At 37.8% G+C, this 72,089-nt stretch overlaps 2 protein-coding genes across 2 annotated transcripts; both read left to right on the top strand.

The window, feature by feature from the left end:
• Positions 1 to 25,295: 25,295 nt before the first annotated feature.
• On the top strand, positions 25,296 to 29,195 carry LOC134308108 (uncharacterized). Its single transcript, XM_062990645.1, has 3 exons — positions 25,296 to 25,573; positions 26,758 to 26,987; positions 28,907 to 29,195. Exons 2-3 carry the CDS (start codon positions 26,758 to 26,760, stop codon positions 28,953 to 28,955), a joined length of 279 nt encoding a protein of 92 aa, XP_062846715.1. The 5' UTR covers positions 25,296 to 25,573; the 3' UTR covers positions 28,956 to 29,195.
• A 1,270-nt stretch (positions 29,196 to 30,465) lies between these two features.
• On the top strand, positions 30,466 to 47,242 carry LOC134308104 (uncharacterized). The gene is made up of 4 exons (XM_062990637.1): positions 30,466 to 30,523; positions 31,668 to 31,897; positions 33,829 to 33,873; positions 47,212 to 47,242. Exons 2-3 carry the CDS (start codon positions 31,668 to 31,670, stop codon positions 33,860 to 33,862), a joined length of 264 nt encoding a protein of 87 aa, XP_062846707.1. The 5' UTR covers positions 30,466 to 30,523; the 3' UTR covers positions 33,863 to 33,873; positions 47,212 to 47,242.
• Positions 47,243 to 72,089: the final 24,847 nt, after the last annotated feature.

The raw sequence follows: 72,089 nt of genomic DNA, 5'->3' as shown, positions 1-72,089 counted from the left end.
TATGTAATTTATTTACAATAAGTGCAATAACCTAATATTCTCCTTGGGAGTGACAAGGATGGATAAGGTTAGGAATGAGATAATCAGAGGTACAGCACAGGTTAAACAACTAGGAGATAAAGTTAGAGAGGCCAGACTGAGATGGTTTGGACATGTCCAGAGTAGGGACAGTGGGTATATTGGTAGAAGGATGTTAGATATGCAGCTGCCAGGAAAAAGACAAAGAGGAAGACCAAAGAGGAGGTATATGGATGCAGTTAGAGAGGACATGGAAGTAGTTGGGGTGAGGACAGAGGACGCAGTGGACAGAGTGAGATGGAGGAGGATGACTCGCTGTGGCAACCCCTGAAAAGGGAAAAGCCGAAAGAAGAAGAAGTGCAATAACCTAATATATTATGTATATTTCTAATGTATATATTATTGTTAGATATTTTTTTAGAGTAAATAATTACACACTATGTGTGCAATATTTTAATATTTCTTTCCATTTTTTCCTGTCTTCATACTGCTGTAACAAGTTAATTTCCCTAAGGGGATCAATAAAGTCTTATCTTATCTTATCTTAATATATTTTGCCATTCACAAAATAAAATCTCTTGCTGAAAAAATGTCTTCAGTCTTAGGAAAATGTAGCTTTAGAGTCTTAGGAAAATGTAGCTTTAGAGTCTTAGGAAAGGTGGCTATACGTTTAATGTAAAAAAAAAAAAAAAGCAACACTATACCTTAAACTAGCCTTATTTGTGATGGTATATACAGTATGTGTGTGTGTGTGTGTGTGTGTGTGTGTTTATGCTTGTTGTGTTGGCCTGTGAAGAAAAACTAAGTATCTCATTTATTTGTTTTATTAAACATTTAATTTAAAATACACATTTATATTTAGTTAGCATTAATCAATGGTGCATACTTTAAAACGCTAGCTTATAGCGCTTTTGTGTCTGTGTAGTGGTGGAATGTTGTGAGGTGATGTAAGTTGATGATGTGGTTGATGTTTCTTTTAACAGACAAAACAGGGTATGTCATGCTATTCCTGTTCAACCCACAAAATGTCATAACCCCAAGAATCAAATAAGTTAATTTAGCTACCTTAAAGTGATCACGATGTTGGCTGTCATATGCATTGACATAATCTTTTTCTCCTTGGTGCAAAAATCAAATTGTTTCACTAACACAAGAACTAACAGTTGGGGTTGCTGAAAAATATCTAAAAAAGATTTAACAATCTGTGTGATATGGGGTTTCGTAAACCTTTGGAAATGTGTTTGTGCCCTCACCATTTGTGGGGTGGTGGGGATACACGTCTGGAAAGCCCCTTTGTAGTAAAGATAACCTCAGGCTGTCTGCCGGTCTGTCCAATGTTATAAACCTTAAACATTAACATATATAGAGACATCGCACCTAAGTGTCTTTTAATGTTAGAAACCTATGAAGCGCCCCTAAACAGATAAACCTTGTGTGTGGAGTGGTAGGGGGTCTGTGGTTTGGGTGGTTTGTTGGCCTGTGAAGAAAAACTGAGTATCTCATTTATTTGTTTATTATACATTTTATTTTAAAATATAAATTTATATTTAGTTAGCATTAATCAATGATACATACTTTAAAACGATAGCTTATATCACTTATGTGTCTGAGTAGTGGTGGAGTGTTGTGTAGGTGTATGTGTATGTGTTTGATGTTTTTTTTAACAGACAAAACAATGCTTGCCTCTTTACTCTTTATTAGACCTACAATCATCGTAAGCCAAAGAATCAAATAGGTTTTATTTTAACTTTCCTTAAAATACTTGCTATGCATACTACCAACACATTGACATCTTTTTCTCATTGATGCAAAACCGATTTGGCTTCACGAACACTAGGCCTAACAATAGTGTTGCTGTAAAATACTTAAAATGTGTCTGATTTACATATACGTTAGCCATTTTAAAGCTTTTTGCCCTAGAATTCCAACAGTATACGGCTGCTTAAACACTATATACAGACATTGTTACAAAATGGGGTTTCGTAAAAACTTTAATGTTAAAAACCTAGGTGGGTGTATGTGGGTGTATGTGCGTGTGTGTGTGTGTGTGTGTGTGTGGGTTGGGAGGGTTGGGAGGGGTGTGTGTGGGTTGGGAGGTGTGTGTGTGTGTGTGTGTGTGTGTGTGTTTATGCTTGTTGTGTTGGCCTGTGAAGAAAAACTAAGTATCTCATTTATTTAAAATATAATTTTATATTTAGTTAGTATTAATCAAATGATGATTGCTTTAAGACACCAACATAAATCGCTTTTGTGTCTGAGTAGTGTGGAGTGTGCTAGGGGTGGGAGGGTGAGTGGGGTGGGAGAGGTGGATGGGATGGGAGAGGTGAGATGAGATGGGAGTGGTAGGTGGGATGGGAGAGGCGGGACGGGTGGGCGTTCCATACTATGTCAGTCAACATAACCTGTCAATCAAACTAGCCTGATGCTCACAGAGGGGGGTCATAAATCAAGGGTCATAAATCATATTTTGACAGGTAGTGCATTATATATACTACTTAGGTCCACATGAATGTCTTCAGAGACCTCTAGTTTCAGAGATGATACATTTCAGGTTACCCGTCAGGTTACGGGTTGTTGGAAACAAGGAACGTATGGAATCCCACAGGAAGTTCCTAATGCCATTAAGGGACTGGTCAGATGTCAATTTATTGGTGTTGGACAATTGTTCAACTTGAGACAGCTTGTGTTTTCCTTCAATACGGAGCAGAAGAGCTCTGATGTCACCCAAGCACCGAGCATCGCCAGCTGTGAATTTTTCAAGTTGTGTGATCCAATTTTGCCCACCTTTATGTAAAGGCGGCAATTTGTTCACTAGCCCTTCCATATCCCTGTGACTCCAGGGGACATATTCGACCCCCGGAGACGGTGGTAATCAGCGGGAACTGCCCAATTTTGGACTGGACCTTAGACCGAGTATTCGCAGCTGGAGGGTCAAGTTCCAGCTCAATTAATGGTCCAGTGGCAGGATCAGAATTGGAGACAGGTCCTTTAACCTTTTCAAGCAGGCATTTGTTTAATGTTGAATGAATTGTTTATTTATTTTTATTTTCTTATTTAATCATTTATTTGCTTTTTTATTTATTATTATTATTATTATTGTTGTTTAATTTATTTTATGTTGTGTTTTATTATGTAGATGAGTGTATATTTTGTCATGCAATGTTTTTGTAAAGCACTTTGTGATTCTTATCTGTGAAAAGTGCTATATAAATAAATTTTACTTACTTACTTACTTTAACTACAAGGTCCGTGCCTGTTATTATTACACTATGAGACTGGCCATGATTACCGTGATGGAAGGCCAGAGCTTCTGGTCTATTATGTACTTTAGTACAACCACTTAGCACACTACTTTCATCATCAGTGTCGCTAGCGCAACTTTTTAGCTGTTCTCTGTCCTTTTCTCGGTGTTCGATCACGCCTATGGAACTGTGACGCATGTCTTGGGGAAAAGGATCGGGCCTAGTGCCATAAATGGTAAACATTGGGGTAGATTTTGCATTTGGTGATTGGCAATTACGTTCAGGACAGTCTGGTCTCCCGGACCTGTCTATTTCAGTCAAAATCATGTGTTTTAGTCGGTCTATGTTTGCACTTTGTTCTGTAACTAACAAATTCAGTCCATCAATTTGACGTTGTTGGTCAATTTCTCCCTTTATCGTTACTTCCAATTCACCTTCTTTTACACCCAATACACCACTATTTATTTGCAAAACTGGGGCTTGCAATTTAAGCTCAGGAGCAGATACTATAGGAGAGATTGGGGCAGGTAAACCTGGTAGTAATTGATCAAAACAGTGAACTGTTTCATTATAAGCGGAAGGTCTCGCTTGTTCGGCCAATATTGGGTAAATTTTACGAATTATTGGGATTAAGGGATCAAAAACGTGGTCCCCAGGACAGGTACTTTCCTTTGTTTTTTCAAGATTATAAATATACTCTGCCCTAACTTTTGTCTGTCTTTCTCAGGTGGGTTATTTATTTTTACAGTGACGGCCTTCATGTGTAGGAGTAAATCAGTGACGGTTGCCAAATGATCATTGGCTTTGTCTAGAGCAAATTTTAACGGACCAAATCTACGTTCTCCTCCTCTACGGCTTTTAGCCATATTCAAACCTTGATTTCCTGTCTCTACAGAAAGTATACGCTTTCTGTGTTCCCCAGTAGGGGCGGGATTCGAGTCTGCTGGGTACAAACCCTTGTCCTGCCACTCCAGGAGTAATTTTTCAGCCTTTTTGATTTTAGTTTTTCTGACTTTTGCAATACTGGTACTTTCAATTCTACTGAGAATACGCGCCTTCAGTTTTCCAGCTGTGTCTAATTCCTTTTCAGTACAACCGGACATGATTTTACTTTACCAACAAATTCATGTAATACACTACAAAGACAATGTAATATTACCCTGTCCAGACAACGAACCCAAGTTTCTCCTTGTTAGACCTTAATTTGTTTTCCAAACGACCAAACTTCTACCACTAGGGCGGGCAGTTATTGGCAAACAAATGGTCAGAACAAGAAGATCCTTCTGTTAGGTTCACAATACTATACCACCCTCATATTTCTAATTTTCTGGCCAGTTCTATTAACCCTTCTGTATCAAATAAAGACATTCGTATTTCCAAAGCAAGTTACAGAGAAATAATAAAAATAACAATAAGAAAGAACAAATATATACAAAACAGTTACATGTGCAAAAAATATAAAATAGAATAAAATATTAATAATTTAATATTTAAATTATTAATATATAAAACACACACACACACACACACACACACACACACACACAGAGACGCACACACACACAAACTGATTACTACCTAACTGTTATTACTACCTCAATAATGTAAATATTATAATTTTTATTGTTATTGTTTTGCACTGTTTTTATTAATATTTTATTCTATTTTATATTTTTGCACATGTAAATGTTTTGTATATATTTGTTCTTTCTTATTGTTATTTTTTATTATTTCTCTCTAACTTGCTTTGGCAATACGAATGTCTTTATTTGTCATGCCAATAAAGCTTCTTTTGAGTTGAGAGAGCCGTTGCCGAGCTACAGAGAGAACATACAGAAAAGCAGTGCTCTTAGTATAATGACAAATAATTGAGAAATAAACTATAAACTCATTTAATTATGTTAAATCTGATTCGTTCATGGCGTGAACTGAGCTTTTCGAGCCTAACTTACATCAAAAACAAGTACAGGGAGCGACCGAGGGCTCTGGACCAGGAGCTCCATGTCTGCCTCTCATCCATCCCTGCCAGAATAGGGCGATTGTGTGCATCATCCCAGGCTCAGGTTTCCCATTAAAAGTCACGTTTACCCCTCCCTCCCTAAATGACACCTTATGGTGTGTGTGCGTGTGTGTTAGCAGTCCGAGGGATGCAGAGTGTATGTTTTTTAATACAATTTAGACTGGGGTGACTTGAGATTTTGCATACTTTTAAAGGGTGCCGTGACTGAAAAAAGGTTGAGAAACACTGGCTTAGAGCATCATTTTATATCTGTGGTGCTCTGATTGGAATGTGCACCCAACATGTTGCGTAAAAGGTACATTTAACAAATTTCAAACATTGTGTACTGAAGCAAAACATGCACATGAGTCTTTACTGGGATTGTTGCCATATGAGGAAAGGGAAAAGCATGAGATATGGTTTAAAGCAAAAATGCTTAGTTCTCTTCTAATGTGGTTAAATGGTTATCAAGTATAAAAGATGATGCTCTGCGTATAAACATTGAAATAGATCCAGATGTGCATGATATACACTGTAAAAAAAAAAAGCATTTAAAACGGTATTTTTCTGGCAGCAGGGGCATCAGAGAATGTCTGTAAAAAAAACAGGAAAAAACTGTCAAATTTAAAACAGATAAACTGTAAAAAAACGGTAATTATATTCACCATAATTAACATCTATCACTGTAATTTTACAGGAAATTGTCCTATAATTTCATGAAATCTTCTACTTTCAACATATATTAATTGTTAGAACAGTGTCATACACCTCTAAAAAAACAGAATAATTATCTTTATAAATAATAAAGAAAAGTTTAAGTACAGATAATTACTACTGTTATCACAAAACATTTTCATATAAAACAAAAAAAAACATGTAATTTACTTTGCAAAAGCCCAATTTTAAATTAACTGTTAGAGGTATTGCAAAAAAAATCTGTTAAATTGTCTTTTTTTATTATTTAAATACATTAATAAACTGTAAAAATAAAAGCATTTTCTTTCTCTAAAACATAAGTTAACTGTACTTTTAAATTGTTACTCTTCATTTAAAAAATATACAAAATAAAAAAATTCTAAGTAGGTTAAGATTTGTCTGCATAATACTTACTGTGAAATTTTGCAGCTGTTACATGTTATATAGAACTTTAGAACATATATAGAACTTTATAAATGCAGCATATAGCTTTTGTTAATTTCAGCTTCAAAATGGATCAAAATCCACCACAGTTCAGCTATTTTTGACCCAAATAATTTTCACATAAATGAACAGTAAGTGTAGAAACAAGGAGGTTTTAATGTTATGGCTGATCAGTGTAAGAATCGGATGTCGAACACAATACAGCAAATGCAAAATCTACCCCAATGTTTACCATTTATGGCACTAGGCCCGATCCTTTTCCCCAAGACATGCGTCACAGTTCCATAGGCGTGATCGAACACCGAGAAAAGGACAGAGAACAGCTAAAAAGTTGCGCTAGCGACACTGATGATGAAAGTAGTGTGCTAAGTGGTTGTACTAAAGTACATAATAGACCAGAAGCTCTGGCCTTCCATCACGGTAATCATGGCCAGTCTCATAGTGTAATAATAACAGGCACGGACCTTGTAGTTAAAGTAAGTAAGTAAGTAAAATTTATTTATATAGCACTTTTCACAGATAAGAATCACAAAGTGCTTTACAAAAACATTGCATGACAAAATATACACTCATCTACATAATAAAACACAACATAAAATAAATTAAACAACAATAATAATAATAATAATAAATAAAAAAGCAAATAAATGATTAAATAAGAAAATAAAAATAAATAAACAATTCATTCAACATTAAACAAATGCCTGCTTGAAAAGGTTAAAGGACCTGTCTCCAATTCTGATCCTGCCACTGGACCATTAATTGAGCTGGAACTTGACCCTCCAGCTGCGAATACTCGGTCTAAGGTCCAGTCCAAAATTGGGCAGTTCCCGCTGATTACCACCGTCTCCGGGGGTCGAATATGTCCCCTGGAGTCACAGGGATATGGAAGGGCTAGTGAACAAATTGCCGCCTTTACATAAAGGTGGGCAAAATTGGATCACACAACTTGAAAAATTCACAGCTGGCGATGCTCGGTGCTTGGGTGACATCAGAGCTCTTCTGCTCCGTATTGAAGGAAAACACAAGCTGTCTCAAGTTGAACAATTGTCCAACACCAATAAATTGACATCTGACCAGTCCCTTAATGGCATTAGGAACTTCCTGTGGGATTCCATACGTTCCTTGTTTCCAACAACCCGTAACCTGACGGGTAACCTGAAATGTATCATCTCTGAAACTAGAGGACTCTGAAGACATTCATGTGTACCTAAAAAGGAGTGCAGAGCAGTGGTTAGAGAACACAGGTGAGAGACATGACAGGACTGACGCTACCACGTTATTATACAGGGCACAAGTATTAAGGGGGCTACCTAAAGAGTTACAGTCCAAATTAGAGGATGTCATTGACTTGGCTGACATGGAGGATGGAAAATGGACAGCTACTCTGGCCCATTATGTGCGTCGCTATAGGGAAGCCCAACAGCAGCAAAAGGATGAGCTGGACGTCCTCTCAAGACGTCTGCTTAAACTTGAAGTCGCTGAAAAAGATAAACTTGCCACCCAGAATAAACGAGATAGTAAACAGTTGGTGGCCATACAACCACAAGACCCAACTCAGCAGTATGCCCCTCAAACTCAGCAACAGGCGATCGTTCCAGTACAGCCTCTACCTCCGCCTGTAGTAGCTTATCCAACAGTTTATCCGACAGGTGCATACCAGCCCACTTACCTAAATGACCAAAACCATGGGTATAGGCCGCTGACCAACCGTGGGCGAGGGAGGTTTAATGGTAAACAATACAAAAGGGACAACACGTGCTTTTCCTGTGGCCAACCTGGCCATTTCTCCAAAAGCTGCCCGAACCAGTACATCCCAATGCAACCTGGAATAATGGCTGTCCCCCAGCCAGCACCAGGACGCCAGCAGGCTGCAGGGTTTCCTAATGCTCAGCTGCAGGGTGCCCCGAGATACGCCGTAACACAGCCCGTGGCCCAAGGTCATGTCCCAAATCCTGGTTTAGCACCTGGAGTGACCTACCAGGCCCCAGTCCTGCCAGGACAGGGTGGGGTCTATAGTGATTCATATTGATGGGGCCCAGGGTATCCAACAGCAGGTGTAAAAGCTTTTGAAAAAGAACCATTGGTCACCTGCCATGTGGAGGGACGCCTTGTTCAGTTGTTGGTGGACACTGGTGCCACTGCATCCTGTCTTACGGGTGCAGGGGGCTGGCAACCACCACTGACAGACAAGACTCTTAACACAATTGGATATTCAGGGAAAATTTAAACTCAAAAATACACAAAGCCATTGGTTACTGCTGTTGGGAATCAGACCCTAACTCACTGTTTCTTATTTGCTCCAAAATGCCCTGTTAATTTGTTGGGCCGTGATTTACTGACTAAATTAGGTGCCACCATTTACTGTACAGATCAGGGCCTGAAACTGTGCATAGCAGGTCATCGTCCGCCCAATACAGCCCAGATTGTGTTCATGTCCAACGCCCTGACACCAGACAACCCCACACCTAATGCTACTGTCTATTGGTCTAGACTGCTGACCAACGGGCCATTATTTGCGCTGCCCTGACGAACAGTACCAACAAGCATGGGAGGAGGAAAAGGAGGGTCGAGTAGAACATTTGGAGATAACTGACCTATATGTTGGAACAGTTGGAGTGGCCGCATATGTCTCTCTCAGTCCAGATCAACTGACCTGGTTTGTGGAGACTAATGGTCACCCCACTGTGCCTCATGTCACTCTAGCCATAGGTAAAGGACATGAGGCTAGGTCATTAGGTCCGATGGTAAAAGAAGCTATCACTGCTAGATATGCCCCAACTGAGATTCCCTATCTAAGCAGATCATCAGATGGTTCGTACTGGAAAATTGACTATCATTGTACAGACAAAGCCCTGTTGGAAGAACAATTGCTGTCCAGACACCATGGTAGGGAACACACCAACCACGAACTGACCAACAGATACCTAGCCAAGGTTCCACATTGTATCTGGACTAGGGCTGGGCGATATGGATCAAAAATTATATCTCGATATTTTTTAGCTGAATGGCGATATACGATATATATCTCGATATTTTTTCATCCCATAAGGTAATAACAACAAGACACTTCTGAGACAAAGCTACATGTTTCAAATTTTTTACAGGCACTTTTATTAATATTCATGCTGGGAAGCTTCACACAAGAACTATTTTTCCTTAAGAAAAAAAATAACTATTGTAAGAAAAAGTTTGTTTTCTAACATCTCACCTGTTGTGTAATGTGAATTACAAATATATTGTCTGGCCCTTTAAGAATGTTAAGCGTACTATAGGGCGCAGGGAGCGAGTGTGTAGGGAAGATAACAGAAATTGACCGTTTCCGGCTGCGCTTGTGTGAGCTTGCGTGTTTTGCACTGAGCTTGTGTGACATTAAAAGTAGCGTTCTCGTTAAACCCCCCCTCACGTTTGGACTTTATACATTATTTTACATCAGTCGCCACAACATTAACATTTACATTAATATTTTCTTTTACCATATAGAACTCAGTTCTGTAATACAGGCAGAACTAATCATTCATGTTACTGTGTAACTATTACAATATATAATGCATTTTAATCTGCTTCATGCACTTCATTATTATTTAACAGCTTTAATTGTTGTTTAATTGCTTTTTGCTCCTTGTTAGTTCATGCAATTTTATTAATTTTTGGATGTTTATTGGCCGAGAACAAGAAATACTATAATAGAAGATAAATAAATAAATGAGTCTCGGACGTCGGGATATCATCCAGTATAAACTAACGTGCATGTCAGCCCGTGCATGCGCTTGTATGTTTATATTGGTTTTTGAAATGAATAACGACTCGTTTTCTTGTTTTTCAACTTTGGGATTTGAAGTGAAAAACGAATGGTACACGGAGCTCGAAGATTTTGTCTGGACTTGTTTTCGGCTTTCTCTACAGAATACATTATTCTGCTGCTCATCTGACACTTTGAATCCGAACCATCTCCAAATAATTGAGCCATTATTTTTCTTTTTACTAAGCAGCTCCTCTTCGATAGCTTCTGTCATGTCTTTATCCGTCTCCATGCTATCGCTGCCTGCAGGAATTACTGAAGCGGTGGGGAGGGGCGAGTTGTGTTCAGTGAGGGAGAATGGCGGGGCAGGTGAACGTGTGCAGAGACAAACTGGGAGAAGAGAAAGACGAACTGTCGGATCTAATTGGAACGCAACATCTATATCGATATAAGCGATATTGTCTTATCTTATATCGCGTATGAAAATATATCGATATATTATAAAATCTCGATATATCGCCCAGCCCTAATCTGGACCATCGACCCGTTTGACGTAGGTCTGGTGACTCATCACTGTATTACAGTATGTCTGAAACCTGATGCGTTCCCAGTATGGAAACCTCAGTATCCTTTGAAAACAGAACAATCTCTAGGCATAAAAGACACAATAGCAGGACTACTGACTGCCGGTGTTCTCAGACACTCCAATTCTTACTGGAACACCCCGATCCTACCTATCTTTAAAGGAGAATGAAAAGGATGGCGTATGGTGCACGACTTAAGGGAAATTAATAAAGCTACTGTCACTGAAAATATCGCTGTCCAGGACCCATACCTGGCCTTGCAGAATCTAACACCTGACCATTGTTATTTCTCTGTCATTGATCTGGCAAATGCATTTTTCTGTATCCCACTGGCCAACTCCTGCCAAGACATCTTCTCCTTCACATATGAGGGTCAGAAATACACTTATAAAAGGCTGCCACAGGGCTATAAGGATAGCCCAGGTCTGTTTAACAGTGCTCTTAAAGCTGACCTGTCCAGTTTGACTTTACCTGATAACACTGTTTTAGTCCAGTATGTTGATGACCTATTGATAGCAGCTCCCGACGCACAAAACTGCTTAACCGCCACTATCTCATTGTTGACATTGTTGGATAACAAGATATAAGGTCAAACAAGACAAATTGCAGGTTGCCAGGCCAGTAGTGACCTTCCTGGGACGCCAGATTTCTGCTAATGGCCATACTCTGACAGTCACACAGCGACAATCTATCCTACACCATGGTAAACCCAGCACAGTGCAAGACTTACTGGCTTTTTTGGGTCTGACAGGCTACAGTCGTCATTTCATTTTCGACTATGTGGGTTTGACACAACCCCTAAGGGACTGTCTAGCCGAGGTAGGCCATAGGAACCTTAAAGCAAAACTAATCTGGACTATTGACGTCGAAAAAGCCTTCATTGACTTAAAGCAAGCCTTGGCGTATGCTGAACATTTACAGGCCCCAGATTATGAAAAACCATTTTTCCTAGATGTTTCTGAAAGGAACGGTATAATCAATGCCGTTCTCTTTCAGAAAGGGGGGAGGGAACGTAATAGCCAGATTCTCATGTACTACAGCTCAAAACTAGATGTAATGGAACAGGGCCAAGCACATTGCACTAGACAGATTGCTGCCTTGGCCAAGGCTGTTGACAAAAGTGCTCATTTAGTCATGTGTCACCCTCTAGTGATCAACACAAACCATGGTGTTGTTGCCTTTCTTACTTCTACAGCATTCACCCTTTCACCTACTAGAAAAATGAGGATCAGCGATACACTGACACAACCACACATCACATTCACACACAAAAACACGGTGAATATGGCAAAACAACTACCGCACACTGACTAGGAACCACATGACTGTGAGTTTGTGGCCCAGAGAGACCTGAGACTCAGGGAAGACCTGGGTAGTGACCCTTTAGAAAATCCTGAAGTGGTACTTTTTTGTGATGGTTGTTGTTATAGAGGGGAAGAGGGGAATGTGGCCTCATTTGCTGTTGTCGAACAACAGGGGAAAGGCTTTGTCACTAGAGTAGCAGAAATCATACCCCAGCCAGCGTCAGCCCAACTTGCTGAGATAGTAGCACTTACAAAAGCCCTAGAATTAGGAAAGGACAGGGTCCTAAATGTTTACACAGACTCTGCTTATGCCCACTGCGCAGTCCATGTGGATGGACTGCAGTGGATGAGGAGAGGATTTGTGACCTCTCAAAACACTCCTGTAAAACATGCAGAAGCCCTGAAAGCTTTGTTAAGTGCTGCTCTGTTGCCCAAACTAGTAGCGGTAATTAAGTGCAAAGGGCACTCTAAGACAAGTGACTTGGAGGGACTGGGAAACAACGCAGCAGACGCTGCAGCTAAAAAGGCAGGAGGTTACACTGTACAAATGACTGTAAGGGCTGACGTAAGAGTACCTGACTTATCACTTGATAACGTGCGTGAGATGCAACAGAACAGTGGTGCCTATGAGAAAAACCAGTGGTTAGCTAGGGAAGCAGTAGAAAGAGATGGAATCTGGAGATCATTAGATGGGAGGCTTGTGGCTCCAGCAGAGCTATGCACCCTGCTAATTAGACAAGCCCATGGACCCACCCACGTGGGAGCCAGGCGTACCATGAAGGAAAAGTGGCATTACACTGGTGGCACCCCTATTTGATGGCAATGGTGGAAAATTACGTGGAAGAATGCCCCACTTGTTCAGAATTTAACATCAAGCGGCCCTTTAAGAGGCCCATGGGACATTTTCCAGTTCCAGACGCACCTTTCAAGGAGATTTGAATTGATTTCACAGACATGGGACCTGATAAGGTAGTAAGGGGGTTTAGGTACATTCTGGTAATGGTTGACAGATACACCAGATGGGTGGAAGCAATACCCTCTAGACGAGAGGATGCTAAAACTGTGGTAAAATGGCTCAAGAATGAGCTCATTCCACGCTATGGAGTACCTAAACTGATCAGGTCTGATAATGGCACACATTTCACAAGCAAACACTTGAGGGAAGTGAAGGAACACTTGGGAATTGTGCACAAGTTTGGAGCTGTTTATCACCCCAGCTCCCAGGGACTAGTGGAAAGGGCAAACCAGACATTAAAAAGCAAGATCGCAAAGGTCTGTCATGGGGGAAAACTTACATGGGTAGATGCACTACCGCTTGCCCTTATGTCCATGAGATCAGCTGAACGGGAGAAAACGCATTTGTCCCCACATGAGTTGTTAACGGGGAGACGAATGCCAGGGCCCGGTAGAGACAACGTTATAGGGCCAGCTTTGGATCTTTGGCAAACAGAGGAAGATGAGTACATGCGAGCTTTAACAAATCTTACTCAATCTTTGTCTACACAGGTCCAGCGGAGTGAGCCCCCTCCGGAACCACCAGCAGACGACGGCGAGTGGCTGGAGTTCAAAACTGTCAAGCCTGGCGACTGGGTACGGGTGAAAGTCCACAAGAGAAAGTGGTCTGAGCCCAGGTGGTCGGGTCCGTGGGAAGTCACTGAGATAACAACCCACACCGTCAAAATAAAAGGTAAAAAAGGGGCAGTTTGGCACCACCTAACACATTGTGTACCCGCTACAGCACCTTCCCACTCATTGCAGGAAGTTAGAAAAGATTTGGCAGACAGTGTGACCAAAGCTGTAGAATCTGATTCATAAAACGCATAAGTGCATTTCCACTGTCTATTAGAGGGTGGAAGACTGATACCTACCCAATAATATACACTTCAAACCTGCCGAAGGTACAACTTATAAAAAAAAAAAAAAAAGCCTTTTAACCCTCCGTCTGATGTGACCATCCAAGCTTTTAGGAGACTAGGATGTGCTTCCATGAAAATAACAATGTGTGTGCTGTCCATAATAATTGCTGTTGTTCTGTCCATTATCTTCCTAGCCACAGCAGAATCCCACAGTAACCAGACTACTCATAGAGCCTCCCGCAGTGTGAACAGTGGTCCCCCAACCATTACATGTACTGAAGGTGAAGTTTGTGTGGCTAGGTTTGATTTATGTAAGATCTCAGACTGTAAAGGTTATGCTCAAAGCAAATTAGCAAAGTCCGAAAAGTATTTGTGTAACACCAACTATGGATGTAGTAAGAATAGTGCCTTCACAATGAAAGGAAAATTTATGAAAATAAGTAGAGCGGCAACCAAACATTGTAGCTGCACAGACTGGCGTGCAGTGTTCGCTAACACTGGTCCTGTTAGATGGCCATATGCAGGTTATGTCGGAACAGAGCACGCTGGTCAAACAGGGAGAATAGATTTTGGGAATAGGCTAACCCTTAGGAAAGCCAATGCCAAACATCCATGTGAGAATGGGAATTGCAACCCATTAACTTTAATAATACTTAATCCAAAATTACTCGACAGTAGATACTTGATATTAGGATCCTATCAGTCGGGCTCTGATAACCTGGGGGTGTTTAAGCTGACAGTGATTAAAACCTAAGCCAACCATTGTCATCCCAGACAACAGTAGTGTTGTGACTGGACCTCCCACGGAAATGCCTGCACTGATAAAGACCATAAACATAACTGACCTAAAGGACACATTCTCAGTAGAGACAGGTTTTGAGGATGAAAATCAGTGGTTAAATTGGATCATGTACACTGCTCGTGCTGCTGGTAAGACTAATTGTTATGCTTGCTCCTCAGCTAGGCCACACCTGGGTACTGCACCTTTCCCATTAAATCGACATAATGATCTAGAAGGTCTAAAATGTGTGGTCTCCTTGTTCAGTGGCTCTCCAGGCTATGGGAACTGCACCACTGTGCACTACCTGTTCCCAGAAGTGAAGCAGAGGGTGGTACCCCCAGCATACATGCCCTACAAAGGGAACTATACCTGTTTCGCTAGGAACTCGGGGACCGTTGAGGTGGGTCGGCTGAAATGGTGTGGAGACACTGTGGACGCCGAAAACAACTCAGACGGGTTCAAGTCCGAGTGGTTCAGCGATCAGAGCATTTCCCGTGCGGATGTATGGTGGCTGTGTGATCTTAAAGTCTTAAGATCTAAGCTTCCTAAGAATTGGAGGGGGATTTGTGCTTTAGTACAACTAGTGATGTCACTTTATGTGCTTCCGCTGGGTGGGGAGCCAGTGGGGAAGGACACGAACACACATGGCCGAGTTAAGCGAACAGTAGCGGGCCCATCAGGCTCTTTTGATCCAAAAGTTTATGTCGATTATATCGGAGTACCCCGGGGGGTCCCTGATGAGTTTAAAGCAAGGGATCAAGTCGCAGCCGGCTTTGAAAGTTTGTTGTTTTGGTGGTCCACTATTAACAAAAATGTGGATTGGATAAATTACATTTACTATAACCAGCAACGTTTTGTCAATTATACAAGGGATGCAGTCAAAGGAATTCATGAACAACTGGATAAAACTAGCTTAATGGCATGGCAAAATAGGATAGCTTTAGATTTCCTATTAGCTGAAAAGGGCGGTGTGTGTAAGATGTTTGGGGAACAGTCTTGCACATTTATTCCTAACAATACAGCCCCTGATGGGACAATAACTAGGGCTCTTGAGGGTCTGACCTCCTTAAGTAATGAATTAGCTGAAAATAGTGGTATTGAGAATCCATTTAACACTTGGATGACCAAAATGTTTGGTCAGTACAAAGCCTTATTTTTAAGCATAATGACCTCAATTTGCTGTGCTTTGGCTCTGCTCGTGATGTGTGGCTGTTGCTGTATTCCGTGTATAAGAACTCTTCTCACTAGGCTAATTGAGACTGCTCTCTCCAAGGGGGGAGACCCGAAGTCCCAGTTTTTCCAACAGCATACTCCTTTGTTAGGGCCACAAGACATTGAAAATGAAGAAGAAGTTGAATTGGAGGAAGTTTGAAGTGGAGGTAAAAAAATAAAAATAAAATTATTGCTTAACCCTGTGTACTATTTTGTTGTTTTTTTGTTAATCCCTCTCACTGTGTCCAGAGTGGTGAAAATAGCGATTGTATCTCATCGGACAAATCCGGGTTGCGAGGACCTGACTACTCCACAGTTGGATAATGCCCATCGTTCTCCCGTTCTATTTTATGTTTCATTCTTATGATTATCCTCATATACTACTGTAGCTTAGGTTGTTTTTATTCGGGCTTTTGTTTCATAGTCACTGAGTGCTTTTTAGCCCGGTTTCCGCATAACGGGAAGCTGAACAGCACTATTATTTAGCTTAATCTTTTAATTTTCATATTATATTAGGAAAAGTGTATTTCTATGCATTCATCTGATTTGTAATTGTCCTAAAGAGACAATTAAGGGGGGAAATTGTTGGGTATTATTGATTATACATGCAACTAGTTCTAGTGGATTTTGTGTGTCTTTATTACTGCCCTATTGTAAGTAGAATTCTTACATGCAGAAGAAATGTGTCTGAGCTCATGCAGATTGAACTTTGATTGACTTGATACTTTGTACGAATTCTGCACCTTAAGCTTTTTAATGTAAGAGAGTCACACAGAATGTTCTGTAGTAGCTGGTGTTTATTTAAAACCATGACATTAATTAATTAATAACAGTAAACACGGAGAGATATCTGAGAAGAGAAACTTACGCTTAGCCAAAAATGACTCGACTCGTGAATCAATGAATCACTTATAGCAATACTGTGAACAAAGCGTCTCTTCTAAGGGCACACACACACACACACACACACACACGCGCGCTGCTCCGGTTTATCTTCACTATTGTTAGGATGAATCTTTTGTCGAGAGGTCCTGAAGAAAGCAGTCGGGAAGTCCAGAAAGTACTCTTTAAAACACTTTATTAAGTGTAAAAATGATCTGTGAATATATATCAGAGCTAAGCCGATCGGCGCTCCTTTCTCCTGCAGTCTAGAAACACAACCACCAAAGAAAGAGACCGAGCCTCTGTGTCCGCCGTTTTTTTAAACTCAGCTAGGCTCCTCCTCCTTTACTGCTGGTGGAGCCAATGAAGTGTGCTAAAAAGCCCAGGGCTCCGCCTCCCCCCCCTCAGTAGGAGTCAGGGAGGGAGCCTAGCCGGCGCCATGTTGAACAAAGGCAGCACGTGGGTAAATGCCGTCCCATATTGAATTTATGTTTAATAATGATGTTATGTTCCAGAAAAACCTAACATCCCCCCTTGAAAGCATCTTAATGCTTTCACATTAACTTTTAACTATAGGTTAGGTGTTTCTAGATTCCAGGAGAAGAGGATAGACGTCAGCAACCCCCCCAATTTAACCCCTTCTGACTACATGGCCACTGGGCTGAATTTTTACAATAAAAGGTATCTAAAAATAAAAAGGCTACCAGTTAGACTAAAGGAACCTTACCTATCGCAACAGCTCCTAACCCTAAAACAAACAAACAAACAAACAACAAAAATAATAATAACAGGAAATCAAAATAAAGTAATTTAAAAAAATAGGAAATCAAAAAGAGAAGAAAAAATAAAAACAATGGGTGCGTAGCTTCCACAGGAAGTCCGTTCAGGTTGTCCTCCACCGGACGGAACTGCAGATATTCAGAAGGGGCCCATAGCTCCTGTTTCTCTGCATGGCTCCTACTGTCCCATGGATTCTACCCTGTCGGTCTTACCTGTTTCCGCAGCGGCACAAACATTTAAACGATGAAACACAGAGAATATATTTTCTAAAAATAGCAGAGCACCAAACATATATACATCGTACACAATCCTGAGCTAACCCCTTGCGTTTTGTAGCTAAACTATGTGTGTTGTACTTAACTAGTGTTTTCAAGGATGATCTGCGTGTCTGCGAACTATATGTTTATGTTTTTCCCTCCTAGTCTAACCAAATCCTTTCTATTCTTCTTGTTCCGGTGGCTCCTCTGGACTCTTCTTCCGCATAGTCGGTTTTGTCGGGCTTTCTGCTGTGGTTTGTTCCCTGTAGGCAGGTCCAGTTGGTGTCACTTCTGTCTCTCGGAGTGGGTCTTCCAATTCCCATGAAGTCTACCTCTGCCAGTCCTTCCAAGTCTCCTTCCTTCCTCTCGGTGTATGATCCGTAGTGCTGGTCTTCTCTCCTCATTTTCTCTGGACGGTTTTACCTTTAATTAAGCAGAGTTAGTAGCACTTATGCCGCTCGAAGTGGGTCTTCCGGCCCACCTTCAAGGGTATTCTCCTCATCATCATCTACATGATATCTAGACAAATCAGCCAACATCATCTGGATAACTGGTGTATCCTGCCCCCCTCTGCTTCCTCTACACACTACTTCTATCACAAATTTTTCTATTAATACCCTGATGCACGGGATACCATAACAATAACATATCACTAAAATTACCAATCCTACACATACTGACATCACCAAGACCCCGGTAAGTAGTTTCCCTGACCAGTTCTAGCCTCACTGACTTTACTAACCAATTGCTAACCATGTAATAGGAAACTTAATCAATTCCACTGATTATTTCACAAAGCAATTGCTATATTGGTTTTCAGGACCGACTGCTCGACACGGACCAGAAAATAACTTACCACACAAACGATTGGACTTTAACCAACCGACCTGAACCCGTTCAGGCTTTCACAGTTGGACTCGAACCAACTGACCTGGTACCAGGCTTTGAGTTTGGACTCTAACCAAACTGGCATGGACTCTAACCACACCGGATCCTTTAGACTCACCAGGAGTCAAGGCATGCCCACCATACCTTTGTCAGTGAAAGAGGAACCACGTCTTAACATTTATCAGTAATTATTTCTAATTATCTACAAGAGAATTCTCAACATACCAGACTCAGAACTAAATATTTGATTGCATCTAAATGAGGACTCAAATCGCCCTTATCTTTTAGTCGGGTACCCTTTTGAGTCTGGCAGATTTCGAATTCTCCCGATCCTGGATCCAATCTGATCCCGACACACCACTAAAATTGCCAATCCCACACTCTCATACTGACATCACTAAACTCGTAATAACTCCCTCCCATGGTCCAAATATCTTTTCTAGTCACTTGACCCATTCATTGTTTATCCCTGAATTTTCCTTCCATTCTCGTGACAAAGCCCTTAATCCTTCCAAAGCTCGTGTCACACTACCATCGGGTGCAGTATTATTAGGGATGAAGGTGCAACACGATGACCCCACAATCTGGCAAACTCCACCTTTCTCTGCTAACAACATGTCTAATGCCATTCTATTCTGTAAGGTCATAAGTGAAGTCTGGTCTAGCTGGTCTCTCAGTCCCTCAATGGCCTGAACACTGAAATTAACAAATCTCTGCTGATTGTAATAGAGATAGTTTATCCAGTCTACATTCTTATTGATAGTCACCCACCAAAAGAGTGCACTTTCAAACCCTGCATCAATCTGGTTCCTAGCCTTAAATTCATCTGGGACCCCCCTTGGGACCCCTATACCATCAATCCACACGGTCTTGTCAAAGGATCCGCCAGGTTTGACCTCTCGGGTGTCTCTTCGATGGCTGTGGTGATTGGTCAGGACGTCCGCGGCATCCTCCACTCCGTGCTGCTTGTAAATTCTGAAAGGCATAATCAGAAAGACCAACGCACACTCCCCAGACCAATCCCCATGCAATCTTCGCCGGATTCTCATATCTCCACACAACCATACTAAATCCGCCCTACTGAATTTTTGTGCATTCAGCTGGCTGCCTGTATAATTCCCATCACTATCCAGGATAATGGTTTTCTTACACCAACCTTCTGAAAAATGTCCCCTGTTTATCGGTCCTGGTTTGTTGCTCCTGAAACAGGTGTAATTGCCTTTATAAGCTTTGATGTTGGTTGGGGTTGGTTCCTGAGTTAGTGGGTGAGACATGGATAAATTCTCACACCCTACTGGCTCAATCTCATTGAACAATGAGAGTAGGCATGTCCAATTTCCTGAAGTTACTGGATGTGTGGCCAAATTAGGTTTTGCAGCTGCGCATACGACTTTTGCTAAGGGCTTTTCCACGCTCAATTTCTTTACTGCAGGAGCACCTTCCAATTCCCTTTTACATTTGTCAACTTTATGTTTTAGATAAATTTAGAAAATTTTTAATACGTTGTTCAGAACCAGGTGGGGCTTTAGTTTCCAGTGGATAGAGACCAACCTCTGTCCAACTCAGTTCCTCAACTTTATCACCTGTTTTCGCCTTTTCTTTGACAGAGGAAGTTTCCACCAGTCGCTTAACAACTACTTGTTTCAGTTCTCTATGTGTTAAATTAGACATTTTAGACCGCTTTAAACAACCTTTCGAGCAAAATCTGTAACACGTATTAAGAAAAAGATAAACTGATAGGTTTTAACGAGACACACCCTAGAACAGAAGATTCCTGCCTAGTCGAAGAATACGAGTATTCTTTTAACATTCACTGGCACAACTCACTCGGTTGTCCAAACACAACTCAGACAAAAGAACGTAAACCTCAGTACAACTATAGTGTCTACTGGAAACAAACAATTACTTCACCGCGACCGACAATGGCCCTATGGAAACAAACATATACTTCAGGGCAATCGACAGTGATCCCATGAAAACAAACAGTCACTTCACCGTGACCGACAATGGTCCTATGGAAACAAACATATACTTCAGGGCAATCGACAGTGATCCCCTGGAAACAAACAATTACTTCACAGCGACCGACAATGGTCCTATGGAAACAAACATATACTTCATTATTTGTCTCTCATACTGCATTAACCCTTCCTGCTATATAAAATTCCACTTCAAACAGTTCAAACTGATCAGAGCAGAAGGTGCATACACATTACATCTAACATTTTCTACACTTATTCTACTTCATCATCGCCGCATGCTAGAGAGCCTTCAGATTTTCTAAATCACATTTTTCCCAATACAAAATCACCAATCCACTATTTATTATTTACTCTGCCATACTTAAAATAACAACAGCTCTGCTATATCAACTTCCACCAGTCCTACAAACCCCTGACTTATATTATTTATTCATTCAGATTTTTACCCCAACTTTTGGTCACTGGTACTAACACACCTCCTGCTTCTAACAATACAGACTCCATTTCCCACAATCCAACAGACTCTCACATGACCATCTCCTGCTCCTAGTCAGCCAATCCCTCATGCTCATTATCACCAGCGCTTTGATCCACTTTGGCTTTCTTGAATCACATTAAACTCTACTTAAATAGTTCCACTTAGTTAACTGTCTACTAGACTATTCGATACTTCTCACCTACCAAGTTATTTTCTTCACTGTTCCCTCAATCTTTAAACTGCACTCATCTATGATCATGCATAGTATTGCCACAAGGTTTACTGCACCACATTGAACCAATCTAACTTCTTCAATAAACTACATAATATAAAATGAGTGAGTTGACCTGATCAATTAGCTAGAAAAGATTCATCGGATACAACACAAGCATCAAATATTAACAATTGCCAATTAACCATTTCCAAAAAATATTACCAATTAAATTGAATCTTACCGGAGTCCGTGTAAGCAATTATATTTAATCTCCTGAGACCCGAGCTTTGATTTTTTTTTTTTTCAATGCATTTTTCCTATTCCTTTTGTTTTTAACCTTATTAGTTGGGCTGGCTCAGTGGGCAGCACTGTCGCACACTGTCACAGCAAGAAGGTTCCCCCTCCGCGGAGCCCGCATGTTGTCGTGTGGGTTTTCCCCGGGTGCTCCGGTTTCCTCCCACAGTCCAAAGACATGCAAGTGAGGCGAACCAGAGACACTGAACCGTCCACGACTGTGCCTGATATAACCTGAATCTTGTGCAATGAGCAACCACCGTTTCTGTCATAAATGTAACCAAAGTGCAAAACAATGTCAAAATCTTAATAAAGAAACAAACAAACTTTATTAGTGTTCTAGTACTTTTGCTACCACTAGCTGGCAGACAAAAGTGTCCACTAATGGGGACAATCGATCGAAGTTTAGCAGATCAAGGAATAAGGCATAACAAAACCAAAATGTAATGTCCTCATATGTGACCGCAGGGTCGCAAAAGGTTAATCTCACCTGAGTCCAAGCAAGAAGCAGCGCTGAGAGATACTACAGATTGCTACAACTCCCTTTTCTCTACACAGGAGGTAAGGCTGAAGATTACCTTCACCAGGCGTCCCTGAATCTGCATGCGTATCCGTAGGTCTGCCAGTCCAGCTGCCCCAGCACAATGTATCACGGGATTTAATACACAAAGCAGCATATTAAACATAAATTCTTATTCCTGCCATAGTACTCCTGCCATATTTAAACCTAAACTCTCATTCCTGCCATTATACTCCCCCCTTTTTTCAAATTTTACAATCAAATCTTGAAAATAAAATATTAAATAAACCTAAACGAGATCAGTGTGGAGACTCCGCATATGCAGAGACCGACCCCTCTTAACCTCTTTCCACCAGATGTGGGCAACTGAAACAAAAATAATTAAGAAATTGACGGCAACCAAGCATTAAATCTGCATTTTTATTATCTAGATTTGCATAGATTGTTTTATTGTGTCCCCCTGTTTGACACATGGTTCTACTCATGGGTCAATTTGGTATGGTATAGTATTTTAGTAAGACATGGTTTGCCCACTGGACATCTCCAAACATCAGGAGACACACAATCAGAACCTTCTAAATGTGTTTATCCTGTTGGAAAGCACAGAATTTTAAAGTTAGTTCAATAGAGTAATACAGTCATGATGTTCACCATCTCCTGCAATTAGTAAAAAGTGGTAGGATTAAGTATATTACAGCATTTGATAATAATGTTCAATTTTAGAAGTACACTGTAGTATTTATACAATCATTAACTTGATACGTGAGATGTTTTCCTTTCAGTTATAGAACATAATTTGGCACTAACCGAGTTAGATAAGTATAACCCTCAAGATCACTTAGTATAACTACGGATATTTCTGTAGCAGACAAAGACAGAAAGAAAATTCTGCACAAATCCAGAAGGGATCAGAGTCCCTGTCTTTTACAGAAATAGTGGTACCTTCAGGCATTATTTCCAATTTAATTCAAGAGGCAAACAAATGATCACACCTCATAAGATTTATAGGGCTATGAAATCTCACTCTTTACAACTACACAATATTTTAGAAACAGTAACATATTAGCTTTTACCTTTTACTTGTATTCAGCATTTGTACACAGAGAAAAACACGACATCACTCTCAAATAAACACAAGCTTTGACAGTATATAATCCAATATATCAACACATGTCTTAATCAGAGGTGGAAAGAGTACCAAAAAGTGTATTCAAGCAAAAGTACTATTACCTTAATGAATCTCCACCTAATTACGAGTAAAGTTACTACTCTGAAAATCCACTCAAGCAAAAAGTAGAAAGTAACTCATTTAAAATGTACTCACCGAGTAAACAGCAGGGGGTCTCCTCTGTGTAATGTAAACAGGAGTGGATACAAACCTCACAACAGTAGTATTTAATTCAAATGCAATAGAAGAAACGTTGTCCTTAACTCAAATGCAATAGAAGAAACATGTTGATGCAACAATTAAAACAGTTAGGGATGTGTAATGCGTCATTTCAAATGACATAAAACTTTTTCAAACTGTATAACCACTAGCGATGTGTCGTAAAATGATTCAAATCTATGAACCGGCTCTTCTAACCGAAACAAAGGAACCGACTCTTCCGGGAGTCGCCATGTAAATACGCGGCTCTTCAAAAGGAACCGAGACAAAAGACTCGACTCCCTGTCGCAAAACTCACTGGATTCTTTCAGATGCCACCCACATTAAAACACACTTAATAAGGTACCATAACAAATACTTCATCTTAACTCAGTTATCTTAAGAGTATAAAATTACATTAAATTATAAAATTAACTGCAGCACTTACCCAATCCAGGCATACAAAGACAAAACGGCCGCTGGACAAGAGATACGGCAAGCTGCGCACATAGAGCCAAAATGGCGCCGACGAACAAAAGAACACACTGCGCTCCCAGAGCTAAAATGGCGCCGGCGGACAAAGGATACCCCGCTGCACTCCCAGAACCAAAATGGCGGATAGACAGAAAAGCACACGTGTGCAAGATGGCGGACAAACAAAAGGTTACATACAAATACACACAGAAACACTGACAAACAAACTCCCGATGTACTATTTTCGAACCGAATTTAGAATTTAAAGTAGTCTAATTAACCGAACTCCGCTCTCATAACAGTCAAGTCCGAATTTAGAATAATCTTATTGATCAAATCCCGTTCCCAGCACCGACAGATTCTTTCAAGACTTCCCACACTAATTACGAATTCCGCTTCCATAACAGACAAATTAGTTAGAATTTAGAACAAACTTCTTAATCGAATCCCGCTACCATAACAGACAGATTCTTTAAAGGTTTATTACAATCGAATTAGTCGAGTCCCGCTACCATAACAGACAGACTTTCCTTTCACTCCAATAACAATGGCGCCCTTTACCATTTATTAGACCGGTCTGGTTCAGACTCAGCAATCAGGAAACATACATTTTAGCTCCAACATATATTCACAGTTTTAAACTATCTAATGATACTTTAGTAATTTAATCAGACACTTACGGATTCTGAGATTCACTTTCACACTCAATACGCTAAATAATAAATGCAGCTAATATATATACAGAGAACATCTGTTTACCTTGTATAGGCGCGCCTTGTACTGAGTACAAAAGGTCCTCGGAATCTCGGTCTTTAGCTCAGTCAGCTGAATTAATTTGCTGCTACTTCAGGTTTCTACGAACCATCCTTCTGCTACCATTTGTTAGGATGAATCTTTTGTCGAGAGGTCCTGAAGAAAGCAGTCGGGAAGTCCAGAAAGTACTCTTTAAAACACTTCATTAAGTGTAAAAATTATCTGTGAATATATATCAGAGCTAAGCCGATCGGCGCTCCTTTCTCCTGCAGTCTAGAAACACTACCACCAAAGAAAGAGACCGAGCCTCTGTGTCCGCCGGTTTTTTAAACTCAGCTAGGCTCCTCCTCCTTTACTGCTGGTGGAGCCAATGAAGTGTGCTAAAAAGCCCAGGGCTCCGCCTCCCCCCCCTCAGTAGGAGTCAGGGAGGGAGCCTAGCCGGCGCCATGTTGAACAAAGGCAGCACGTGGGTAAATGCCGTCCCATATTGAATTTATGTTTAATAATGATGTTTAACCCTTTAAAGCCGGCCCATTCAAATTTCGAAACAATAATTTCGATGGCTTAAAGCCTTGTATCTCCGCCGTCCAATCACTGATTGTAAATCTGAAAACTGCCCCAGGTAGCTGACAACCCAGGCTAAAAGGCAATATCATTGGTCAAGCGGTTTGTGTCGTGGCTGGTTTGCATATTTAATGAGAAGGCGGAGAATTTATTTTTTTCATTCGCCCCGCCCTCACACGGAGCGCTGCTGAGACAGTCGACTGGATAACAACACAGAAAGAGAAATTCTGTCAGTGAAATAAGGTAAGATTTATTTTAAAACTGTTTATTAGTGTTATTACTTTTCATTTCTACTCAGAAAACTTAGCTTTAATGGTCAAATTGTAATATTATTAGTGTTTACGCTTTGTGAGTTTGAGAGCTGCGTTCTAAGTTTAGTCAGGTGCTCTGCTCTCCTTTCTGAATCGATTGTAATGTTTTTTATGTCCATCTAGATGGAAATAAATACGTGTGGAGAGTTTATCAGATACCCTTTTAGTCTCGTTTGTTTAGTAGTTTGTAAAGTATGCAGCAGTTTTACACAAATAAGTGATTAGTAGTGAACTAAGCTAAGCTAAGCTACCGGGCTGTTTGTTGCATACTGCAGCCATGTGGTTTAAAAAGGCTGCCAAAGTTAGATTTTATGCATGTAATCTTGAAATCAGTTATAGCTTACTTGTTTTACTTCAATACTGTCTAAAGTCTGCTTAGAAATCACCTTAGCTTTGCTCATAATAGCATTACATTTTGCATTGCATGCATTTAGCATGACTGGCTGAAAAGCATAAAGCATGTAAGCTGAGGCAGAAAGCATAAAGGTGAAAGAGAAATATTATTTTATCTATAAAATATTTCTGTCAAATTTGCATCATTTTCTAAAAAATTGCTGCATTTATTTGAGAGACTAAAGTATGCTATGCTACCATATATGTCAGTCTGGGCAATTTATAACTTCTTTTTTTACCATAATATATTTTTTTCTGTGGTAATTCTTACTAAATATAGTTTTATCTATAAAATATTTCTGTCAGATTTGCATAATTTTCTAATGTATTGCAAGATATATTTGAAAGGGACTAAAATATGGTATCAAACTTTTTTTGAAAGCTTTTTTTGAAAGCATACAGGTGCATAACATTTCAGTCTGTGACTATTTACAACATTTTAAATATAACCATAAAATCAAGTTTTGTCTTGTATTTATTGCTCCTCTTAGATAATTATTGTTTTATGTGTAAACCATGTGCCAGATTTGAGAAACTTTTGTCATATGTATTGGTTCAGTGTACTTGAGTTTACTTCTAAACATGAGCCTGTGGACATTAGCTTCCCTGGCAAAAACATATAGAGTATTTGTGATTGAATTCTACATATATGTAATTATTTTTAAAATAACATCACTGTCACCACCTTTATTCACTGTAATCTCTTTCTTTTATTATTCTGAGATGGATGGAGACAAGGCTCAATATTCATGCCTTATGGAGTCTCTGAAGAGGAGACGGCGGCTAGGCCCTGACGAGCTTAGACTTATTGCTGAACATGACAGCGATGAAGATCATGAAGGCATGACCATTGAAGAGGAGGACTTCATGGACATGGAGCTCTTGGATGAAGGGGAAGAAGAGGATGAAGAGGAGCAAGATGAGCAGAGGGATCAACCAACAACCTCCTATCGGTAAATGCATGTATTCCAATAGTGTGTATTTGTAAATGTGTGTGTGTACATATATGCTGACAATAAATGTCAACATTTGCATCCACACACACAATCAGGGCTGCCAACAAAAAGTTAAAATTAACAAAAGAGTACAAACTGAGATTATGATTTTTACTAATGTTTGCTTTCTTTTATGGGTTTGGTTAGTCTTTCTTGTCCTATGTCAGGTAGGAAGCGGAAACGCTTTCCTGACTCTGTATCCTTTCCTTCCTATGCTGATGTAGACACAGAAGCACCAAAGCCCATACCATTTAATCCCTCTCGTCCAGTAGGCATAGATCTGGAAAGTGTGCATAGGGCTGTACGGTCAGCCACAAGTACCTTGCGTGAAATAGACTTCTTCAAGTTGGTTTTCACGTACACCATCGTTGCCGAGATTTGCCAGTTTACAAACTCTAAGGGGTGGGAGCTTGTACTGAATAGGCCGTCTTATGCGAACCATCATGGGGCATGGGAAGAAGTGACCCCGGATGAATTCTACCGGTTTCTTGGGCTCCTTATTTACATGGGTTTCACGTCCCTGCACAGCATTCACAGATATTGGGGAACCAAATCTCTTCAGGGTTCATGGGCCAAGTTATTCATGTCCCGTGACCGTTTCAAGGAATTGATGGCAGCCCTCCATGTTGTAGATCCTGCCACAGAAAATAATCTTGATCGTCTTAGGAAGTTGCGTTACCTGATGGACCACCTCAAAACCAAGTGTCAGCAGCTTTTCCAGGCTAATGAAAATCTGAGCATAGACGAGAGAATGGTCAAATCAAAAGGTCGATCAGGATTCAAGCAGTATATGAAGGGCAAACCTACTCGCAGGGGTTTCAAATTGTGGGTCATTGCAACTTCAAATTCGGGATATACCTTAGACTTTGATGTTTACACAGGCAGTCTTGATGGGCGCATAACTGATTTAGCTATAAAAGTGATCGAAGACCTTGTGCAGCCATTTAAAAATCAAAGTCACACAGTATGGTTTGACAACTTCTATACATCACCAACTGTTATGGTCCGACTTAAGGAGTGGGGAATCAATGCTTGTGGGACATGTAGGATTAATCGTAAGAAATTCCCAGTGGATTTCAAAGATGTCAAGAAATGGGAGCGGCAAGCTAACCGTGGTGATATGAGGTGGTGTAGAATTGATGGAAATGTCTTAGTTGTTCAGTGGAAGGACACGCGAGCAGTTACATGCCTCTCTAATTTCCACAATGCTAATGATTCATCAGAGGTTTCTAGGATGGTAAAGAATGGTGCCACGTGGGACAGAAAAGTAGTCCGTCAACCAGCTGTAGTAAAGGACTACAATAAACACATGGGAGGTGTTGACAGATCTGATCAAATGTTAAACACATACAGTCTGCTTCAGAAAACTCAAAAGTGGTGGAAAACACTTTTCTTCCATTTTGTGGACATAGCCGTCGTTAATAGTTTCATTTTGTTTCAGGACTGGCATCATTCCAATCCAGCATCACGTTATGGGTTTAGTTCAGCAGGCTACAGCCAGATAAACTTTAGGGAAAATCTGTCGCGCCAACTTGCAGACATTTTCGTCTATTCAATTTTGCCATCTCAGCTTTCAGTAGCTCCAACCACTTCCTCATCGTTTTACGTCACCCACATTCCTCAGATAGAGCAAGTATCAAGAAATTGCTGGCTTTGCTACAAAAAATTCAAAAAATAAAATAAAACAAAGAGTGCCAAGGTAGAAGATTTTGTTTAGTTGGCAATCGAAACTGTTTTCAGTCTTGGCATTCTAGCGAAGGAGATGAGTTTCGCAGTTAGACCTACACAGGGCTTCTGTCTTCTACTGTCAGTCCCTCTCATCCTTCCTCAACCCCTGTGTTTGTGTATATGTTCTTTGTTTCTCTTTCTCTTCACAGGTCAAAGTTCAGTGTGCATTGTTCATTGGAAGGAGGTAATTTGAGGTAATTATCCATTGTGCATTGTCTTAAATATTTTGTAGTGAATTTTTGGCAAAATGGCTTAGATGAGATTTGATATCCTGTTGCCTCAAAACTGTTTACTGAATTGTTCAATGATTATCCTGAACAAATAATTGCTTTTTCTTGTATTGTTGAATTGGATTATTTGAGAGTTTGTTTTATGGAGTGATGTTCTTCAATAGTGCTGAACTATATTGTATTGTTGTTTTGAAATTATTTATAGAATGAGAAGTGTATATAATTCTAATAAAAATCTTTAATGTTTTTGAACTATACACTGTTGTTAGAGTGCTTATTTTGTCATACATTTTATCTGCTGTCTTATTTAAAAAATATGGATGTTGACAATTTAGTAATAATTAAGAAAAAAGTACACTTTCATTGGTTTATAGTGTATGCTGACATTGGTAAAAAGTGAGGTAAAAAAGGAGCTACACGAACATTCTAAATTGCTAAATGACACCTTCTGCTAAATTGATCATAACTTTTGAATAGAAGATGATAGATTCAAAATTATTTTCTTGACAAATGGCTCACAAAATTGCAAACATTTCATATGTTCTATATTGTTCTCTATATTGCACAGAAATGTGTTAAAAATGTAAGTATTTATGAATTAAATAAAAAACGAGAGATTTTTTTAGGTTGATTTTGAAGGTTTTTTGTAAACATTTATTATATTACACTTGAAAAACATTGTGTTTCATATAATTTTAAAGAACTGATTCTCCTGGTTATAATGGTGTGTGTATATGCAGGGTTTTCTTTCATAAAAGTACACTTTCATTGGTTTATAGTGTATGCTGACATTGGTAAAATGTGAGGTAAAAAAGGAGCTACACGAACATTCTAAATTGCTAAATGACACCTTCTGCTAAATTGATCATAACTTTTGAATAGAAGATGATAGATTCAAAATTATTTTCTTGACAAATGGCTCACAAAATTGCAAACATTTCATATACTCTATATTTTTCTCTAAATTGCACAGAAATGTGTTAAAAATGTAAGTATTTATGTATGAAATAAAAATTGAGAGTTTTTTTAGGTTGATTTTGAAGGATTTTTGTATAGATTTGTTTATATTACACTTAAATAACCATACTGAGTTTTATATCATTTTAAAGAACTGATTCTTCTGGTTATAATGGTGTGTATACAAAGTCTATGCTATGTACGGTATTTACACAATAAGGTTTTTTCTATGACCATGTTACATAGTGTCCGAAAATGGAATGTTCCACTCAGGCATGAAAGGGTTAACCCTTTAAAGCCGGCCCATTCAAATTTCGAAACAATAATTTCGATGGCTTAAAGCCTTGTATCTCCGCCGTCCAATCACTGACTGTAAATCTGAAAACTGCCCCAGGCAGCTGACAACCCAGGCTAAAAGGCAATATCATTGGTCAAGCGGTTTGTGTCGTGGCTGGTTTGCATATTTAATGAGAAGGCGGAGAATTAATTTTTTTCATTTGCCCCGCCCTCACACGGAGCGCAGCTGAGAGAGTCGACTGGATAACAACACAGAAAGAGAAATTCTGTCAGTGAAATAAGGTAAGATTTATTTTAAAACTGTTTATTAGTGTTATTACTTTTCATTTCTACTCAGAAAACTTGGCTTTAATGGTAAAATTGTAATATTATTAGTGCTTTACGCTTTGGAAAGGCTGAGGTGATTCTGAGAGTTGCGTTCTAAGTTTAGTCAGTAAGGTGCTCTGCTCTCCTTTCTGAATCGATTGTAAGGTTTTTTATGTCCATCTAGATGGAAATAAATACGTGTGGAGAGTTTATCAGATACCTTTATAGTCTCGTTTGTTTAGTAGTTTGTAAAGTATGCAGCAGTTTTACACAAATAAGGGAATAGCAGTGAGCTAAGCTAAACTACCGGAGCTGTGTGTTGCAGCCATGTGGTTTGAAGATAAGATAAGATAATCCTTTATTAGTCCCACAGTGGGGAAATTCACAAGGCTGCTCTCAAACTCCAAAGTTATATTTTATGCATGTAATCTTGAAATCAGTTATAGCTTACTTGTTTTACTTCAATACTGTCTAAAGTCTGCTTAGAAATCACCTTAGCTTTGCTCATAATAGCATTACATTTTGCATTACATGCATTTAGCATGACTGGCTAAAGTAATTGGGCTGAGGCAGAAAGCATTTAAAGGTGGATTACATGTCAGTCTGGGCAATTTATAACCTTTATTTCCATGGTATATTTTATCTGTGGTAATTTGTACTTATAACAGAGAAATATAGTTTTATCTATAAAATATTTCTGTCAGATTTGCATAATTTTCTAATGTATTGCAAGAGATATTTGAAAAGGACTAAAATATGGTATCAAACTTTTTTTGAAAGTTTTTTTTGAAAGCATACAGGTGCATAACATTTCAGTCTGTGACTATTTACAACATTTTAAATATAACCATAGAATCAAGTTTTGTCTTATTTATTGCTCCTCTTAGATAATTATTGTTTTATGTGTAAACCATGTGCCAGATTTGAGAAACTTTTGTCATATGTATTGGTTCAGTGTACTTGAGTTTACTTCTAAACATGAGCCTGTGGACATTAGCTTCTCTGGCAAAAACATATAGAGTATTTGTGATTGAATTCTACATATATGTAATTATTTTTTTAAATAACATCACTGTCACCACCTTTATTCACTGTAATCTCTTTCTTTTATTATTCTGAGATGGATGGAGACAAGGCTCAATATTCACGCCTTATGGAGTCTCTGAAGAGGAGACAGCGGCTAGGCCCTGACGAGCTTAGACTTATAGCTGAACATGACAGCGATGAAGATCATGAAGGCATGACCATTGAAGAGGAGGACTTCATGGACATGGAGCTCCTGGATGAAGGGGAAGAAGAGGATGAAGAGGAGCAAGATGAGCAGAGGGATCAACCAACAACCTCCTATCGGTAAATGCATGTATTCCAATAGTGTGTATTTGTAAATGTGTGTGTGTACATATATGCTGACAATAAATGTCAACATTTGCATCCACACACACAATCAGGGCTGCCAACAAAAAGTTAAAATTAACAAAAGAGTACAAACTGAGATTATGATTTTTACTAATGTTTGCTTTCTTTTATGGGTTTGGTTAGTCTTTCTTGTCCTATGTCAGGTAGGAAGCGGAAACGCTTTCCTGACTCTGCATCCTTTCCTTCCTATGCTGATGTAGACACAGAAGCACCAAAGCCCATACCATTTAATCCTTCTCGTCCAGTAGGCATAGATCTGGGAAGTGTGCGTAGGGCTGTATGGTCAGCCACAAGTACCTTGCGTGAAATAGACTTCTTCAAGTTGGTTTTCACGTACACCATCGTTGCCGAGATTTGCCAGTTTACAAACTCTAAGGGGTGGGAGCTTGTACTGAATAGGCCGTCTTATGCGAACCATCATGGGGCATGGGAAGAAGTGACCCTGGATGAATTCTACCGGTTTCTTGGGCTCCTTATTTACATGGGTTTCACGTCCCTGCACAGCATTCACAGATATTGGGGAACCAAATCTCTTCAGGGTTCATGGGCCAAGTTATTCATGTCCCGTGACCGTTTCAAGGAATTGATGGCAGCCCTCCATGTTGTAGATCCTGCCACAGAAAATAATCTTGATCGTCTTAGGAAGTTGCGTTACCTGATGGACCACCTCAAAACCAAGTGTCAGCAGCTTTTCCAGGCTAATGAAAATCTGAGCATAGATGAGAGAATGGTAAAATCAAAAGGTCGATCAGGATTCAAGCAGTATATGAAGGGCAAACCTACTCGCTGGGGTTTCAAATTGTGGGTCATTGCAACTTCAGATATACCTTAGACTTTGATGTTTACACAGGCAGTCTTGATGGGCGCATAACTGATTTGGCTATAAAAGTGATCGAAGACCTTGTGCAACCATTTAAAAATCAAGGTCACACAGTTTGGTTTGACAACTTCTATACATCACCAACTGTTATGGTCCGACTTAAGGAGTGGGGAATCAATGCTTGTGGGACATGTAGGATTAATCGTAAGAAATTCCCAGTGGATTTCAAAGATGTCAAGAAATGGGAGCGGCAAGCTAACCGTGGTGATATGAGGTGGTGTAGAATTGACGGAAATGTCTTAGTTGTTCAGTGGAAGGACACGCGAGCAGTTACATGCCTCTCTAATTTCCACAATGCTAATGATTCATCAGAGGTTTCTAGGATGGTAAAGAATGGTGCCACGTGGGACAGGAAAGTAGTCCGTCAACCAGCTGTAGTAAAGGACTACAATAAACACATGGGAGGTGTTGACAGATCTGATCAAATGTTAAACACATACAATCTGCTTCAGAAAACTCAAAAGTGGTGGAAAACACTTTTCTTCCATTTTGTGGACATAGCCGTTGTTAATAGTTTCATTTTGTTTCAGGACTGGCATCATTCCAAACCAGCATCACGTTATGGGTTTAGTTCAGCAGGCTACAGCCAGATAAACTTTAGGGAAAATCTGTCGCGCCAACTTGCAGACATTTCCGTCGATTCAATTTTGCCATCTCAGCTTTCAGTAGCTCCAACCACTTCCTCATCGTTTTACGTCACCCACATTCCTCAGATAGAGCAAGTATCAAGAAATTGCTGGCTTTGCTACAAAAAATTCGAAAAAGAAAATAAAACAAAGATTGCATGCATGGCTCCTGAGTGCCAAGGTAGAAGATTTTGTTTAGTTGGCAATCGAAACTGTTTTCAGTCTTGGCATTCTAGCGAAGGAGATGAGTTTCGCAGTTAGACCTACACAGGGCTTCTGTCTTCTACTGTCAGTCCCTCTCATCTTTCCTCAACCCCTGTGTTTGTGTATATGTTCTTTGTTTCTCTTTCTCTTCACAGGTCAAAGTTCAGTGTGCATTGTTCATTGGAATGAGGTAATTTGAGGTAATTATCCATTGTGCATTGTCTGTTAAATATTTTGTAGTGAATTTTTGGCAAAATGGCTTAGATGAGATTTGATATCCTGTTGCCTCAAAACTGTTTACTGAATTGTTCAATGATTATCCTGAACAAATAATTGCTTTTTCTTGTATTGTTGAATTGGATTATTTGAGAGTTTGTTTTATGGAGTGATGTTCTTCAATAGTGCTGAACTATATTGTATTGTTGTTTTGAAATTATTTATAGAATGAGAAGTGTATATAATTCTAATAAAAATCTGTAATGTTTTTGAACTATACACTGTTGTTAGAGTGCTTATTTTGTCAAATACATTTTATTTGCTGTCTTATTTCAAAAATATGGATGTTGACAATTTAGTAATAATTAAGAAAAAAGTACACTTTCATTGGTTTATAGTGTATGCTGACATTGGTAAAAAGTGAAGTAAAAAAGGAGCTACACGAACATTCTAAATTGCTAAATGACACCTGCTAAATTGATCATAACTTTTGAATAGAAGATGATAGATTCAAAATTATTTTCTTGACAAATGGCTCACAAAATTGCAAAAATTTAATATATTCTATATTGTTCTCTATATTGCACAGAAATGTGTTAAAAATGTAAGTATTTATGAATTGAGTAAAAAACGAGAGATTTTTTAGGTTGATTTTGAAGGTTTTTTGTAAACATTTATTATATTACACTTGAAAAACATTGTGTTTCATATAATTTTAAAGAACTGATTCTCCTGGTTATAATGGTGTGTGTATATGCAGGTTTTTTTTCATAAAAGTACACTTGCATTGGTTTATAGTGTATGCTGACATTGGTAAAAAGTGAGGTAAAAAAGGAGCTACACGAACATTCTAAATTGCTAAATGACACCTTCTGCTAAATTGATCATAACTTTTGAATAGAAGATGATAGATTCAAAATTATTTTCTTGACAAATGGCTCACAAAATTGCAAACATTTCATATGTTCTATATTTTTCTCTATATTGCACAGAAATGTGTTAAAAATGTAAGTATTTATGAAATAAATAAAAAACGAGAGATTTTTTTAGGTTGATTTTGAAGGTTTTTTGTAAACATTTATTATATTACACTTGAAAAACATTGAGTTTCATATAATTTTAAAGAACTGATTCTCCTGGTTATAATGGTGTGTGTATATGCAGGGTTTTTTTTCATAAAAGTACACTTTCATTGGTTTATAGTGTATGCTGACATTGGTAAAACAGTGAGGTAAAAAAGGAGCTACACGAACATTCTAAATTGCTAAATGACACCTGCTAAATTGGTCATAACGTTTGAATGGAAGATGATAGATTCAAAATTATTTTCTTGACAAATGGCTCACAAAATTGCAAACATTTCATATACTCTATATTTTTCTCTATATTGCACAGAAATGTGTTAAAAATGTAAGTATTTATGAAATAAATAAAAAACGAGAGATTTTTTTAGGTTGATTTTGAAGGTTTTTTGTAAACATTTATTATATTACACTTGAAAAACATTGAGTTTCATATAATTTTAAAGAACTGATTCTCCTGGTTATAATGGTGTGTGTATATGCAGGGTTTTTTTTCATAAAAGTACACTTTCATTGGTTTATAGTGTATGCTGACATTGGTAAAAAGTGAGGTAAAAAAGGAGCTACACGAACATTCTAAATTGCTAAATGACACCTTCTGCTAAATTGGTCATAACGTTTGAATGGAAGATGATAGATTCAAAATTATTTTCTTGACAAATGGCTCACAAAATTGCAAACATTTCATATACTCTATATTTTTCTCTATATTGCACAGAAATGGGTTAAAAATGTAAGTATTTATGTATGAAATAAAAATTGAGAGGTTTTTGATCTTATCTATACTCCCAGTTCAAGTAAAGTAAAAAAAAAAAGGAAACAGTCATACACACGTATGCATTCCTAGATCCAGGTAGTACATCTACATTTTGTTTAGAAAGCTTAATTACAAAGTTACATTTGACTGGAAGAAATACCAAAATCTGCCTAGTAACCATGAGCCCAAAGACAACAGTCTCCAGTTATATTGTAAATGGTTTGGAGGTATCAAGTCTTCATGGCAAACAGTTTTATGACCTTCCAGAAGTATATTCTCAAAAGAGGATGCCTGTGAACACAGACAACATCATCAAAAAGGAAGATTTGGCTAGATGGCCTTATTTGGATGGTGTTTCTATTCCTTACATTCAAGCTGATGTAGAGTTATTGATTGGTACCAATGCCTCTAAGCTACTTGAACCATGGGAAGTGATAAATAGCTATGGAAATGGACCTTATGCTGTAAGGACCCTATTGGGATGGGTTATTAATGGATCACTTGGAGAATGGCATCAACAGCAGCATAAAAAGAGTCATCCAGTTCTAAGTGTAAACAGGATCTCTGTAAGGATTCTGGAAAAAATGCTGAAAACTCAGTATGAACATGATTTTGGTGAAAAAGCATCAGATGACAAAGCTGAAATGTCCAGAGAAGACATGAGATTTACGGCAATCAAGGACAAGTCACCCTCAAAGCAGGACATTACAGTTTAAAGCTACCCTTTAAAAGAGACAATGTCCTAACGCCAAACAACCTTTGTGTTGCCAGACAATGCCTTGAAGGATTAAGAAGAAAGTTAGAAAAACATGAAAAGTTTCGATTGGAATACATCAAGTTTCTCAATGATGTTATCAAGAATGATTATGCTAAAAGGCTACCACAAGAGCAGCTGAATCGTTCAGATGGTAAGCTTTGGTATATTCCCCATCATGGAGTATACCATCCTCGAAAGGGTACGATACGGGTTGTATTTGACTGTGGCGCTGAATTTAGGAACATGTCTTTGAACGAACAATTCTTGCAAGGTCCTAACCTTACCAATTCATTACTTGGAGTTCTGCTGAGATTTAGACAAGAACCAGTGGCATTCATGGCTGATGTCGAATCTATGTTTCACCAAGTCCGAGTTGCAGCAAAAGACACAGACTTTCTTCGATTTTTGTGGTGGCCTGATGGTGATATGACAGAAGATATTGCAGAATATAGGATGACTGTGCATTTGTTCGGAGCAGTGTCCTCACCAAGCTGTGCCTGTTATGCTCTTAGAAAAACAGCAGAAGATAACAAGCACAGTTTTCCGGCTAATGTTATCAGCACAATTAACAACAATTTCTATGTTGACGATTGTGTCAAGAGTCTTCAGTCTCAAACTGAAGCTATTCAGATGGTCAGAGAACTTAAAGCTCTTGGTCAAAAAGGAGGCTTTCATTTAAAACAGTGGATTAGCAACAATAGAGAGGTTTTACAGAATGTTCCAGAAGGGGACAGATCAAAACAACTGAGTGAACTAAATCTGGATCGAGGTGAGTTGCCAGTGGAAAGAGCTCTTGGACTTTATTGGTGCGTCCAGACAGATACATTTAAGTTTAAAATGATAGATAAAGAACGACCACACACCAGGCGTGGGATTTTATCTGTAGTCAGCTCTATTTATGACCCTTTGGGGTATTTGGCTCCACTAACTCTTCCAGCCAAACTCATGCTACAGGAATTATGTAGAAAAACTTATGATTGGGACGTTTCAATTCCTTAAAGCCTGAAAAAACAGTGGATCAAATGGATGACAGATCTTCAGCAAGGAAATTCTTTCAAGGTAAACAGATGCATTAAGTCACAAGATTTTGGACTACTTGAACATGCTCAACTGCATCATTTTTCTGATGCCAGCGAAAATGGCTATGGCACTGTGAGCTATCTCAGAATACAGAACAACCAAAATAAGGTTCATGTCTGTATTCAGCTTGGCAAAGCAAGAGTGACACCACTCAATCAGATAACTATCCCTCGATTAGAGCTTACTGCTGCTGTATTGGCTGTTCAAATGGACAAAACACTTCGAACATAATTGCAATTTCAAGTTGAAAATTCATGCTTTTGGACAGATAGCACTTCAGTCCTAAAGTACATAAAAAATGAAGACAAAAGGTTTCGCACTTTTATAGCAAACAGGATTTCAGGCATCGGAGAGGCAACAGACCCCAAACAGTGGAGATATATCCATACTTCTCAAAACCCTGCAGATGATGCATTGAGAGGACTAAAGGTAGAAAAGTTCATGGCAAGTAAACGATGGTTAAACGGCCCAGAATTTCTGTGGAAAAAAGAAGAGAAGTGGCCAAAGTTTACCATAGAGACGACCATTGTTCCTGAAGGTCCAGAACTTAAAAGGGAGCTCAAAACAAATGCTGTGCTTACAGAAAATGCACCAAATCCAACAAACCAGTTCATAACATACCTTTCAGATTGGAAAAGACTTGTAGTCGCATGGATGTTAAAATTAAAACACATTTTAATGGACTTATGTAAGAAAAGGAAATAATTGTTCAAATCTGCAGGCACATCCTGGTATGTGGAACAGGAAATACAGAAAGCCAAAGCTGCTTTGGGACACACTGGATTGTCCACAGATAATCTCTCTGAAGCAGAAAAAGCACTTATTCATTCTTCTCAAAATGAAAAGTTTTTAAAATGAAATTGCAACTCTCTCCTCAGGCAAATCTGGAGTAAAGAAAAGGATTGGTTAGATCTGTAAGAATTCAAATTAAAAACACTATATTGGGGGAGGTCACGTGACCGCGACAAAAATGGCAGCTTAGCGAGGGAGCTCCGCAGAACCGTGCACGATTTTAACAAAAAACTCCGGACAAATGCCACTAGCCATTTAAGTGCGAGTATGTCAAACCCTTCTGTAACCAAGCAGTGTGATATTTTTACACGAGCGCGCAAAAACACGTCAAAAACAACTTCGACGAGCCCATCAGCTAACAAGAAGGCTAACGTTAGCGACGACAGCATGGCTAATATAGCCGAAGTTTTAAACGAGATCGCTCCGTGCAGACTTTGGGACAAAGTTGGACAATATGACCAGCCGCTTAACTGACATGGCAACCTCGATGGCTGCACTGGAGAGCAAGGTAACGGAGGTGAAGGGAGATGTTACCGCTAACACAGCGCGCATTAATGAAGTAGAACGCCGTGTAAGTGATGCCGAAGACATGCTGGAAAACGTAAACTCTACGCTAAACTCGGCAGTAAAACGAATCGTTTTCCTTGAATCAAAAACGGATGATTTGGAGAACCGGGGTAGGAGAAAGAATCTCCGTGTGATTGGTGTACGAGAGGGAGCTGAAGGTAAACAGTCACTTTTTGACTTTATCAGTAACATGCTACCGCGGTGGCTGGGATTAAATCCTGAAAAATCCTTCACCCTGGAGCGGGTGCACCGCACGCTTGCATCTGCAAGACCCAACCAGAACAGGGCGATTCTCGTTCGCTTCCTCAAGTTCCAGGAGAAGGAATATGTTTACAAGGAAACACGGCGACAGGACATCACTCACGAAGGGGCAAAAATAACGTTCGTGCAGGATCTTTCAGCGGAGACCGTTCGAGTTCGCCGAAGTTTTAATGCTATTACAAAGCTGTTTGTTGACATCAAGGCTTTCCGCGGATTTCAACACAACCCCTGCAAACTCAGGGTCCTGCACAACGGCAAGATGCATCTCTTTTCAACACCACCTGAAGCTGAGGAGTTTTACAGAAGCATCACACAGCCCAAGTAATTTACACAGAAGGTGACTGTTTTCTACACAAGTAGTTGAGCTTTGTAAAACTACTAAGGTACATGGTTAGCTTAAATAATATTGTGTTCTGAAAAGGAGTTTATTTTATAAAACAGTGTGCACGGTTGAGGAGAACATGGGTCGGGTTTGGTTGACTAGTTGCTCCCCAAGTGTTGTGGATCAACGTTCCCCAGTTTTTTCAACCCGAGGGAGGGAGGGAGGGGATAACCCTAATTTGGGAGGGTGTAACCCTAATTTGGGAGGGTGTTGTGTACGTTCTGAGGAGAGGGGGTGTTTTTATGTTTGTTTTGTATGTGTTTCTGTGTTGGTGTTCATGGATAGCTGTTCGTGTATGTATTTGCATCACTTCCACCCTTTTGTGTATTTATGTTATTATTCATTTACTTATTCTTTATTATTATCTAACATAGTAATCGGACAATAATTTATGGAGATATCAAAACAAAGCAAATTTGAAATTGAAATTACCAGCTGGAATGTGCGAGGAATAAGAAAACTAGCCAAACTCAAACAAGTAATGTCTAGGATAAAATATCTCAAATCTAGAATAGTTTTCTTGCAAGAAACTCACTTAATGGGCTCAGACATACATTTTTTGAATAAAAGGTGGCCAGGCCAGGTATTCTATGCCTCACATAAAACTCACGCGAGGGGTGTCGCTATACTTATACACAGATCAATACCATTCCAGGCCACGAAAACCATACAAGATCCATTTGGGAGATATGTTATTGTGCAAGGTGATATTTTGACACATAAAATTAATTTTATAAATGTCTATGGCCCCAATGAAGATAGCCCATCTTTTTTTGAAAATTTATTTCTCACTTTGTCTGACTTGGAAGGGTTATATATTATAGGGGGAGATTTCAACTGCACCTTAAATCCGATATTAGACAGGTCCACTCAAATTGATACAACCCACATACAAACTAGGAAAACGCTGACTAAGTATATAAAGGATCTAAAATTAACGGATATTTGGAGGACACATAACCCTAATGACAGAGTATACTCCTGTTACTCCAGTACATATAAAACCCATTCGCGTATAGATTATTTCCTAATCTCAATGGAACTACAGCCCAATGTTAAAAAATGTTGGTATAATAGTATAGTAATCAGCGATCATGCAGCCGTATCAATGGGAATTCAATTAGGTAGGCTGGAACATTGTTTGAGATGGAGGTTGCAAACGTATTTGTTACAGGATCCAGCCTTTGTTAAATTTATAGAAAGCTGCATTAATAAATATTTTGAACTAAACAAAGATGAAACTACAGCTAGTGTGAGATGGGAAGCATGTAAAGCTTATATAAGAGGAGAAATTATTAGTTACAAAAATTCCAAAACAAAGCAAAATAATCAAGAGCTGCGAATATTGGAAAGCCAAATTAAAAAACTTGAAAATGAATTGTATGAGGACAATGATACTGGAAAATTACAGAATCTTTCTGTCTTGAGAGCAAAATATGATAAATTGACATCTGATAAGGTAGCCAAGAGTCTAATGTGGACTAAACAAACCTACTATGACCAAGGGGAAAAATCAGGTAAACTACTGGCCTGGAGAGTTAAAAAAATGCAGGCAGAGAGAATAATTGCAAGTATAAAATTAACATCTGGCAACTCAACTACAGATCCACATGAGATCAATAATAATTTTAGAGATTTTTATGAACTACTATACAACTCAGAATACATAGAGAATGGGGAGGATCAGAATAAATTTCTTAACCAGTTACAATTTCAGAGGATATCAGATGATGAGAAAACAACACTAGATAGCCCACTAACAATAGAGGAACTTTTTGATGCTATAGGTGACATGAGTAGCGGTAAAGCACCAGGACCAGATGGTTTGCCAATAGAGTTCTACAAGACATTTGGTAAACAGCTTGTTAAACCACTTCTGGATATGTATGAAGAATCATTTGATAAAGGAACACTTCCAGATTCACTTAGATTAGCTTTAATAACCCTAATATTAAAACCAAATAAGCCCCCAAATGAATGTACCTCTTATAGACCGATAAGTTTAATGGGATGTGATACAAAAATAATATGTAAAGCTCTTTCGAGAAGATTGGATAAGTATCTTCCTCAATTAATTAATGGCGATCAACAAGGCTTTATACAGAAAAGGCAAGGTTATCATAATATTAGAAGAGTTCTAAATATACTTTATGAGAAACACAATGCATCAGATACAGCAATATTATCAGTAGATGCCTGTCAAGCGTTTGATAGGATAGAATGGAATTACCTGTTTGATGTGCTTCCCAGATTTGGTTTTGGTAATATTTTTCTTAAATGGATTAAACTACTATATACGAATCCAACAGTTGAGGTCCTAACTAATAATACCATTTCGAAACCCTTCAGCCTACAGAGATCTACTCGACAGGGCTGCCCGTTATCGCCACTGTTATTTACGTTAGCAATTGAGCCCCTAGCCATAGCCGTACGAGCACATAGAGAAATACAGGGTATTAGGATAGGGGAAACGGAACATTGCATTTCTTTGTTTGCCGATGATATAATTTTTTTCTTGTCAAAATTAAAAACTAGCATCCCTAATTTGATTACCTTAATAGAACAATTTGGGAAATTTTCTGGATATAAAATTAACAATTCCAAATCAGCACTAATGTTCCTCAACAAAGAAGAAAGGCATAATCCCATAGTAAATACCCCATTCGCAACAACTACAGAAGGTTTCAGATATTTGGGTGTGAAGATCACTCCAGAAATAAATGAAATAATCCCATCCAATTATGATCCCCTGTTACAGAGAGTTACTGACACACTAAATCGCTGGTCTACTTTACCTATATCTATGATCGGACGAATAAATCTAATAAAAATGAATATTTTACCCAAATTTTTATTCTATTTTCAAACACTTCCACTGCCGTTACCAAATTCTTTTTACGATACACTCAATAAATCATTAAGTCAATTTATTTGGAGTAGTAGGAAGGCAAGGCTCCGTCTTAAACTATTATACTTACCTTATGAGAGGGGAGGCCTCCAACTTCCCAACTTTAAATGGTATTATATGGCTACCCAGCTAACCGCGGCATCGTGCTATTTCAGTGGGGTGACACCCCCTGCCTGGGTAGATATTGAACAACAGTCCATTCCAGATCTGCCATTACGTTCATATTTATACTCATCTAATATCAAGAAGCTGAAAAGACGTACAAAAAAACCCTTTCTTAAAAACACAGTTTCAGTTTGGCATGCCGCACACGAACATATGGGAGATTGGCCTAAATTATCTCAGTTCACTCCTATTTGGGGTAATGAACAGTTTACACCGGGCAGAAAAGATGGGGGATTTAAGTTATGGAATATGAGAGGCATTCAAAAAATAATGGATCTTTATGAGGAGGGAGCTTTGTTATCCTTTAATCAGCTATGCCAAAGATACAAAATTCCTAAGAAACACTTTTTTAAGTATCTGCAGCTAAAAAGTTACATGTCCTCAAGATATAAACAGATAGTGTGTTTACCACCTTTATCAAAACTTGAAGAAGTTACACTTGAGAATTTAGAGGGGAAGGGACATGTAACTAAATATTACAACATATTGGTTGCTCTTAGCACAGAATCAGTAATGGATAAATTGAATGCATGGGAAACGGATATTAAAGAGAACATTGATGACACAGATTGGGAAGAAGCATGTCTTAAAGCACAAAAGCAAACAATAAATACAAGGTTTCGATTACTTCAATACAAGTGGCTAATGAGAATGTATATAACACCTGTTAAACTCCACCATATGTCCGCTGATATTCCAGATATTTGTACTAAGTGTATGAATGAAAAAGGTACTCTTTTTCACTGCTTATGGGAATGTACAAAGATTCAGAGTTTTTGGAGAGATGTCGTGGGCTGTTTGTCAGAGATGTTTAGTGCCAAAATCCCTTTGAATGCCAAACTATGTTTGCTTGGGATATATCCAAAGAACTTTTTACAAACACCAAAACAATATCCAGTTCTGGACTTTGGACTTCTTCAGGCCAGGAGAGCTATTGCGCTGTGCTGGAGGGGCATGGAAGGTCCTGTATTGAAATTGTGGATAAGGGAACTCTCAAACTCTATTGGACTAGAGAGACTAACTTACATTGTACGGGGCAAACAAAGGGAATTTACCAATCTCTGGGAACCGTACATGATTATAATGACAGATAAAAATGCTAATCTCACTGAATAAAAATCTGTAAACTGTGAACATTGTGAAAGGTTTAACATTGTATGTGTATGTATATTATTTATTTAATTTATTATTATGTATTCATTTATTTTTATTTATTATTATTTTTTATTCTTGTTTTGTCTTTTAATTGTATTTATGTATGATTTATATTGGAAGGGTGGTGGTGTATGTGTATATGTGCATGGGGATAATGTACAGTTGTACTGTTGTGTTTGTTCAAAAAAAGAAAAATGACAATAAAGATATTTTGAAAAAAAAAACAACAAAAAAAAACACTATATTGGAAAGACCAGTGACAAAGCTATGTTTTTACATGAAAACATTTAAGATTAAGATTATGAAAATGTAAATTGCAAAAGTGTTCATGTATATTTTTATTTGATTATCATTATTATTTGTGTTGTTGTTTTTACATTTATATTTCTCTTCCACCTGCTAACTCCTTTGTATTTTGTATTTGATATTGTACATATTAAATTGTTTATGTCTTCCTGCCATTAACAATTAGTGGCCGGTGTGTAGGAGCCATTTTATGGCTTAACTAGTTATGTTTTGTTTGGCCACTAGGTGGCACATAATGTATACAAGTGGTACTAAGGCGCTAGCAGAAAAAGAGAAGAGTAAGAAGTCAAACTGTATTTTGAACGTATGGTATCTATGAAAAGTAACGTATGCATCGTATGTAAGAAATGTATGTTATCGTATATATCGTATGAAAAGTATTGTATGGTATCGTATAGGAACATTATTAGACTTTATCGTATGTAGCCTGCGTATGTAACATATGTATCGGAACGTATAGGAACGTATCGGTATGGTAATGAGAATACAAGCCAAGTTGTAATACAAAGGGTTTACAGCATTTGTTTGTGTCAGCGCTTATATGAACCATGTTTGCGCTTTGGATGTTGGAACATGGACAATAAATGGATTGACAAATCCAATGGTATGAACGGCATGGAACTTTATTTTAAACAAAGGAACGCGTCAAAAAGGTAGACCTACTCTTCTTCTCCACATGTAGTGACTTATTGTAGGATTGTTTTTATTGGATGAAGAAGGTCACTACATATATATACAGTACATACACACACACACACACACACACAAACACCTACCATCAGCCACAACCAGATTCCTTGTGTGTGTGTGAATCCATATACCTGGCCAATAAATCTCATTCTGATACCAGGGGCCCACTCGTCCTGGTCAATGTTTTTGAATGATTATTGCATTTTGGGTTTGTGTGTGTGTGTGTCATATGTTCCTTGTCTTGTGGACAAAATGGATCTGTGGCTTGTGTGTGTGCGGCCTATCTACAGTGGGGAAAATAAGTGATACACTGCCGATTTTGCAAGTTTTCCCACCTACAAAGAATGGCCTGTAATTTTTATCGTAGGGACAGTTCAGCTGTGAGAGACAGAATCTAAAAAAAAAAAATCCAGAAAATCACATTGTATGATTTTTAAATAATTAATTTGCATTTTATTGCATAAAATAAGTATTTGATACAATGGAAAAACAGAACTTAATATTTGGTACAGAAACCTTTACAGAGGTCAGACGTTTCCTGTAGTTCTTGACCAAGTTTGCACACACTGCAGCAGGGGTTTTGGCCCACTCCTCCATACAGATCTTCTCCAGATCTTTCAGGTTTCGGGGCTGTCACTGGGCAACATTGAGTTTCAGCTTCCTCCAAAGATTTTCTATCGGGTTCAGGTCTGGAGACTGGCTAGGCCACTCCAGGACCTCGAAATGCTTCTTACGGAGCCACACCTTAGTTGCCCTGGCTGTGTGTTTCGGGTCATTGTCATGCTGGAAGACCCAGCCACGACCCATCTTCAATGCTCTTACTGAGGGAAGGAGGTTGTTGGCCAAAATCTCGCTATACATGACCCCATCCATCCTCCCTTAAATACGGTGCAGTCGTCCTGTCCCCTTTGCAGAAAAGTACCCACAAAGTATGATGTTTCCACCCCCATGCTTCATGGTTGGGACGGTGTTCTTGGGGTTGTACTCATCCTTCAACACGGCGAGTGGAGTTGATACCCAAAAGCTCTATTTTGGTCTCATCTGACCACATGACCTTCTCCCATGCCTCTACTGGATCATCCAGATGGTCATTGGTGATCTTCAAACGGGCCTGGACATGTGCTAGCGTGAGCAGGGGGACCTTGCGTGCCCTGCAGGATTTTAATCCATGGCGGCGTAGTGTGTTACTTTTGTGTGTAATCTTTGAGACTGTGGTCCCAGCTCTCTTCAGGTCATTGACCAGGTCCTCCCGTGTGGTTCTGGTCTGATTCCTGACCTTTCTCAGAATTATCCTTACCCCACGAGGTGAGATCTTGCATGGAGCAGCAGACCGAGGAAGATTGACGGTCATCTTGTGTTTCTTCCATTTTCTAATAATTGCGCCAACAGTTGTTGCCTCCTCACCAAGCTGCTTGCTATTGTCCTGTAGCCCATCCCAGCCCTGTGCAGGTCAACAATTTTGTCCCTGGTGTCCTTAGACAGTTATTTGGTCTTGGCCATAGTGAAGAGGTTGGAGTGTGATTGATTGAGTGTGTGGACAGGTGTCTTTTATACAGGTAACGAGTTCAAACAGGTGCAGTAAATACAGGTAATGAGTGCAGAATAGGAGGAGCTTCTTAAAGAAAAACTAACAGGTCTGTGAGAGCCAGAATTCTTGCTGGTTGGTAGGTGATCAAATACTTATTTCATGCAATAAAATGCAAATTAATTATTTAAAAATCATACAATGTGATTATCTGAATTTTTTTTTAGATTCTGTCTCTCACAGTTGAAGTGTCCCTACGATAAAAATTACAGGCTTCTCCATTCTTTGTAGGTGGGAAAACTTGCTAAATTGCCAGTGTATGAAATACTTACAGTATTTTCTTCACTGTATCTGTCTTGGCCAGGGACTCTCCTCTAAATGAATACATTGTAAATCTCACTCAGATCATTTCCTGCTGAAATAAAGGTAGATAGACAAATAGACAGACAAACAGATTGATGGATACTTTATTGATCCCCAAGGAAATTAAAGCCCCTGTAGCATAATACAACAAATAATTAACAGAACAAAACAACCGTAAATAATTTACGGCACAAGACAAAAGCAAACACCAAAAAAAAACAAAAAAAAACAGAACTGAGTATTTCCTGTCATTTACAAAAAAATGGATAACTGCTAACTGTAATGACTAGGCATGGGCTTTAGTTTCAGTGTAAATATTTAATAGTAATTACCTACTCATTAATAAGTAGTAATAATCACAAGAACTTTAATAAATACTCTAGACCCTAGATCCTAGACCATATACCCTAAACCCTAGATCCTATATGTGGAACATATTAAAGCAGGACCTTTGAACATGCAGTGTGAAGGTTGTTTTATAGGTAACAGCTGAAGACCAAGAGGTGTCTGATAGATGAAATCTGCTTTTCAGGCATTTCCCTCACCTTCAACGCTGAGAGGACAGCAGACAGGGAGATTCAGCGAAGGAAGGGGTCACCCACATAAAGGGACTGCACACACACCAAAGGGACGGACTTCTGTATGCTACTGTATGACAAGTGCCCTGAGCTCAGACTACTTTTACCAAACACTTGTTGATCATTTTTAAATAAAACTTGTCATCTTAATTGATCCCAGTTATCTGTCCTTCTTCCTTGGATAATTACAACATCAACATAACCTGTTGACATCTTTTTAAATTTATTCATTTACTTTCATAATGTGCACTTTACTATTATTTTTTAAATACTACACATGCTGCTAATTGCCTTTTTATATAGTATTATACCAAGTACAATACTGAACACTACAGGAAATCTTTCCTTACAACTGCAATCAGATTGTTCAACAACTCATAATCATTCAAAATTATTTATAATAAATACCTACTTTTTGTCTTCTATGCATGCACCATAAGACCAATGCTTATATATACAGTGGGGAAACTAATTATTTGATCCCCTGCTGATTTTATAAGTTTACCCCCTTACAAAGACTTGAACAGTCTATAATTTTTATGGAAGGTTTATTTTAACAGGAGAGAGACAGAATATCAACAAAAAATCCAGAAAAAAAAATTAATTTGTATTTGATTAAGTGAAATAAGTATTTGATCCCCTACCAACCAGCAAGAATTCTGACCCCCACAGACCGGTTATGTGCCCATGAGGCACACAAATTAGTCCTGTCCCTGTATAAAAAACTCCTGTCACAGAATCAGTTTCTTCCGTTCAAATCTCTCGACCACCATGGGCAAGACCAAAGAGCTATCAAAGGACGTCAGGGACAAGATTGTAGACCTGCACAAGGCTGGAATGGGCCATCAGCAAGACGCTTGGTGAGAAAGAGACCACTGTTGGTGCGATAATTCGAAAATGAAAGAAATACAAGATCACAGTCAATCGCCCTCGCTCTGGAGCTCCATGCAAGATCTCACCTCATGGGGTAAGAATGATTCTGAGAAAGGTGAGGTCAGTCCAGAATTACACGGGAGGAGCTTGTCAATGATCTTAAGGGAGCTGGGAGCACAGTCACCAAGAAAACCATTAGTAACACAGTTCGCCGTAATGGATTGAGATCCTGCAGTGCCCGCAAAGTCCCTTTGCTCAAGAAGGCTCATGTACAGGCCCATCTGAAGTTTGCCAATGAACACCTGAATGATTCAGAGAAAGCTTGGGAGAATGTGATATGGTCAGATGAGACCAAAATTGAGCTCTTTGGCATCAACTCCACTCGCCATGTTTGGAGGCAGATAAATGCTGGATATGACCCCTAGAACACCATCCCCACTGTCAAACTTGGAGGTGGAAACATTCTGCTTTGGGGCTGTTTCTCTGCTAAGGGTACAGGAAGACTTCATCGCATTGAGGGGCTGATGAACGGGGCCATGTACCATAGAATCTTGAATGAGAATCTCCTGGCCTCAGCCAGAACACTGAAGATGGGTCGTGGATGGGTCTTCCAGCATGACAATGACCCAAAACATACAGCCAAGGCAACAAAGGACTGGCTTAAGAAGAAGCACATTAAGATCCTAGAGTGGCCTAGCCAGTCTCCAGACCTTAATCCCCTAGAATCTGTGGAGGGAGTTCAAACTTCGAGTTTCCAAGCGACAGCCTCGAAACCTTCAGGATTTGGAGAGATTCTGTAAAGAGTAGTGGGCCAAAATCCCCCCGGAGATGTGCAGAAACCTGGTGACCAACTACAAGAAAGGTCTGACCTCTGTGTTTGCCAACAAGGGTTTCTCCACCAAGTACTAAGTCACGTTTCGCTAGGGGATTGTTAGGAGTCGGTCTACTCCTACTGTGGCCACTGGAGGGAGCCAACCTGTGGTGCACACAGGCGGCCATGGTGCTCGCACTACTAGAGGCCGATTGATTCCCTCTGCACCCACCAGAGGGAGCCAATTGTGCGAACCTCCGCCGGCGGCCACCCGAGGGCGTACAGCCCGTAGTTCAACCAGAAGTAGGAGAACTACAACTCGCAATCCACCCTCGGGCAATCAGCGTGAACGAGGAACACCTGGCTGAGCAGGTATTTAAGGTAGCGCTCAGTCAGGCTTCCTCGTCACACCCTCTTCTCATGTTACAGTTTCCTGAAATTAAACGTTTTTCAAAAGTTGGAAAGCTTAAGTTTTTGGTTTGTGCAAGTGATATATGTGCGCCATTGAGAGTCAAACAAGTTTAAGGTTTGTTTAAAACATTTGTGACAGTTCTGCTAATGGTTGTTAAACTGAAAGGCTGACCATTTTGTATATTTCTTTTATTGTTGACAAATCACCCAGAATTAGTAAGTTCACTTAAAATTACAACCATTGTTACAATTTAAGTAAAACAAAGTTTAGTAGTTTCCCCACTTGTTTAAGCCAGTTAAGTTGGAAATATGAAGTATAGTTAGTTTTACTAAATTCAGTTGAGTATCCAACAGTAATGTTTTGTTTACATAAGTGAGTTAAGTTGGTATAATGAAATATATTTCTGTTGTCATGAATCAACACAATCAAGTAAAGCAAAAGAAAAATTATTTTGTTGAGTTTATGTTTGTCAGTTTAGTTAGCTAGACACAGACCTATTAATTAAAACTGAGCTAACTATAATAGAGTTAAGTTTGGTTTAACTTAATATAATCATGTTGGTTTTACTTAAAATAGTAATGTTTGTTTTACTTAATACATTAATGTTGGTTTTACAAAAGTTAGTTATTTGAAGCTTATTAATATTATTCAATTATCTAACACAACTCGGTTAGGTGGAAATTGTTGACATAACTGGATTAAGTAAATCCAACAAATTATTTTTTTGAGTGTGTTTGGAGGCAGAGAAATGCTGGATATGACCCCTAGAACACCATTCCCACTGTCAAACTTGGAGGTGGAAACATTCTGCTTGGGGCTGTTTCTCTGCTAAGGGTACAGGAAGACTTCATCGCATTGAGGGGCTGATGAACGGGGCCATGTACCATAGAATCTTGAATGAGAATCTCCTGGCCTCAGCCAGAACACTGAAGATGGGTCGTGGATGGGTCTTCCAGCATGACAATGACCCAAAACATACGGCCAAGGCAACAAAGGACTGGCTTAAGAAGAAGCACATTAAGATCCTAGAGTGGCCTAGCCAGTCTCCAGACCTTAATCCCCTAGAATCTGTGGAGGGAGCTCAAACTTCGAGTTTCCAAGCGACAGCCTCGAAACCTTCAGGATTTTGAGAGATTCTGTAAAGAGTAGTGGGCCAAAATCCCCCCTGAGATGTGCAGAAACCTGGTGACCAACTACAAGAAACGTCTGACCTCTGTGTTTGCCAACAAGGGTTTCTCCACCAAGTACTAAGTCACGTTTTGCTAGGGGATTGTTAGGAGTCGGTCTACTCCCTCTGTGGCCACTGGAGGGAGCCAACCTGTGGTGCACACAGGCGGCCATGGTGCTCGCACTACTAGAGGCCGATTGATTCCCTCTGCACCCACCAGAGGGAGCCAATTGCGCGAACCTCTGCCGGCGGCCACCCGAGGGCGTACAGCCCGTCCGTAGTTCAACCAGAAGTAGGAGAACTACAACTCCCAATCCACCCTCGGGCAATCAGCGTGAACGAGGAACACCTGGCTGAGCAGGTATTTAAGGTAGCGCCCAGTCAGGCTTCCTCGTCACACCCTCTTCTTTTGTGCTCTCTTGCACGTTATGTCAGGGATACTGGTAACGTGAGGTCTCTTAGAGAGTTTGCGGTAGGCCCAGGGGCCGAGGTAAAAAAAATATTTCAGGGAAAGAGTTAATCCTGGTGTGACTCCTTTTGCGATCTCCTTCCTTTACTGGGAGAATCGCTTTCTTTAAAACATTTTTTTTTCTGGATATTTTTGTTGATATTCTGTCTCTCTGTTAAAATAAACCTTCCATAAAAATTATAGACTGTTCAAGTCTTTGTAAGGGGGTAAACTTACAAAATCAGCAGGGGATCAAATATTTATTTTCCCCACTGTAACTGTTTTGTGTATATTTGTTCTTTCTTATTGTTATTTTTGTTATTTCCCTGTAACTTGCTTTGGCAATACAAATGTCCTTATTTGTCATGCCAATAAAGCTTCTTTTGAGTTTGAGTTTGAGAGAGAGAGAGAGAGAGAGAGAGAACTTCTATGCTGTGTGTAGATTAGTGACCGGCCGTCTAAACAAAAAAATTTTTTTCCAATAGTTCATGTAAAATTACGAATGCAGGCAGCCAACCGCGATCGCTGTATCACACTCCGAACACAGTTTTCAGCAGGGGCGGCTCGTTCATTAGGGCTATCAAGCGACGCACCACCAAAGGGCGAAAGGGAAGAAATTTTTCTATCACATTCAACCAGTGTTAAACTATCTGTGACTGTTCTGGAGTCTGTCTTGTCTCTGAATATCACAGTCCAATCAGCGTCGAGTTGTCTTCCGTATAGTACCGCCCCTTTCGGGGCGACTCCACTCTAACAGAAAGTCGCCCCGGATTGCTCTCATAGACTCTCATGTTAAAGCTCTTTTTTTCGTATTGCTGGCGCTGTAATGCATTTTGAATGACTTCCAGGGGGCCCGCACTTACGTGCCTGTGTCACACGTAATCGTTCCTTATTTGGAAACTAAAGGTGATGTTCTGTATTTTTATCAATGGGAGAGAAATGCTGCAGATTAGACTGAGACCGGGCAATATGTATGAAACAGAAGTAAACTGCTGCTACCGTGGGAATTAAAAGGGGTTCGGTTATTATTGTAAGTACCCTGTTTCCCCAAAAATAAGTGTCTTATATTAATTTTTGCTCCCAAAGATGCGCTAGGTCTTATTTTCAGGGGATGTCTTATTTTTCCATGAAGAAGAATTCACATTTATTGTTGAACAAAAAAAATGAACATTTATTATATACTGTATAATATACATACTGAGCCACTTGTACAGCAGGGACGGTATTGCAGCTTCCGGCCACCAGGGGGAGCTCACCACAGCACACTTGTACAGCACAGCAGGGACAGCGTACGGTCCAAACAAAAACTTAGCTAGGTCTTACTTTCGGGGGAGGCCTTATACTTAGCAATTCAGCAAAACCTCTACTAGGTCTTATTTTCAGGGGATGTCTTATTTTCGGGGAAACACGGTAGTGTTCACTTTTAGTCTTAGTAATGCCGTGTGTAGGGTGAAAGTAAAGTAACACGAGCAGGGCCGGAACTTTTCTCACTGCCCCCTAAGCAACGCAGTCCAGAACCGGGGCTGCATGTCAGTGTTAAGATGGATTATGTAAAAATATTGTTTACACTATTGAGAAGAAATGTTACATGATGTTCTTGATGTTGTTTTGCCTAAAATATGGTTCTGATTTATTATTATAAAGAATGAAAATAATAAATGTTAAACAGCCTAAATAATACTGTGTATGACCTGTTATATTTTTTATAGGTGCAACCCTAACCGCATACCCCCTGCTCAGGTAAACTACTGCCATCCCACCCCCCACCTTATGCCCTCCGCCAACCTGTCAGCCCAGGGTGTTCTTTATTTCCAGTTCTGAAAATTGGCAACCCTAATTGGAGCAGCTAGCACCTAAAATAAAATGCTGATGAAGACTGAATTAAATTGTTAGTGTGAAGGCTTTACTTAATTTTATGATGAATGGTAAAGCTGCTCTCTCTCCATTTTTAAAGTTATGTGTGAGGGCAAACTTACAGATGACTTAAGATGTTAATTATTTAAGCATTAATTTACCCATTGAACGGGTCACCTTGGCCATCATCGCAACTACCCCCCTCCCCCACCCCCGAGAGATTAGGCAGGAGCCGCCACTGGTTTTCAGTAAATCATTTGTTTTCAGCAAAATAATTTGTTCTTTACGATTAAAGTACTGTAATGCAGTGTTTCCCAACTACTGTGCCGGGGCACATAAGTGTGCCGTGAGAAATCATCAGGTTTGCTGTGGAAGAATATCCAATTTCACCTGATTGGTACTGCGGTGTGTAGTGAATAATATAGTTTATATCAGAATACATCAGCACACACACACGTTTTACAGTATTTCTGACCTGATCGTCCTCTACAAAACACCAACACTGCATTGCAAAAATATTAAATTGCATTACTTGTGACCCGCCAGCGCATTCAAACAGAAAAAGTAATAAATTATCGACGCTGTCCGATGAAAAACTACTTTTAGCGGTTTTCACTTTTTTTACTTGTTGATGAAAAGATGAATGAAATCACGCAAGCTCTGTAATGAGTATCTCTATTGGCTGCTAGAGCTGTCCTTCAAAACCACGTAGCTCCACCCCCTTTACCCGGGTACTGTGTGAGACAGAAGTGTGTAATGTATTGGGTAATTGTTAGTACCATTGGGGGCGCTAATTCCCATGAGTATGTGTATTGAGGTTGTTATGATATTCCTACGAATAAAATATGACTGTTCAACACACACTGTGTAGCCTCTGTAAAATAACTTGTTGATACGTTAACGTTTACAAAGTTAAACTAATTTACTGTGTAATGTTTCATCTCTACAGTTTATTCAGTTTATTCAGGTTATTCTATTACATGGTTATATACATGATTTATATTTGTGATGTTTGTAGTTTTTTAAAAACACATTTGTATCTGATATTTATATGGACTAAGCATTAACATGGACTGTATTAATTAACACTTTTTTATAGCTACAGTCAATAACTTATAGATAATGTCTGCTAATTTGATTGTTTCAGGTATTTATAGATGTTTAAATGGTAATGTAGAACAGTATCTCCCCGTCTTGTTTCTCCACGTTACAGTATTTAAAGGTTTTCTTAATAGATCTATGAAATAATCGTATCTGTGTTTTGATGCTTTTTTGATGCATAATATTAGATCAAAATATTTTGAAAAGTATGATTTCTGAGTAAGCCAGAAAACTTAAGCAAAATGTCAAGTATTGTTTAATATGAATTCCTTTTTTCTCGTTTGTCGTATGGTTATGTATGCCAGGAAATACTCCAAAGCCATGCATATTTTATTGTTTAAAATAATGTGGCGGCACAGTGGGTAGCACTGTTGCCTCACAGCAAGAAGGTCCTGGGTTCGATCCCCAGGTGGGGCAGTCCGGGTCCTTTCTGTGTGGAGTTTGCATGTTCTCCCCGTGTCTGTGTGGGTTTACTCCGGGTGCTCCGGTTTCCTCCCACAGTTGAAAGACGTGCAAGTGAGGTAAATTGGAGATACTAAATCGTCCATGACTGTGTTTGATATAACCTTGTGAACTGATGAATCTTGTGTAATGAATAACTACCGTTCCTGTCATGAATGTAACCAATGTGTAAAAACATGACGTTAAAATCCTAATAAATAAACAAACAAAATAATGTCATCAGGGACTTTCACATTATCAAATCTGGCCCTTTTAGGAAAACTTTTTTTTTAAGTAAAACTAACTAAACTAAAATTGTGCATTAAAAATACCAGAGGCAGGAATTTGAAAGTGTAACTTCTGAGTGACTTTTAATTCATTCTGATCAGCCATAAGCATATGCAATTTGTTTTTGTTTTTTTGCAATGGGGCCCATGAGCTCCTAGTTACAGCACTGGTGTTACATCTAGAAATGGTTTATATTATGAGTAAGTTTTCAGTGGCAGGGTTATTAACAGGAAAAGATCCTCACTTTAGCCAGATAATGTGAACAGACTTGTCATTTTCTTGTCATCTCTATATAGGCATTGGCTGGCTTTCTAAAAATAATTTAGATTTAATCATTTCATCAAAATATTAGGAATGTTTTTATTGGTAAACATGTTCTTGCAATAAAAAATGTGCATAACTGTTCAAATTTTGCCTAATTATTAGTGTGCGATTAATTGAGATTAATCGTGATTAAAAATTGTAATCATGTGACACCCCTAATTATTATTATTATTAATCATAATATTATCATTAAAGGTGAACCATGCAACCATATGTTATTCAGGACGTTTGTATCTTACAAGTAGCCCTTTGGCTTACTCAGTACCCTTAAAGCAGCCCTCTGTTTCAAAAAGGTCGGTGACCCCTGATTTAATGTATGCCAATAGTTTATTTTTGAGCAATTTCTCATGTTCATCTACAGCTGAATGTTAATAAAAGTGCCTGTATAACATTTGGAACATGTAGCTTTGTCTCAGAAGTGTCTTTTTGTTATTACCGTATGGGATGAAAAAATATCGAGATAAATATCGTATATCGCCATTCAGCTCCATATTGCCCAGCCCTAGTTTCTACTATATTTATATAGTAGAAACTTTTCTGTGGTCATCCGGAGCACCTGGTCTCTCACTCCGGGTAAGAAGTGTTACAACTTCTTATTAATATATATTTTTCTATAGTTTTTATATGTATGAATGTGTGGAAGTGTGTTAGAGAGAGAGTATTTGTGTGTGTGTGTGTGTGTGTGTGTGTGTGTGTGTGTGTGTGTGTGTGTGTGTTTAAGACTGTCCTTATTGTATTTATCGTGCACTGCTAGCCTCTGTATAACCAAAGTCAAATTCCTTGTATGTGTGAGCATACTTGGCCAATAAAGTCTGTATCTGATTTATTGAAAATAAAAGAATATAAAAAGTCACTGCTTCTGACTTTGCAACTTTATTTTAGGAAAAGATTGACAATCAATCCTTCTCCCCAACTGACACACTTTCAACCCACCAACACACTCGCCCGCTTCTCTCCACTCACTCAAAACTCCAGCAGCACTGCTGTGTCTGATCCACTCATGCCAGCACAACACACACTAACACACCACCACCATGTCAGTGTCACTGCAGTGCTGAGAATCATCCACCACCTAAATAATACCTGCTCTGTGGTGGTCCTGATCATTGAAGAACAGCATGAAAAAAGGTAACAAAGTATGTAGAGAAACAGATGGACTACAGTCAGTGATTGTAGAACTACAAAGGGTTTCTATATGGTAAGTGGACAGTGAGTGTACAAACAGGAAGGTGGTTTTAATTATATGGTTGATCAGTGTATATCAGTCAGTCCACATACTGGTATGTTTTTGGGAGGTGTGAGGAAACCCTGCTAAGACACTGTGCCACTCGACTGTGGGTTCATTTATTAAAATAAATAGAAACAGGTGCACACTGTGATCACTAATATGGTTTCTCTCAAGTGTGAATGCGCTGGTGCATTTTAAGAAGACTCTGTTGATTAAAACTCTTCCCCCACAGTGATCACTGATACGGTTTCTCTCCAGTGTGAATGCGCTGGTGGGTTTTGAGTTTACTCTGGAACCTGAAGCTCTTCCAACACTGTGAGCACTGATACGGTTTCTCTCCAGTGTGAATGCGCTAGTGTATTTTGAGTTTACTCTGGACCCTGAAGCTCTTCCCACACTGCGAGCACTGAAATTGTTTATTTCCAGCATGAATGCGCTGGTGAGTTTTGAGTTTACTCTGGACCCTGAAGCTCTTCCCACATTATGAGCACTGATACGGTTTCTCTCCAGTATGAATGCACTGGTGGGTTTTGAGTTTACTCTGTAACCTGAAGCTTTTCCAACACTGTGAGCACTGATACGGTTTCTCTCCAGTGTGAATGCGCTGGTGGGTTTTGAGTTTACTCTGGAACCTGAAGCTCTTCCAACACTGTGAGCACTGATACGGTTTCTCTCCAGTGTGAATGCGCTAGTGTATTTTGAGTTTACCCTGAAGCCCTTCCCACACTGCGAGCACTGAAATGGTTTCTTTCCAGCATGAATGCACTGGTGAGTTTTGAGTTTACTCTGGACCCTGAAGCTCTTCCCACATTGTGAGCACTGATACGATTTCTCTCCAGTGTGAATGTGCTGGTGGGTTTTGAGTTTACTCTGTAACCTGAAGCTCTTCCAACACTGTGAGCACTGATATGGTTTCTCTCCAGTGTGAATGCGCTGGTGTAATTTGAGTTTACTCTGGACCCTGAAGCTCTTCCCACACTGTAAGCACTGATACGGTTTCTCTCCAGTGTGAATATGCTGGTGGGTGTTGAGATTACTCTGTTGATTAAAACTCTTCCCACACTGTGAGCACTGATATGGTTTCTCTCCAGTGTGAATGCACTGGTGGGTGTTGAGTTTACGCTGGAACCTGAAGCTCTTTCCACAATATGAGCAGACGTTTCCTTCTTCCTGTGTGGGACTGAGAGAGGTGTTAATGCTGACAGTACCAGAGGACGTTTGCTGATTACTGGAGCTTCTGGTGGGCGTCCGATTCTCATGTTCAGTCTCAGATTTGACCAGAGTCTCATATTTATCATGGTTGCAGCTCTTGATGTGATTGTGGAGGTGATTTTGGGTGGTAGAGCAACGTGGACACGAGGAGCAGGAGGAATCGTCGTTCAGTTCTGAAGCAGAAAGAATATAGATAAACATTGTTAGTAAATGTTAAAAAGGAAATACATTTTTCACCCAAACTGAGATCCTGTGTTAAAGTTCTGTAACCTGATTCATCCTGAATTATTCATTTCCTGCTCACATAAAAGTGATGAAACCCGGTACAAATCAGTAGTTGATGGTGGTTGGAGTAATTATAGTGGGGGTGTCAGGGGTACCCCTACTATTACCACCACTTTTTTTTGCATATCAGGACGGCACTGGATTATTGGTTATCTATATGCTAGACAGAATGTACTCCCATCTAGACACTACAGGCAGCACTGTGAGGATTATGTTTTTTGATTTCTCCAGTGCGCTCGCCACTTCGCCATCGTGGGGTGTATCAGGAATGGGCTGGAGGCTGAATACAGGAAGCTGGTTTCAGACTTTGTTGACTGGTGTACAATGAACAAACTGCAGCTCAACATCAGTAAGACAAAGGAGATAGTGGTGGACTTCAGGAAACTCAGACCTCCCCTGTCACCAGTCACTATCAATGGAGCGGAAGTGGAGGTGGTTGACACTTACAAGTACCTGGGTGTGCACTTGGACAACAAACTGGACTGGAGTTTTAACACCTGTGCAGTGTTCAAGAAAGGAGTCGTTTGTACTGTCTGAGGAAACTGAGGTCCTTTGGAGTGTGCACTAAACTCCTATGGACGTTCTACCAGTCTGTTGTTGCTAGTGCCTTGTTTTATGCTGTTGTGTGCTGGGGCAACAGCATCAACAAAGGTGCAATGAACAAAATAAACAAACTAATTAAGAAGGCTGGCTCTGTTGTTGAAGTCAAATTGGACACTCTGGAAGAAGTAGCAAAAAACCGGACACTCAATAAGCTGCTTTCTATTATGGACAAAACATCACACCCCCTGCACATTACAGTGGAGAAACAGAGGAGCACAGTCAGTGGTGGACTGATACAGCTGCGCTGTACTAAAGAGCGCCATGTGAGATCTTTTCTTCCCACTGCAGTAAGACTATAAAATGATTCTCCTCATTCCAGAAACACTATGGATCTCCTGCCACCCGAACAGTGTTGATTAATTTCTTGCAGTGCAATATATTTTTATCTCTTTTAGTGCAATATACTTTTGTAAAATAATATATTTATATATTTTTCCCTTAGTGTAATAATAAGTATGCTGCTGTTTTTTGATAATTTATTTTTGCCTATGCCCTGTTATGTTTAATTGTGTTGTTGTTTTTTTTCCCTTGTGTAATTTGTACTGTAATTTGTAAGTTGTAACTTGTAATTGTGTCATTTGTAAAGTACTGTGACACTGCAATTTCCTTCGGGATCAATAAAGTGTTATTTTATCTTATCTTATCTTATCTTATCTTATCATCTTATCTTATCTTATCTTATCTTATCTACAAGGGCTGTAGGGGTGGTAATAATGGTAGTAATAATAGTTTTGGTTACGGTGGAGGTAGTAGTAGAAGAAACAGGTGATACAATTTATATTCATGGAGAAAAAAAACGAGGTCACAAAGTAAAACTAATTAATAAAAATGTAAAAGTACAATCCCAATTCCAATGAAGTTGGGACGTTGTGTAAAACATAAATAAAAACAGAATACGATGATTTGCAAATCCTTTTCAACCCATATTTAATTGAATACACTACAAAGACAAGATATTTAATGTTCAAACAGATAAACTTTATTGTTTTTTGCAAATATTCACTCATTTTGAATTTGATTCCTGCAACACGTTCCAAAGAAGTTGGGACAGGGGCAACAAAAGACTGAGAATGTTGAGAAATGCTCAAAAAACACCTGTTTAGAACATTCCACAGGTGAACAGGTTCATTCAAACAGGTAAATGTCATGATTGGGTATAAAGGGAGCATCCCCGAAAGGCTCAGTTGTTCACAAGCAAGGTTCACCACTTTGTAAACAACTGCATGAGCAAATAGTCCAACAGTTTAAGAACAACATTTCTCAACGTGCAATTGCAAGGAATTTAGGGATTTCATCATCTACAGTCCATAATATCATTTACATTTTTACATTTACATTTTCTGCATTTAGCAGTCGCTCTTATCCAGAGCGACTTACAGAAGTGCTTCCAGTGAACATTTTATTTCTCAACTTTAAGTAAACAACAGTCGAAGAACACAAATCTGCTGAAACCTGTTAGAACCAAAGTGTTTTTATTTTACTTTTTTTGGAAATGGAAAAAAAAAATGTTAGTAAATAAGTACATGTCAGCTTAAGTGCTTAGTAAAAAGGTGATAAAGGTTTTTAATCGTTTTTAAAGACAGCAAGAGACTCAGACAGAGGAAGTTCATTCCACCACTTGGGCGCTAGAACAGAGAAGAGCCTTGATGCTCATCTTCCTTTAGTCCTGGGTGGCGGCTCAAGTCGAGTGAGACTAGTGGCTCGGAGGTTGAAGATAACTTGGGGCTGGTCCACTTTTGGCTTTGTAGACGAGCATCAGTGTTTTAAACTGAATGCGTGCAGCTACAGGAAGCCAGTGAAGAGAACGCAGCAGTGGGGTGATGATGAGGCAGCAGTGGGGTGATGATGAGGCAGCAGTGGGATGATGTGGCAGCAGTGGGGTGATGATGAGGCAGCAGTGGGGTGATGATGAGGCAGTAGTGGGGTGATGTGGCAGCAGTGGGGTGATGATGAGGCAGCAGTGGGGTGATGATGAGGCAGCAGTGGGGTGATGATGAGGCAGCAGTGGAGTGATGTGGCAGCAGTGGGGTGATGTGGCAGTGTTTGGGCTGTTTAAAAACCAGGCGAGCAGCTGCATTTTGAATGAGCTGCAAGGGTTTAATAGTGGACATGGGGGCTCCTGCAAGGAGGGAGCTGCAGTCATCCAACCGTGAAATTACACGTGATTGGACCAGAATCTGAGGAGCTTCCATGGAGAGAAATGGCCAAACCTTCCTGATGTTGTACAGGAGGAACCGGCACCATCTTGTCATGTTGGCTATATAAAGAGAAAAGGTCAGCTGGTTGACTAGGTCCTGGGTTGGAGATTGATCTCCAGGAATAAGTAACAGCTCTGCCTTGCTGGGATTGAGTTTTAGATGATGAGCTGACATCCATTGTGAGATATCTTGCAGACATGCTGAGATGCGAGCTGAGACTCGTGTGTCTGAAGGAGGAAATGACAGAACGAGCTGAGTGTCATCTGCATAGGAGTGGTAGGAGAAGCCATGGTAGGCTATGACCTTACCCAGAGAGCGGGTGTAGATAGAGAAAAGAAGTGGGCCAAGTACAGAGCCCTGAGGAACACTGGTTGAGAGAGTGCATGGGGGAGATATGGATCCCTCCATGACACTTGGTAGGAGCGCCCTTCAAGGTAGGAGGCCATCCATTGCCATGCTGAACCTGTTACTCCAAGGTTGGAGAGAGTGGTCAGGAGAATGCTGTGATTCACTGTGTCAAAGGCTGCAGAGAGGTCAAGAAGAATGAGAACCGATGACAGTTTGGCTGCTTTGGCTGCATGAAGCTTCTCAGTAACCGCTACAAGAGCTGTTTCCGTAGAATGTGCTGCCTTGAAGCCAGACTGGTACGGATCGTGGAGGTCATTCTGAGTAATAAAGATTCAGAGAATCTGGAGAAATCTGTGCAAGTAAGCAGCAAGGCCGAAAACCAACATTGAATGCCGTGACCTTCCATTCCTCAGGCGGCACTGCATTAAAAACCCACATCATTCTGTAATGGATATTGCCACATGGGCTCAGGAACACTTCAGAAAACAATCGTCAGTGAACACAGTTCCATCTACAAGTGCAAGTTAAAACTCTACCATGCAAAGCGAAAGCCATATATCAACAACACCCAGAAACGCAGCCGGCTTCTCTGGGCCCGAGCTCATCTGAGATGGACCGACGCGAAGTGGAAAAGTGTCCTGTGGTCTGACGAGTCCACATTTCAAATTGTTTTTGGAAATCATGGACGTCTATGAATCCATTATTTATACACTATTTAGTGCACTATGTAGGGAATATAAATCCATTCTTTAATACTGTATTTATTGCACTACGTAGGGAATATAAATCCATTCTTTAACACACTATTTAGTGCACTATACACTATTTACTATGTAGTGCATTATGTAAGGAATATGAATCCATTCCATTATACACTAATTAGTGCATTATGTAGTGAAAAAAAAAATATTCTTTTATACTCTATTTAGTGCACTATGTATGGAATATAAATCCACTCTTTATACACTATTTAGTGCAATATGTAGAGAATATGAATCCATTCTTTCATACACTATTTAGTGCACTATGTAGGGAATATTAATCCATTCTTTTATACACTATATAGTGCACTATGTAGGAAATGTGAATCCATTTTTTATACACTATTTAGTGCACTATGTAGGGAATATGAATCCATTCTTTTATACTCTATTTATTGCACTATGTAGGGAATATAAATCCATTCTTTTATACACTATTTAGTGCACTATGTAGGAACTATGAATCTATTCTTTTATTCACTATTTATTGCACTATGTAGGGAATATCAATCCATTGTTTTATACACTATTTATTGTACTATGTAGGGAATATAAATCCATACTTTTATACACTATTTAGTGCACTATGTAGGGAATATGAATTTATTCCATTATACACTAATTAGTGCATTATGTAGGAAAAAAAAACATTCTTTTATACACTATTTAGTGCACTATGTATGGAATATACAGTAAATCCACTCTTTATACACTATTTAGTGCATTATGTAGGGAAAAATTTTTTTTCTTTTATACACTATTTAGTGCACTATGTAGGGAATATGAATCCATTCCATTATACACTAATTAGTTCATTATTTAAGAAAAAAAAAACATTCTTTCATACACTATTTAGTGCAGTATGTATGGAATAAAAATCCACTCTTTATATACTATTGAGTAAATTATGTAGGGAAAATAAATCCATTCTTTTATACACTATTTAGTGCACTATGTAGGGAATATTAATCCATTATTTTATGAAATATTTAGTGCACTATGTAGAGAATATACATCCATTCTTTCATACACTATTTAGTGCACTATGTAGGGAATATTAATCCATTCTTTTATACACTATTTAGTGCACTATGTAGGAAATGTGAATCCATACTTTTATACACTATTTAGTGCACTATGTAGGAAATATGAATCCATTCTTTTATACTCTATTTATTGCACTATGTAGGAAATATGAATCCATTCTTTCATACACAATTTAGTGCACTATGTAGGGAATATGAATCTATTATTTTGTTCACTATTTATTGCACTATGTAGGGAATATGACTCCATTCTTTTTGTTACATTATTTAGTGCACTATGTTGGGAATATGAATCCATTCTTTTATACACTATTTAGTGCATTATGTATGAAAAAAAAAAAACATTCTTTCATATACTATTTAGTGCACTATGTAGGGAATATAAATCCATTCTTTTATACAATATTTATTGCACTATGTAGGGAATATAAATCCATTCTTTTATACACTATTTAGTGCACTATGTAGGGAATATGAATCTATTCTTGTATACTCTATTTATTGCACTATGTAAGAAATATAAGTCCATGCTTTTATACACAATTTAGTACACTATGTAGGGAATATAAATCCATTCTTTTATACACTATTTAGTGCACTACGTAGGAAATGTGAATCCATTCTTTTATACACTATTTAGTGCACTATGTAGGGAATTTGAATCCTTTCTTTTATACACCATTTAATGCACTAAACACTATTCACTTATACACTATGTAGTGCACTATGTAAGTAATATAATTTCATTCTTTTTTACACTATTTGGTGCACTATACACTATTCACTTATACACTGTATAGCTCAGTATGTAGGAAATATAAATCCATTTTTATGCACCACTTAGTGAGCTGTGCACTATTCACTTATACACTATGTAGTGCACTATGTAGGGAATATGAATCTATGCTTTCATCCACTATTTAGTGCACTATATAGGGAATATAAATCCATTTTTTATACACTATGTAGTGCACTATACACTATTCACTCATACACTATGCAGTGCACTATGTAGGAAATATGAATCCATTCTTTTATACACTATTTAGTGCACTATACACTATTCACAGATACACTAAGTAGGGCACTATGTAGGGAATATAAATCCATTGTTAACACACTATTTAGTGCACTATACACTATTAACTTATACACTTTGTAGTGCACTATGTAGAGAATATTAATCTATTCTTTTGTACATTATTTAGTGCACTATATAGGGAATATGAATGCATTATTTCATACACTATTTAGTGCACTATACACTATTCACTTATACACCATGTAGTGCACTATGTAGGGAATTTAAATCAATTCTTTCATGCACTATTTAGTGCACTATACACTATTCACTTATACACTATGTAGTGCACTATATAGGGAATATAAATCTATTCTTTTATACATTATTTAGTGCACTATGTAGGGAATATGAATCTATTCTTCATACACTAGTTAGTGCACTATACACTATTCACTTATACATTATGTAGTGCACTATGTAAGGAATATTAATCCATTCTTTTATGAATTATTTAGTGCACTATGTAGGGAATATAAATCCATTCTTTTATACACTATTTATTGCACTATGTAGGAAAAAAGAATTCCATTATTTTATACACTATTTAGTGCACTATACTTTATTCACTTATACACTATGTAGTGCACTATGAAGGGAATTTAAATCAATTCTTTCATGCACTATTTAGTGCACTATACACTATTCACTTCTACACTATGTAGTGCACTATGTAAGGAATATGAATCCGTTCTTTTATACATTATTTAATGCACTATACACTATTCACTTATACACTATGTAGTGCACTATGTAAGTCATATAATTTCATTCTTTTTCACACTATTTGGTGCACTATACACTATTCACTTAAACACTTTATAGTGCACTATGTAGGGAATATAAATCCATTTTTTGCACTACTTAGTGCGCTGTGCACTATTCACTTATACACTATGTAGTGCACTATGTAAGGAATATGAATCCGTTGTTTTGTACACCATTTAATGCTTTATACACTATTCACTTATACACTATGTAGTGCACTATGTAAGTAATATAATTTCATTCTTTTTTACACTATTTGGTGCACTATATACTATTCACTTATACACTTTATAGTGCACTATGTAGGGAATATAAATCAATTTTTATTCACTATTTAGTGCGCTGTGCACTATTTACTTATACATTATGTAGTGCACCATGTAGGGAATATGAATCTATGCTTTTATACACTATTTAGTGCACTATGTAGGGAATATAAATCCATTCTTTTATACACTATTTAGTGCACTATATATGGAATATAAATCCATTCTTTTATATACTATGTAGTGCACTATGTAGGGAATATAAATCCATTTTTTTTACACTATTTAGTGCACTATACACTATTCACTTATACACTATGTAGTGCACTATGTAAGGAAAATAAATCCATTAATTTATACACTTTTAAGTGCACTAAACACTATTCACATATACACAATTTAGTGCACTATGTATGGAATATGAATCTATTATTTTATGCACTATGTAGTGCATTATACACTATTCACTTATACACTATGTATTGTATTATGTAGCGAATATGAATCCAATGTTTTTGCACTATTTAGTGCACTATACACTATTTACTTATACACTATGTAGTGCACTATCTAGGGAATTTAAATCCATTCTTTTATACACTATTTAATGCACTATATAGGAAATATAAATCCATTTTTTCATACATTATGTAGTGCACTATGTAGGGAATATGAATCCATTCTTTTATCCACTATTTAGTGCACTATGTAGAGAATATAAATCCATTATTTTATACATTATTTATTGCATTATGCACTATTCACTAATACACTACGTATGTAGTGCACTATGTAGGGAATATAAATCCATTCTTTCATACACTTTTTAGTGCACTATGTAGGGAATATAAATCCATTCTTTTATACACTATTTAGTGCACTATGTAGGAAAAAAGAATTCCATTCTTTTATACACTATTTAGTGCACTATACTTTATTCACTTATACACTATGTAGTGCGCTATGAAGGGAATTTAAATCAATTCTTTCATGCACTATTTAGTGCACTATACACTATTCACTTCTACACTATGTAGTGCACTATGTAAGGAATATGAATCCGTTCTTTTATACACCATTTAATGCACTATACACTATTCACTTATACACTATGTAGTGCACTATGTAAGTAATATAATTTCATTCTTTTTTACACTATTTGGTGCACTATACACTATTCACTTATACACTTTATAGTGCACTATGTAGGGAATATAAATAAATTTTTTATGCACTACTTAGTGCGCTGTGCACTATTTACTTATACATTATGTAGTGCACTATGTAGGGAATATAAATCTATGCCTTTATACACTATTTAGTGCACTATGTAAGGAATATAAATATATTATTTTATACACTATTTAGTGCACTATATATGGAATATAAATCCATTCTTTTATATACTATTTAGTGCACTATACACTATTCACTTATACACTATGTAGTGCACTATGTAAGGAAAATAAATCCATTCATTTATACACTTTTAAGTGCACTAAACACTATTCACATATACACAATGTAGTGCACTATGTATGGAATATGAATCTATTATTTTATGCACTATGTAGTGCATTATACACTATTCACTTATACACTATGTATTGTATTATGTAGCGAATATGAATCCAATGTTTTTGCACTATTTAGTGCACTATACACTGTTTATTTATACACTATGTAGTGCACTATCTAGGGAATTTAAATCCATTCTTTAATACACTATTTAATGCACTATATAGGGAATACAAATCCATTTTTTCATACATTATGTAGTGCACTAAGTAGGGAATATAAATCCATTCTTTTATCCACTATTTAGTGCACTATGTAGAGAATATAAATCCATTATTTCATGCACTATTTATTGCATTATGTACTATTCACTAATACACTACGTATGTAGTGCATTATGTAGGGAATATAAATCCATTCTTTCATACACTATTTAGTGCACTATGTAGGAAATATAAATCCATTCTTTTATAGATTATTTAGTGCACTATACACTATTAACCTATACATTATGTAGTGCACTATGTAGGGAATATAAATCTTGCACTTTTTAGTGCAATATACACTATTCACTTATACACTATGTAGTGCACTATGTAGGGAATTTAAATCCATTCTTTTATGCACTTTTTAGTGCACTATACACTAATCACTTATACACTATATAGAAAACTATGTAGGGAATATAAATCTATTCTTTTATATACTATTTAGTGCACTATACACTATTCACTTAAACACTATGTAGTGCACTATGTAGGGAATACAAATCCATTCTTTTATACAGAATGTAGTGCACTATACACTATTCACTTATGCACTATGTAGTGGACTATGTAGGGAACATAAATCCATTCTTTTATACACTATTTAGTGCATTATGTAGGGAATATGAATACATTATTTATACACTATTTAGTGCACTATGTATAGAATATAAATCCATTCTTTTATACTCTATTTATTGCACTATGTAGAAAATATAGATCCATTCTTTAATACACTATTTAGTGCACTATACACTATTTACTTATACACTATGTAGTGCATTATGTAAGGAATATGAATCCATTCCTTTATACACTTTGTAGTGCACTATACACTTTTAACCTTTACACTATATAATGCACTATGTAGGGAATATAAATCAATTATTTTATACACTTTTTAGTGCACTAAACACTTTTTACCTACAAACTATGTAATGCACTATGTAGGGAATATAAATCTATTGTTTTTGCACTATTTAGTGCACTTTCCACTTTTCTTTTATAAACGATTTAGTGCACTTTATAGGGAATATGAATTTAATATTTCATACATTATGTAGTGCACTATGTAGGGAATATGAATCCATTCTTTTTAACAATATTTATTGCAATATGTAAGGAATATAAATCCATTCTTTCATACACTTTTTAGTGCACTATGTAGGGAATATAAATCCATTCTTTTATAAACTATTTATTGTGCTATGTAGGGAATATTAAATCATTCTTTTATACACGATTTAGTGCACTTTGTAGGGAATATGAATCCATTCTTTTATACACTATTTAGTTCACTTTGTAGGGAATATGAATCCATTCTTTTATACACTATTTATTACACTTTGTAAGGAATATGAATCCATTCTTTTATACACTATTTAGTGCACTATGTAGGGAATATAAATCAATTTTTATATGCACTCTTAAGTGCACTTTACACTATTCACTTATACACTATGTAGTGCACTATGTAGGGAATTTAAATCCATTCTTTTATGCACTATTTAGTGCATTATACACTATTCACTTATACACTATGTAGTGCACTATGTAGAGATAATAATTCCATTCTTTTATATACTATTTAGTGCACTTTACACTATTCACTTATACATTATGTAGTGCACTATGTAGAGAAAATAATTCCATTCTTTTATATACTATTTAGTGCATTTTACACTATTCACTTATACACTATGTAGTGCACTTTGTAGGTAATATAAATCCATTCTTTCATTCACTATTTAGTGCACTATGTAGGGAACATAAATCCATTCTTTTATACACTATTTAGTGCATTATGTAGGGAATATGAATACATTATTTATACACTATTTAGTGAACTATGTATAGAATATAAATCCATTCTTTTATACTCTATTTATTGCACTATGTAGAAAATATAGATCCATTCTTTAATACACTATTTAGTGCACTATACACTATTTACTTATACACTATGTAGTGCATTATGTAAGGAATATGAATCCATTCCTTTATACACTTTGTAGTGCACTATACACTTTTAACCTTTACACTATATAATGCACTATGTAGGGAATATAAATCAATTATTTTATACACTTTTTAGTGCACTAAACACTTTTTACCTACAAACTATGTAATGCACTATGTAGGGAATATAAATCTATTGTTTTTGCACTATTTAGTGCACTTTCCACTTTTCTTTTATAAACGATTTAGTGCACTTTATAGGGAATATGAATCTATTATTTCATACATTATGTAGTGCACTATGTAGGGAATATGAATCCATTCTTTTTAACAATATTTATTGCACTATGTAAGGAATATAAATCCATTCTTTCATACACTTTTTAGTGCACTATGTAGGGAATATAAATCCATTCTTTTATAAACTATTTATTGTGCTATGTAGGGAATATTAAATCATTCTTTTATACACGATTTAGTGCACTTTGTAGGGAATATGAATCCATTCTTTTATACACTATTTAGTTCACTTTGTAGGGAATATGAATCCATTCTTTTATACACTATTTATTACACTTTGTAAGGAATATGAATCCATTCTTTTATACACTATTTAGTGCACTATGTAGGGAATATAAATCAATTTTTATATGCACTATTAAGTGCACTTTACACTATTCACTTATACACTATGTAGTGCACTATGTAGGGAATATAAATCCATTATTTTATGCACTATTTAGTGCATTATACACTATTCACTTATACACTATGTAGTGCACTATGTAGAGATAATAATTCCATTCTTTTATATACTATTTAGTGCACTTTACACTATTCACTTATACATTATGTAGTGCACTATGTAGAGAAAATAATTCCATTCTTTTATATACTATTTAGTGCATTTTACACTATTCACTTATACACTATGTAGTGCACTTTGTAGGTAATATAAATCCATTATTTCATTCACTATTTAGTGCACTATGTAGGGAACATAAATCCATTCTTTTATACACTATTTAGTGCACTATGTAGGGAATATGAATACATTATTTATACACTATTTAGTGCACTATGTATAGAATATAAATCCATTCTTTTATACTCTATTTATTGCACTATGTAGAAAATATAGATCCATTATTTAATACACTATTTAGTGCACTATACACTATTTACTTATACACTATGTAGTGCATTATGTAAGATATATGAATCCATTCCTTTATACACTTTGTAGTGCACTATACACTTTTAACCTTTACACTATATAATGCACTATGTAGGGAATATAAATCAATTATTTTATACACTTTTTAGTGCACTAAACACTTTTTACCTACAAACTATGTAATGCACTATGTAGGGAATATAAATCTATTGTTTTTGAACTATTTAGTGCACTTTCCACTTTTCTTTTATAAACGATTTAGTGCACTTTATAGGGAATATGAATCTATTATTTCATACATTATGTAGTGCACTATGTAGGGAATATGAATCCATTCTTTTAAACAATATTTATTGCACTATGTAAGGAATATAAATCCATTCTTTCATACACTTTTTAGTGCACTATGTAGGGAATATAAATCCATTCTTTTATAAACTATTTATTGTGCTATGTAGGGAATATTAAATCATTCTTTTATACATGATTTAGTGCACTTTGTAGGGAATATGAATCCATTCTTTTATACACTATTTAGTTCACTTCGTAGGGAATATGAATCCAATATTTTATACACTATTTATTACACTTTGTAAGGAATAAAAATCAATTATTTCATACTCTTTTTAGTGCACTGTGTAGGGAATTTAAATCCATTATTTTATACACTATTTATTGCACTATGTAGGAAATATGAAATCATTCTTTCATACACGATTTAGTGCACTATGTAGAGAATATAAATCCATTATTTTATATTCTATTTATTGCACTATGTAGGGAATATAAATACACTCTTTAATACACTATGTAGTGCACTATGTAGGGAATATAAATCCATTATTTTATGCACTATTTAGTGCATTATACACTATTCACTTATACACTATGTAGTGCACTATGTAGAGAAAATAAATCCATTATTTTATATACTATTTAGTGCACTTTACACTATTCACTTATACACTATGTAGTGCAATATGTAGGTAATATAAATCCATTCTTTCATTCACTATTTAGTGCACTATGTAGGGAATATGAATCCATTTTTTATACACTATTTAGTGCACTATGTAGGGAATATAAATCCATTCTTTTATACTGTATTAATTGCACTATGTAGGGAATATAAATCCATTATTTAATACACTATTTAGTGCACTATACACTATTTACCATGTAGTGCATTATGTAAGGAATATGAATCCATTCCATTATACACTAATTAGTGCATTATGTAGTAAAAAAAATTTTTTGTTTTATACTCTAGTTAGTGCACTATGTATGAAATATAAATTCACTCTTTATACACTATTTTGTGCATTATGTATGGAAAATGAATTTATTCTTTTATACACTATTTAGTGCACTATGTAGGAAAAAAAACTTTCTTTTATATACTATTTAGTGCACTATGTTTGGAATATAAATCCATTCTTTTATACACTATTTAGTGCACTATGTAGGGAATGTGAATCCATTCCATTATACACTGATTAGTTCATTATGTAAGAAAAAAAAACATTCTTTTATACACTATTTAGTGCACTATGTATGGAATATAAATCCACTCCTTATACACTATTTAGTGCACTATGTAGGGAATATGAATCCATTTTTTTACACACTGTTTAGTGCACTATGTATGGAATATAAATCCACACTTTTATACACTATTTAGTAAATTATGTAGGGAAAATAAATCTATTTTTTATGCACTATTTAGTGCACTATACCCTATTTACTTATACACTATGTAGTTCACTATGTAGGGAATATAAAACCATTATTTTATACACTATTTAGTGCACTATACACTATTCACTTATACACTATGTAGGGAACATAAATCCATACTTTTATACACTATGTAGTGCACTATGTAGTGAATATAAATTCATTCTTTTATGCACTATTTAGTGCATTATACACTATTCAATTATACATTACATAGTGCACTATGTAGGGAATATGAATCCATTTTTATACACTATTTAGTGCACTGTGTAAGGAATATAAATCCATTCTTTTATACACTATTTAGTGCACTATACACTATTAACTTATACACTATGTAGTGCACTATATAGGGATTGTGAATCCATTTTTTATACAGTATTTAGTGCACTATGTAAGGAATTTAAATCAAATGTTTATGCACTATTTAGTGCACTATACACTATTCACTTATACATTATGTAGTGTATTTTGTAGGGAATATGAATTCATTCTTTTATACACTATTTAGTGCATTTTACGCTATTCACTTATACACTATGTAGTGCACTTTGTTGGGAATATGAATCCATTCTTTCTTAAACTATATAGTGCACTATGTAGGGAATATAAAACCATTATTTTATTCACTATTTAGTGCACTATACACTATCCACTTA

The sequence above is a fragment of the Trichomycterus rosablanca genome, unplaced genomic scaffold (assembly GCF_030014385.1).
Source record: "Trichomycterus rosablanca isolate fTriRos1 unplaced genomic scaffold, fTriRos1.hap1 scaffold_41, whole genome shotgun sequence".
Lineage (NCBI taxonomy): Eukaryota > Metazoa > Chordata > Actinopteri > Siluriformes > Trichomycteridae > Trichomycterus > Trichomycterus rosablanca.
The sequence above is the reverse complement of the archived record's forward strand: the minus strand, read 5'-3'. Positions and strand labels throughout refer to the sequence as shown.

Bases quoted from the DNA above. Each gene is read 5' to 3' on its own strand.
- LOC134308108 (XM_062990645.1), top strand. From the start codon at position 26,758: ATGGATGGAGACAAGGCTCAATATTCATGCCTTATGGAGTCTCTGAAG. The intron at 26,988-28,906 runs GTAAATGCATGT...TTCTCTTCACAG, and splicing joins CAACCAACAACCTCCTATCG to GTCAAAGTTCAGTGTGCATT.
- LOC134308104 (XM_062990637.1), top strand. From the start codon at position 31,668: ATGGATGGAGACAAGGCTCAATATTCACGCCTTATGGAGTCTCTGAAG. The intron at 31,898-33,828 runs GTAAATGCATGT...TTCTCTTCACAG, and splicing joins CAACCAACAACCTCCTATCG to GTCAAAGTTCAGTGTGCATT.